Source organism: Coregonus clupeaformis, unplaced genomic scaffold (assembly GCF_020615455.1).
Source record: "Coregonus clupeaformis isolate EN_2021a unplaced genomic scaffold, ASM2061545v1 scaf0001, whole genome shotgun sequence".
NCBI classification, from domain to species: Eukaryota; Metazoa; Chordata; class Actinopteri; order Salmoniformes; family Salmonidae; genus Coregonus; species Coregonus clupeaformis.
This window is the reverse complement of record NW_025533456.1, coordinates 295,588-367,676: the sequence shown is the minus strand read 5'-3', so window position 1 is coordinate 367,676 and position 72,089 is coordinate 295,588. Positions and strand designations below refer to the sequence as shown.

Below are 72,089 nucleotides of genomic sequence, written 5' to 3'. Positions count from 1 at the left end.
CCTCTCTTCTCCTCCCATTTCCTCTCATCTCCTCTCTTCTCCTCTCCTCTCATATCCTCTTCTCCTCACTTCTCCTCTCTTCTCCTCTCTCTCCTCTCTTCTCCTCTCATCTCCTCTCTTCTCCTCTCATCTCTTCTCTTCTCTGCTCTTCTCCTCTCTTCTCCTTTCTCGCCTCTCTTCTCCTCACTTAACCTCTCTTCTCCTCCCTTCTCGTCTCTTCTCCTCTCTTCTCCTCTCATCTCCTCTCTTCTACTCTCTTCTCTTCTCTTCTCATCTCCTCTCTTCTCTCTTCTCCTCCCTTCACCTCTCCTCTCCCCCATCTCCTCCAATCTCCTCCCATCTCCTCTCTTCTCCTCTCTTCTCCTCCCATCTCCTCTCTGCTCCTCTCTTCTCCCCCATCTCCTCTCATAACCTCTCTTTTCCTCCCATCTCCTCTCATCTCCTCTGTTCTCCTCTCATCTCCTCTCATCTCCTCTCTTCTCCTCTCTTCTCCTCTCTTCTCCTCCCATCTCCTCTCTTCTCCACTCCTCTCCTCCTCTCCTCCTCTCTTGTCCTCTCTTATCCTCTCATTATCGCTCCTCTCTTCTCCTCTCTTCTCCCCCCATTTCCTCTCTTCTCCTCTCATCTCCTCTCTTCTACTATCTTCTCCTCTCCTCTCTTCTCCTCTCATCTCCTCACTTCTCCTCTCTTCTACTCCCATCTCATCTCATCTTCTCTCTTCTCCTATCTCCTCATGTATTCTCCTCTCCTCCTTCTCCTCTCCTCCTTCTCCTCTCCTCTCCTCTCCTCTCCTCTCCTCTCCTCTCCTCTCCTCTCCTCTCCTCTCCTCTCCTCTCCTCTCCTCTCCTCTCCTCTCCTCTCCTCTCCTCTCCTCTCCTCTCCTCTCCTCTCCTCTCCTCTCATCTCCTCTCTTCTCCTTTCTTCTCCTCTCATCTCCTCCCATCTCCTCTCATCTCCTCTCTTCTCCTCTCTTCTCCCCCATCTCCTATCTTCTCCTTCCTTCTCCCCTCTTCTCCTCTCCTCTCATCTCCTCTCCTCTCATCTCTTCTCTTCTCTTCTCTTCTCTTCTCCTCTCCTCTCCTCTCATTGCCTCTTTTCTCCTCCCATCTCCTCTCTTCTCCTCTCTTCTCCTCTCCTCTCCTATCTTCTCCTCTCATCTCCTCTCATCTCATCTCTTCCCCTCTCTTCTCCTCTCTTCTCCTCTCTTGTCCTCTCTTGTCCTCTCATCTCCTCTCATCTCTCTTCTCCGCTCTTCTCCTCTGTTCTCCTCCCATCTCCTCTCTTCTCCACTCCTCTCCTCCTCTCCTCCTCTCTTGTCCTCTCTTATCCTCTCATTATCGCTCCTCTCTTCTCCACTCCTCTCCTCCTCTCCTCCTCTCTTGTCCTCTCTTATCCTCTCATTATCGCTCCTCTCTTCTCCTCCCATTTCCTCTCTTCTCCTCTCATCTCCTCTCTTATACTCTCTTCTCCTCTCCTCTCGTCTCCTCTCATCTCCTCTCTTCTCCTCTCATCTCCTCCCATCTCATTTCTTCTCCTCTCTTCTCCTCTCTTCTCCTCCCATCTCCTCTCATCTCCTCTCTTCTCCTCTCTTCTCCTCTCATCTCCTCTCCTCTCTTCTCCTCTCTTCTCCCCCATCTCCTCTCTTCTCCTTCCTTCTCCCCTCATCTCCTCTCTTCTCCTCTCCCCTCATCTCCTCTCTTCTCCTCTCCTCTCATCTCCTCTCTTCTCCTCCCATCTGCCCCTCAGTTGAGTGGCATTCACAATGTCTGAAGGTTGAAGGAGGAGTGGCCAGTGACTCATCTGCCAATCGTCTTACAGGTTGATGGGCAACCTGCAGCACACACACACAACACACACACCACACACGCACACGTACACACACACCACAGACAGACAGACACACAGACAGACAGACACAGACAGACAGACAGACACACTACCGCCTCTCTGTGCCACGGGGGACAAGGCGAGGTACAGTAACAGACAGCAGAACAGTAACACCAGCAATGCTAACCTTTAACCAGGCCCAACATTTTCAATTCAATTCAAAACTTTATTGTCCCTGCAGGCAGAGTCATTCATTGTGCAGTCAGGAGCATAAAAATCCACACAGAATAAATCCAGTCTGCACTCTAGCGTGAACTACAGTCTGTCTTCCATCTCATCTCAACCCTTTGCTCCTCTCCAAAACCCAGACACCTCAGTAGCTTTTGTGTAATGCCAATCTGACATTGCTTGTCCTGTGCAACAGCGGTTTGATTGTTGATGTCGGCAGTTCTTTATGAGCACTGGCATTGTCACAACAATTCCGAGGTGATTTGTGTAATGTGTGGCAGGGCAGGTGGGAGAGATAGACAGGCAAGTTCAAACTGGCTCATGGCGGAACTGTCGCTTGCCATTTATTTGTTGGGGGATTCGTTGTGTTGTACAAGAGAGTTATGTGTCTCTCCTTCTCTCTATCTCGTGTCCTATTGTGATATGATGTCAAGGCTGATATGCTTGAAAGCTGTTCTGTCAATCTACTGTACTGTATTTCTAGCATGACATCATTAATGATTTTGTTTGATGATGTCATCAAACGATACTCTAGTCTTATTGGTCAGCTTCACCATGTACGTTTGTAGATCAAGGAAGTTAGGTTACACCACTCTGAGCAAGGCCTGACCCAGAACTGTCCTCTGGCTTATAAAAACAGTTGAAGATGTCTGTATGCGTGCATGCATGTCTATGTGTCTGTCTATGCATGCGCATGCATGTGTATGTGCATCTGTGTGTGTGCATGCATCCTTGCGTGTGTGTGTGCATATGTTTGTGTGAACACAGACACCATGATCCTGCTGAATAGTGTGTGGATGGATGCAAAACCCTATTGTATCCATGTAGTGGGATTACCAATATGGTGGACGGTGGCTTCAGAGCCTGTCATTGGCCAATACATAGCATCAGCAATCTAGTGTTTATTTACTGTGGTTTGCGAAAGTATTCACCCCCCTTGGCATTTTTCCTATTTTGTTGCCTTACAACCTGGAATTAAAATAGATTTTGGGGGGGGTTTGTGTCATTTCATTTTCATAACATGCCTACCACTTTGAAGATGCAAAATATATATATTGTGAAAAAAACAAGAAATAAACAAAAAAAACTGAAAACTAACTATTCACCCCCCCAAAGTCAATACTTTGTAGAGCCACCTTTTGCAGCAATTACAGCTGCAAGTCTCTTGGGGTATGTCTCTATAAGCTTGACACATCTAGCCACTGGGATTTTTGCCCATTCTTCAAGGCAAAACTGCTCCAGCTCCTTCAAGTTGGATGGGTTCCGCTGGTGTACAGCAATCTTTAAGTCATACCACAGATTCTCAATTGGATTGAGGTGTCACGTTCGCTGAAGGAGGAGGACCAAGGCGCAGCGTGGAAGGTGAACATACTTATTTATTAAATGATTACACGAACAAAACAACAAATCGATACGTGACGTCCAAAGGTGCAAACCACAAACCTACACAGGAACAAGATCCCACAAACACTGTGGGAAAACAGCCTGTCTAAATATGGTTCCCAATCAGAGACAACCAGCAACAGCTGACACTCGTTGCCTCTGATTGAGAACCACTCTGGCCAACATAGATATACATGAACTAGAATAAACAAAGAACACTCACACCCTGGCTCAACATACAAGCGTCCCCAGAGCCAGGGCGTGACATGAGGTCTGGGCTTTGACTAGGCCATTCCAAGACATTTAAATGTTTCCCCTTAAACCACTCGAGTGTTGCTTTAGCAGTATGCTTAGGGTCATTGTCCTGCTGGAAGGTGAACCTCCGTCCCAGTCTCAAATCTCTGCAAGACTGAAACAGGTTTCCCTCAAGAATTTCCCTGTATTTAGCACCATCCATCATTCTTTCAATTCTGACCAGTTTCACAGTCCCTGCTGATGAAAAACATCCCCACAGCATGATGCTGCCACCACCATGCCTCACTGTGGGGATGGTGTTCTCGGGGTGATGAGAGGTGTTGGGTTTGCACCAGACATAGCGTTTTCCTTGATAGCCAAAAAGCTCAATTTTAGTGTCATCTGACCTGAGTACCTTTTGGCGTTCTTATGTGCTAATTGAATGTGTTGTGTAAATATTGTCTGTCTAGGAATGTTTTCACTTGTTTTTTTACACTAGGGGAAAAATCAATCAATCAATCAATTTTATTTTATATAGCCCTTCTTACATCAGCTAATATCTCGAAGTGCTGTACAGAAACCCAGCCTAAAACCCCAAACAGCTAGTAATGCAGGTGTAGAAGCACGGTGGCTAGGAAAAACTCCCTAGAAAGGCGAAAACCTAGGAAGAAACCTAGAGAGGAACCAGGCTATGAGGGGTGGCCAGTCCTCTTCTGGCTGTGCCGGGTGAAGATTATAACAGAACCATGCCAAGATGTTCAAAAATGTTCATAAGTGACAAGCATGGTCAAATAATAATCAGGAATAAATCTCAGTTGGCTTTTCATAGCCGATCATTAAGAGTTGAAAACAGCAGGTCTGGGACAGGTAGGGGTTCCATAACCGCAGGCAGAACAGTTGAAACTGGAATAGCAGCAAGGCCAGGCGGACTGGGGACAGCAAGGAGTCACCACGGCCGGTAGTCCCGACGTATGGTCCTAGGTGCTCAGGTCTCTCAGTTGGCTTTTCATAGCCGATCATTAAGAGTTGAAAACAGCAGGTCTGGGACAGGTAGGGGTTTCGTAACCGCAGGCAGAACAGTTGAAACTGGAATAGCAGCAAGGCCAGGCGGACTGGGGACAGCAAGGTGTCATCATGCCCGGTAGTCCTGACGTATGGTCCTAGGGCTCAGGTTCTCAGAGAGAAAGAGAGAACGAGAGAATTAGAGAGAGCATACTTAAATTCACACAGGACACTGGATAAGACAGGAGAAGTACTCCAGGTATAACCAACTAACCCCAGCCCCCCGACACATAAACTACTGCAGCATAAATACTGGAGGCTGAGACAGGAGCGGTCCGGAGACACTGTGGCCCCATCCGAAGAAACCCCCGGACAGGGCCAAACAGGAAGGATATAACCCCACCCACTCCGCCAAAGCACAGCCCCCGCACCACTAGAGGGATATCCTTGTTTGTCTTCAGAAAGGCAGTGAGTTGCTGCGCAACAGCTTTTTCTAAAATTTTTGAGAGGAATGGAAGATTCGATATAGGCCGATAGTTTTTTATATTTTCCGGGTCAAGGTTTGGCTTTTTCAAGAGAGGCTTTATCACTGCCACTTTTAGTGAGTTTGGTACACATCCGGTGGATAGAGAGCTGTTTATTATGTTCAACATAGGAGGGCCAAGCACAGGAAGCAGCTCCTTCAGCAGTTTAGTAGGAATAGGATCCAGTATGCAGCTTGAAGGTTTAGAGGCCATGATTATTTTCATCATTGTGTCAAGAGATATAGTACTAAAACACTTAAGTGTCTCTCCCGATCCCAGGCCCTCGCAGAGCTGTGCAGATCCAGGACAGCTAAGCCCTGGAGGAATACGCAGATTCAAAGAGGAGTCCGTAATTTGCTTTCTAATGGTCATGATCTTTTCCTCAAAGAAGTTCATGAATTTATTACTGCTGAAGTGAAAGCCATCCTCTCTTGGGGAATGCTGCTTTTTAGTTAGCTTTGCAACAGTATCAAAAAGAAATTTTGGATTATTCCTCTCACATGGGGTTATGGGTTCCATGTATATACTGTACGGGAGAGGAGAGAGCATTATGTTAAACACATGGAAGTGATAGAGTCAACATGATTCTGTGAATGGCAGACCTGGGGTCAGTCATTTCAAAATCTTTAGCTGTGCTTGATTGAGCCCGTTGCCATGGGACTAATATAAATTCCCGAAAGTGCAAACCCCACCCACCTGGCAGTCCAGGCAGGGTAAAATAAAACACTCAAAACCACAGGACGGGTGGGGTGGGGTTGAGAGAGTTCCCCTTAGAGAGCGTCTGTCCGGGGGGATTGACTGTTGATCCGGAGGGGTTGGAACATGGGGAGGAGCCAAGACCAACTACATACCAGCTGGGTTTTGTCTTCAGACACGATGGACTAAAAGGCTATGGTCTAGCAGCTCTGCGTGCGTGTGTGTGTGTTTCTCTCTCTCTCTCTGTGTGTGTGTCTCTCTCTCTCTCTGTGTGTGCAGTGTTGGGGAATCTACTCTGAAAATATAGTTTACAAAGCTACCAATTACTTCACACTGGAAGAAGTTAAGCTACGCTAAAGCTACCGTTAACAAAAATATAGTTTACTTAACTAAAGCTACTTTAAAAAAGTAGTTAACTATATCCAAGCTACTTTGTGAAAATGTATCATATTTCAATCTGAAATGTCATAGACTACACATTGCAAGAAATCAAATCAAATCAAATCAAATTGTATTGGTCACATGCGCCGAATACAACAGGTGCAGACATTACAGTGAAATGCTTACTTACAGCCCTTAACCAACAGTGCATTTATTTTTAACAAAAACAGTACAAATAAAACAACAACAAAAAAAAGTGTTGAGAAAAAAAAGAGCAGAAGTAAAATAAAGTGACAGTAGGGAGGCTATATATACAGGGGGTACCGTTGCAGAGTCAATGTGCGGGGGCACCGGCTAGTTGAGGTAGTTGAGGTAATATGTACATGTGGGTAGAGTTAAAGTGACTATGCATAAATAATTAACAGAGTAGCAGCAGCGTAAAAAGGATGGGGTGGGGGGGCAGTGCAAATAGTCCGGGTAGCCATGATTAGCTGTTCAGGAGTCTTATGGCTTGGGGTAGAAGCTGTTGAGAAGTCTTTTGGACTTAGACTTGGCACTCCGGTACCGCTTGCCGTGCGGTAGCAGAGAGAACAGTCTATGACTAGGGTGGCTGGAGTCTTTGACAATTTTGAGGGCCTTCCTCTGACACCGCCTGGTATAGAGGTCCTGGATGGCAGGAAGCTTGGCCCCAGTGATGTACTGGGCCGTACGCACTACCCTCTGTAGTGCCTTGCGGTCGGAGGCCAAGCAGTTGCCATACCAGGCGGTGATGCAACCAGTCAGGATGCTCTCGATGGTGCAGCTGTAGAATTTTTTTGAGGATCTGAGGACCCATGCCAAATCTTTTCAGTCTCCTGAGGGGGGAATAGGCTTTGTCGTGCCCTCTTCACGACTGTCTTGGTGTGTTTGGACCATGATAGTTCGTTGGTGATGTGGACACCAAGGAACTTGAAGCTCTCAACCTGTTCCACTACAGCCCCGTCGATGAGATTGGGGGCGTGCTCAGTCCTCTTTTTTTTCCTGTAGTCCACAATCATCTCCTTTGTCTTGGTCACGTTGAGGGAGAGGTTGTTGTCCTGGCACCACACGGCCAGATCTCTGACCTCCTCCCTATAGGCTGTCTCATCATTGTCGGTGATCAGGCCTACCACTGTTGTGTCGTCTGCAAACTTAATGATGGTGTTGGAGTCGTGCCTGGCCATGCAGTCATGGGTGAACAGAGAGTACAGGAGGGGACTGAGCACGCACCCCTGAGGGGCCCCCATGTTGAGGATCAGTGTGGCAGATGTGTTGTTACCTACCCTTACCACCTGGGGGCGGCCCGTCAGGGAAGTCCAGGATCCAGTTGCAGAGGGAGGTGTTTAGTCCCAGGATCCTTAGCTTAGTGATGAGCTTAGAGGGCACTATGGTGTTGAATGCTGAGCTGTAGTCAATGAATAGCATTCTCACGTAGGTGTTCCTCTTGTCCAGGTGGGAAACGGCAGTGTGGAGTGCAATAGAGATTGCATCATCTGTGGATCTGTTGGGGCGGTATGCAAATTGGAGTGGGTCTAGGGTTTCTGGGATAATGCTGTTGATGTGAGCCATGACCAGCCTTTCAAAGCACTTCATGGCTACAGACGTCAGTGCTACGGGTCGGTAGTCATTTAGGCAGGTTATCTTAGAGTCCTTGGGCACGGGGACTATGGTGGTCTGCTTGAAACATGTTGGTATTACAGACTCAGTCAGGGACATGTTGAAAATGTCAGTGAAGACACTTGCCAGTTGGTCAGCACATGCTCGGAGTACACGTCCTGGTAATCCGTCTGGCCCTGCGGCCTTGTGAATGTTGACCTGCTTAAAAGTCTTACTCACATCGGCTACGGAGAGCGTGAACAGTTCACACTGGAATCAGATGTTAACAGAATGTGTTATTTAGCCTATTAAACACAAAAACGTTGTTTTAAGTGAGAATTTGGCAGGTCTGAATCATATTTAATTTAATTTTTGCCTAAAAAGTAGTGTGTAGTTCCAGTTGTTACACGGCTACATGCCAAAAAATTTATAAACTACTGAAAACTCTACCAAGATTTGAATTTAGTTCAACTACCACCAAGCTACTGAAAAATTACTAATTGAGCTACTTGTAGTTCATTACTTCCCAACACTGTGTGTGTGTGTGTGTGTGTGTGTGTGTGTGTGTGTGTGTGTGTGTGTGTGTGTGTGTGTGTGTGTGTGTGTGTGTGTGTGTGTGTGTGTTCTGTGCGTGTCTCCAGAGTATACAGCCACCTTAGCCACTTTATTAATTTAGTGTGGCGGCATCTCTCCTTGTCTTCTCTTTTCTTCCCAGGATTTGGGCGTGTGAGTGTTTGGATCTTGAGAGACACCTTTAAAAGGATGTCTTGACGTATAAATCGATTCATTTTCAATGCTGATTTTTCAGTTCTTTAATTGAAACTGAACTGAATCAAACTGGAATCAACCCTAACCCTTCAACAAATCATTACAGGAGCTGGTCTGGTGTAACTTTTTCTGTGCCCCTCTAAATCCTCCCTCTCTCTTTTCCCCGCTGTACTTTCAAACAACAACAAAAAATGAAAAGGGATCGGGTCTCTTTAAATGTGATGACAGTTTGGATCAATGCATTACTCTGTCTCCTTATACTGTACTCCACCTAAACAACCTTTGAGCACGCCTACTCTATTCTTCTCTAAAAACCTTTAAAAAGAGAGCTTGAATCAGTCAGATGACAGCCATGTTTAAGGTCACAGTGATCTGTAACTGATGCAGGTGTGTCCCCTTATGAGTCATCCTAACCCGTCTGGTGTGTCTCTTAAGGGGGCCTCAGAGAGACGTGAGATGTCTAAGTCCTGTCTAAGCCGGGGGGGTTCTACTAAGCTATATGGAATTGTTTTAAGAAGGTCATATCAATGCTAATTTTGCTATTTGATTTTGAATTTTAAGACCCCTTGAAGTATCAAATAATATACAGTACCAGTCAAAGGTTTGGACACACTTACTCATTCAAGGGTTTTTCTTTATTTTTTTACTATTTCCTACTTTGTAGAATAATAGTGAAGACATCAAAACTCTGAAATAACACATATGGAATCATGTAGTATATAGTATATATCTAAAATAAAAAATATTTTGATTTGTTTAACACTTTTTTGGTTACTACATGATTCCTTGTGTTATTTCATAGTTTTAATGTCTTCACTATTATTCTACAATGTAAAAATTAAGAAAAACCCTTGAATGAGTAGGTGTGTCCAAATGTTTGACTGGTAGTGTATATAAAAAAAATATTTGATGAAAATGTATTTTGGGCCTTACTGCTATTAGCCCATACAAAACGCATTGAATAACACATTCACTACATGGAACAACAGATAGTCCCCCCAAAAAATCTAAAGTAAGTTTGTTCTGAAGTGTCTGTCCTATATCTGAGAGATATAAGAAATATCAGGAAACATGTTTTTATTAAAATGTATTTAACCCCTTATTTTTGGCACTGAACAGTCTCCATATAGTCTTCCATTCATTTTTTCAACTGGTACCGGGGGACCTTCAGACGAGTCTTGTGAAGCCTGGGGGCGTCCTAGAGCAAAACAACGTGAGAGTCTCACCTTTCCACAGAGGGGTCATATTAGTGTGTAGCCCAAACTGTTCAGACACTACAGACAAGTTGGCAGATCGGATGTACTGACTTCAGACGATTCCCAAGACGCTTCTTGTGGGCGTCCTAGAGCAAAACAGCTGACATGTTCATGAGAGTCTCATCTTTCCATAGAGGGGTCCGTTCGGACGCTACAGTAGATTTTGCGAGAAGGCAGATTTTCGTGATGTCTCATGGTCTGACAAACACCCTAACTCTGTCACCTTTCACTGCAGATGCAGTGGAAGTGTGTCATAGGATGACAAAGTGCCTAATCTCTCTCCTCTCCTCCCTTCTTTTCCCTCTCCTCCTGACTCACCCCTTTCCCTCTCATTTTCTCCCTTCTTCACCTAACGTCTTCCCTTCTTTCCTCTCCTCCCCACCCCACCCATCCTCATATCATCTTATACTAGGGACAGTATAATATTGCAAGGAACTTTTTTGTATGTTTATGCTTTTGCTATGGGAGCTTATTCTAGCTGTACTCTGTGTGACAGTTCTTGTGTCTGAGTGTTGACTTGACCTCTAATCTGTGGCGACGTCAAGGTTCTCATTAGCCATCAGGTGACTGGTTTTGAAGACCCCTCCCCCCATTAGTCAGCTGGATAAATCTTGGGGGGACCTGTCTTTCACACTCTCTCTCTCTCTCTCTCGTACCCATCCCGCTTTCTTTCTATTTTACGGTAAAAAACATCTATCACTTTCCTCTGCTATTAAATTCATTTTACTTTTGACTCATGTTGTTTGGTTTAAAGGTCCAGTGCAGTCAAAAATATAATTTTTGTGTGTTTTATATATATTTCCACACTGAGGTTGGAATAATACTGTGAAAGTTTAGTGTAAGAGGTGTTTGAAAAGACAGCTTGAAATGTATGCCTGTTTTGCTGGGATGGAGCTGTTATTGGCAGAGAGGCCTTCCTGTTGATGTAAATTAGTTAATAGACCAATAAGAAAGAGAGTTCCAAACCTCTCTGCCAATAACAGCTAATTTTCTGTTTCCCCTCCCCACAGACCACTCCCAGACAGTCCTAGCAAAATTCTTGGTTGAGAAATATATCTGTGCTAAGAAGCATTTTTTTTCTTTTTTTAAACTATTTTAATTGAAAACAATCACAGTAAGGTACTTAGTTGTTACCCAGAAATGATTTGATATTTAGATAAAAACGGCTGCATTGGACCTTTAAAGCACGGAAGTGAAGGGGACCTCTCTCTCTCTTTCTCTCTTTCTCCCACTCTCTCGTACCCATCCCTCTTGATTTCTGTTTTACGGCAGAAAACAACATTTTACTTGAATGATAATTTGCTTGACTAAGTGTCAGTAATCAAAGGGAGGAATTTTAAGATAAAAGACTAAATGAGAGGGAGGGATATGGAGAGTGTGAGGTGAGGAGCATCACTTTAAAGCAGGGATGGGCAACTGGCGGCCCCCTTTTGAAGGCCCTTGGATCAATCCCCCCGCCCCCAACCCCACCAAAAAACAACAACTGTGGCCCCTCATGATGAGTTCAGATTTTTTGTGGCCCCCACCCCAATCAATGTTGCCCATCCCTGCTTTAAAACACGAGTCAAAAGCAAAAGGGAGGGTGGGAGAGAAGTCATTCATCATTGCAAAAGGAAAAGTAATAGATGTTTTATGTATTCAAATAATGTGTAACAAAGGTGATTCCCATATAATCTATCCAACTTGATTGCGAAAGCGTTCAACCTTTCCATTGATGTGTTGTAACAGCCCCATTGTGTTAGTGACAGAGTCTGACTCAACTGACTCTAGCTAATGGACTGAGGCTACACGTTGGGATGAAGCCATCCTGCAGTTTGCTAACTTTAGGTGGCATGGTTCAGTGGAGCACTGGTGTGCTCACACACACTCACACACATGCACACACACACACACATACGCACATACTCACACACACACACTAACACACACACACACACGGATGCACGCACACACACACACACACACACACACGCATACACAGAGAGTCAACCGTTCATCTCCCTGTCCTCCCACCCCCTTCTCCTCCTTTGCCTCCTCTGCCCCCTCCTCTTCCTCCTCCTGTGCCCTAGCCTGGATTGCCAGCAGTGGAATTAATTAGCTGATGGCATACATAACATTGGTTTAAAAGCACTTCAAGGCATTTTCTTAATGACAGTCTGCTGTATGTAACTGCTTCTGATGATCATGAATGTCGAACAAACTTTGTTCAGCTGCAGGCCTCTAACACTCAGACCTGGGTTCAAATACTATTTCAAATGAATGTATCTTGATTGAGTTTGCCTGGCTTAATGGACCAATAGAAAAGTATATTCCACCCGGCATTTTAGGCAGCCTATAGCAAAAGTATTCTAAAGATTTCAAATAGTAACTGAACCCACATCTGATACCATGGTGTCTACGCTGCTGCTGCTTCTTTGCTGCTGTTGCCTGCTGCAGGTCAAGGAGAGGTCAAGCACACTAGGGTCTGTGTCCCGAATGGTACCCTATTCCCTATGTAGTGCGCTACTTTTGACCAGGGCCCATTGGGAACCATTTTGGAATCAGCCTAGATATTCCATTGAACCAGAATATACATTTCTGCCTCAGCCATTCTTACAGCATGATTGTTATCTGTCTCAGACCCAGTCTCTGCTCACTACTCCTGAGAGGTCCCTGTAGCTTGATGGCCCAGTCAGTAACATCCAGACCTCTGAATTGTGACTGAATATCTGTGACAGGGTTGAATTTGGCGATATTGGATAGTATAGGTCCCAAACTGTTTTTTATTGTGCATACCATCTGAACAGGTGTGTAGGCTACCTTGTGAACAGGTAACACATGCAGGCTATAGTGTGCTATCATATTTCCTGACTTGTCCTATGAAACTGGACAGCCATTGCAATGGCAGGCTATGTGCCAAGGATGGCAGGCACTTGGACAGACACTTATAAGTGGCAGAGACAGCATCATCATCCCAGCTACTAGTTCAGCATGATGACAGACAATATAGTAGACTGTTATTATACTGCTTGCTTGCCAAAAGGACGCCGCCTGAACAAGTCTTATTTCCCGAACCACTTCTTCCAGTTCCATCTCTGTGTCTGGTGGTCAGAAACGTCGGCCAGAGGACACTCACTGAGTTACCCGCCCGCGCCCTGTAACTTGAAGCGGGGAGGCTATTTGCTATGCATCCGCGCGCTAAGGAGACCTGACAACGCTGGCTGCATTTGCTGCTTCGCGCATATAGCGATCTTAAAACGCAATGCTATTTTCGTTGATGTTAATTTGCTCCGTGTTAGGGCCTCGGTTCACAGCTCGGTCAGCCTTCCCTGATACTATATTCCCGTTAGTTTCAGTAAAGGTTCTCCCGTCACATCACATTTAGGTCGAGGAGCCCGTGAACTGTGAATGCACCGCGCGCAGGGACATGGGTTGTGCAAAGGTGCCTGCCTTGCATCGCGCCCTGGGTCCTTGGCTCCATCGGTTTCAAGTGATTCCATCATATTCTATTTAGAAACGTTTTCCTTTCTTGTAGAAAGGCTGTAGGGATGAATGTAAAAAAATATATAAAAAAATCAGCTGAATTAATTAGTTAGTTAATTAGTTTCCTGTTTAAATAATAATAACCCAAATAAAATGACATTATGTAGGCTAGTCAATTAAAATAAGTTTAGTGAAATTGCATCTAAAGTGATATTGTGATTAATTCAATATAGATATTGCCACAAAGTATAGGATATAAATCTACATGCATGCAACAAGACCAATTGATTGAAGTCTAAATTAATTCGTACATTTCAATAGCTTATAAAACAATAATATTTAAAAACGTTACAATAATAAATACATGTTCTATTGTTATTATTATTAAAATTACCTGGTTTTCTGCGGGGTTTTTCCGACCAACAGACAGCAAGTTTGGTCAGCATGTATGTAACGCGCCCCCACGCGTGTGGTTGAATTTTCGGACCGCATTCTAGGAAGAAGGTAGCCAAGCTGGAGTCTCGTGGCAGTCCCTCTTGAGTACTGCGCAGTTTTGATCATTTCATTCTCCTTTCTATTTTCATCTGATGTAATAAATTATTCAAATGTACCCTATCCTCTAATCATGATCAAACTAATGGAATCTAATCCATCTCAAAAGAAGCATGTAAAATACCTGGTAAATAAATATGTAGGCATTTCATAGGCTATGAAAATAGGATCTTATTGCATATGAAATGGAATTGTACATTATTATATGAGCTAAATTAATTATATCATTATATTACAGTTTTAATATTAGGCCTACAGTTGTAGCATATTTCAAATTGTGTGTATGGATAATATCGGTAGATTATCTCTTTCAACGGTTATTTAACCGTTGATTTACTCAAGAGCTTAAATAAAACATATTATTGTGCAGGCGTTGTACTATTATATAGGCTACTATAATAACATATATACTAATTATTAACAGGCTTATACCTTATCATTGTACTCTCTAACAGGAAAAACTGCATCTGTTTATTTAGTAGCTAATAATTATTATAATTGCAAAACCACAATCCACTTCCCAAAATGTAATACCAACATTTATTTTGTGTAAGTAACACAAAACACATTTTTAAATTTCTTTCCTTAACCTCTGTTTTTACAAAAAAAAATCTGATTGAGATGGAATATGAATATATTTTACAATTGTGATATGGAGCTAATGTGAGCTAATTTTGTGTAATTTGAATGATGGTATAGTCTATAATTTAATTTGTCTTTCTAATAAAGTATTCTGATACAGACAGAGTTTCCTCACACGAGTAGGCTAGAGTATACCATAATATAGGATTACTGGACATACTTTGGTTCACGCGAACCTTGGACAGAGAGACAGAATGCGCGCGGAGGAGACATGATGTTTGGCCCCTAAAAATCCAAGTAACTTTTCCGCTTTAAACAGCCGATTGCAGTTGTCCCAAAAAGTTGAAACAGTTGTTACAACACAGCACAATTAGGTCATCCTATACTCATGGAGGATGATATATTTCATAAGCTCATATTGCCAAAATATTTAGGCCCGGGGAGGGCGAGTTTGCACATTGGTGCAAAGATGAAAACACATTTTAATGTTAGCTTCACTACATTGAACATTCATGGCGACAAGCGTAGTCACTATTCATGCATCTGTCTCCTATTGTTATCAGACCTCGGTCTATGTGATGGAACAACGAGGGCAACAGCACACATACATTCAAACACACACACATACACAAACACACAAACACGTTTATGTTGAATGTCTTCATTTTTCCTAGCATGATGCAGGCAAAAGGAATGCAGCATTTTATTCCAATAGGGAAGGCATAAACTCAACAACAGCACAGAGCGTTGAGAATGCAGACCGTGAAGTGCAGACTGTGAAGTGCTTTCCCTCCTTTCCCGTTTCGCCTGCAGACATGAAACGTGTTTCGAAATGTTGTGAAAACGATAGTAGTAGACCAAGTGCGCAGGAGCAGTGCACCCGGAGAGCGAGTGAACGCGCCGCTTCGCACCGTCCTCTGTCCATACACTCAAAATAATGATGGGTTAAAAACAACCCAATTTGCATTATTTGGTAACCCAGCGCTGGTTAAATAGTGGACAGAACACGTTAGGTTATTTTGACCCAGCCAGTTGGGTTGCGTGAATAACCCAACATGTTGGGTTGTGGGGATTACCCAAACATGGGTTAATTTAACCATTTATTTTTTACTCTCAAAATGGGTTGACCTAGTAGCTGGGTCTTTTTTCATATAATCCTTAGGTTATTTTCAGGAGGCGTGGCTTATTAGGGGCGTGTCTTTCAGCTAGATCTTATTGGCCACCCAAATGTCATTCTTGTTCATCATGTCAAATGTACGCAGTCATGGGTGTAAAGTATTTTTTTACACATTCTTCTATAATATTAAGATGATTTATTAAATATTATAATAAGGTATACCATTTTGTTGCCAAATAAGGTACATTATACCACCTAATTTCATCCCAACAATGGGATTTACATAGGCTTTAAGAACCTCATACATTGCATCATTGAAGCTATAAAAATGTCAATATCCAACGTGAACATATGATAACTATGCAACAGAACAGGTGAACAGGAATGACATTTACTCTCATGGGTGGCTAAATATAACTATAAAGCCACGCCCCTACTAAACTACACCTCCAGCACCAATAACCCAGCACCAATAACCTAGCACCCAGCATCATGAACCCAGCAGTTTTGAAAGAAAACAACCCAACGAAGTGACCCAATGCCTGCGACCCAGCAGATGGGTCAACTAAACAACCCAGCAGATGGTTCAACTAAACAACCCAGCAGTTTTTAGAGTGTGCACGTTTTCAGTCAAGCACATAATCTGCACCTGGGCTGGGACATGGGCTGAAAGATAGAGCCCTATGCTATGCATCTCTCTCTCTCCCTCTCTCTCCAGACCAGACCAGCCCCCAGGCTAGGCAGCAGTAGTCATGGTAACAGCAGCAGATGTCAAGCTCTCTCTCTCTTCGTGTGATGCGATGTGAACTCTTGACTTCGCTGTTAAAATCCCCCAGTAATGGATATGGTTTTATGAGTATATGGACTATATGATTATTCTCCTGGCCACAGCTTGGCACACCATATGTCACTGTGTACATTTTTAATTAGATCTCTTTCCAAGTAGGGAGGGATGATATAGGCTATAGGCCTATAGCCTTCTAGCTTACTTTATAGACAGAAAACAATAATTTTATCCAACTGTGGCTATGATACAGTATTCAAGCAGGCATTGAATATTTGTCTAAGTAAGCTATAGAGAAAATAAGCTACAAATCAAATCAAATTTTATTTGTCACATACACATGTTTAGCAGATGTTATAGTGGGTGTAGCGAAATGCTTGTGCTTCTAGCTCTGACAGTGCAATAATATCTAACAATTTCACAACATATACCCAATACACACAAAACTAGTAAGGAATGGGATTTAAGAATATATACATGGACAAGCAATGACAGAGCGGCATGGACTAAGATACAGTAGAATATTATAGAATATAATGCAGTATATACATATGAGATGAGTAGTGCAAGATATATAAACATTATTAAAGTGACTAGTGTTCTATTTCTTAAAGTGGCCAGTGATTTCAATAGGCAGCAGCAGCCTCTAATGTGCTAGTGATGGCTATTTAACAGTCTGATGGCCTTGAGATAGAAGCTGTTTTTCATTCTCTCGGTCCCAGCTTTGATGCACCTGTACTGACCTCGCCTTCTGGATGATAGCGGGGTGAACAGGCAGTGGCTCGGGTGGTTGGTGTCCTTGATGATCTTTTTGGCCTTCCTGTGATATCGGGTGTTGTATGTGTCTTGGAGGGCGGGTAGTTTGCCTCCGGTAATGCGTTCGGCAGACCGCACCACCCTCTGGAGAGCCCTGCGGTTGTGGGCGGTGCAATTGCCGTACCAGGCGGTGATACAGCCCGACAGGATGCTCTCAATTGTGCATCTGTAAAAGTTTGTGAGGGTTTTAGGTGCTAAGCCGAATTTCTTCAGCCTCCTGAGGTTGAAGAGACTCAGTTGCGCCTTCTTCACCACACTGTCTGCGTGGGTGGACCATTTAAGGTTGTCGGTGATGTGTACGCCAAGGAACTTGAAGCTTTCCACCTTCTCCACTGCGGTCCCGTCGATGTGGATAGGGGGGTGCACCCTCTGCTGTTTCTTGAAGTCCACGATCATCTCCTTTGTTTTGTTGATGTTGAGTGAGAGGTTATTTTCCTGGCACCACACTCCCAGAGCCCTCAACTCCTCCCTGTAGGCGGTCTCGTCATTGTTGGTAATCAAGCCTACTACTGTTGTGTCGTCTGCAAACTTGATGATTGAGTTGGAGGCGTGCTTGGCCAGGCAGTCATGGGTGAACAGGGAGTACAGCAGGGGGCTGAGCACGCACCCTTGTGGGGCCCCAGTGTTGAGGATCAGCGAAGTGGAGATGTTGTTTCCTACCTTCACCACCTGGGGGCGGCCGTCAGGAAGTCCAGGACCCAGTTGCACAGGGCGGGGTTCAGACCCAGGGCCTCGAGCTTAATGATGAGCTTGGAGGGTACTATGGTGTTGAATGCTGAGCTATAGTCAATGAACAGCATTCTTACATAGTTATTCCTCTTGTCCAGATGGGATAGGGCAGTGTGCAGTGTGATGGCGATTGCATCGTCTGTGGATCTATTGGGGCGGTAAGCAAATTGAAGTGGGTCTAGGGTGACAGGTAAGGTAGAGGTGATATGATCCTTGACTAGTCTCTCAAAGCACTTCATGATGACAGAGGTGAGTGCTACAGGGCGATAGTCATTTAGTTCAGTTACCTTTGCTTTCTTGGGTACAGGAACAATGGTGGCCATCTTGAAACATGTGGGAACAGCAGACTGGGAAAGGGAGAGATTGAATATGTCCATAAACACACCAGCCAGCTGGTCTGCGCATGCTCTGAGGACGCGGCTAGGGATGCCGTCTGGGCCGGCAGCCTTGCGGGGGTTAACATGCTTAAATGTTGGCCATGGAGAAGGAGAGGCCACAGTCCTTGGTAGTGGGCCTCGTCAGTGCCACTGTGTTATCCTCAAAGCGGGCGAAGAAGGTGTTTAGCTTGTTTGGAAGCGAGACGTCGGTGTCAGCAACGTGGCTGGTTTTCTTTTTGTAGTCCGTGATTGTCTGTAGACCCTGCCACATACGTCTCGTGTCTGAGCCATTGAATTGCGACTCCACTTTGTCTCTATACTGATGTTTTGCCAGTTTAATTGCCTTGCGGAGTGAGTAGCTACACTGTTTGTATTCTGCCATATTCCCAGTCACCTTGCCATGGTTGAATGCAGTGATTTGCACTTTTAGATTTGCGCGAATGCTGCCGTCTATCCATGGTTTCTGGTTAGTTAGGTTTTAATAGCCATAGTGTGCACAACATCACCAATACACTTCCTGATAAACTCAGTCACTGTTTCAGTGTATACGTCTAAATTATTTTCGGAAGCTACCCGGATCATATCCCAGTCCACGTGATCAAAACAATCTTGAAGCGTGGATTCCGATTGGTCAGACCAGCGTTGAATAGTCCTTAGCACAGGTACTTCCTATTTGAGTTTCTGCCTATAGGAAGGGAGAAGCAAAATGGAGTCGTGGTCAGATTTGCCGAAAGGAGGGCGGGGGAGCCATGTTTCTCTCTGGAAAGGCCTTGATATCTCTCTGGAAAGAAATCCTTGCCCGTAGTTCGTCGACTTTGTTAACCAAAGATTGAACATTAGCGAGTAGGATACTCGGAAGTGGTGGGTGGTGTGCGCGCCTCCTAAGTCAAACCAGCAGGCCGCTCCGAGTGCCTCTCCTCCACCGGCGATGTTTTGGGTCAGCCGCTGGAATCAGTTCAGTTGCCCTGGGGAGAGCAAACAAAGGATCTGCTTCGGGAAAGTCGTATTCCTGGTCGTAATGCTGGTGAGTTACCACCGCTCTGATATCCAATAGTTTTTCCCGGCTGTATGTAATGATGCAAAACACTTTCTGAGCTAATAATGCAAAAAATAATACATAAAAAAACCAAATACTGCAAAGTTTCCTAAGAGCTAGTCGCGAGGCCGCCATCTTCGTCTGCGCCAGTTTCAGGCCATTGTAGTGTGTCAGCACACTCACTGTAGTTTGGAGAACATCTTCCTGTAGGCACAACAACTCTTAAATTGACTTGACTGGGCTATAGCTCTGCTCTTCTCTGCACTAGATTCCTGTTCTGTTCACTGTGTGTATACACTCTTTGAAAAAAAGGTGCTATTTAGAACCTAAAGGAGTTCTTTGGCTGTCCCCATAGGAGAACCCTTAGAAGAACCCATTTTGGTTCCAGTTAGAATGCTTTTGGGTTCCACGTAGAACCCTTTCCACAGAGGGTTCTACATGGAACCAAAAAGGGTTCTACCTGGAACCAAAAAGGGTTATCCTATGGGGACAGCCGAAGAACCCTTTTGGAACCGTTTTTTTCTAAGAGTGTAGGGCCTAATTAGTCTATTTTCACTGGGACTATGTGTTGTGAAATCACAAATGAAAATCCACTGTGGTGGAGGGAGCTAGGGGAGTACTCACTGCCAAAAGCCATTTCTGCCCTGGCCGGCTGGAGCCCCAAGCCACCAAGCCACCAAGCCTCTTACTCTACTCCACTCTACTCTACTCTACTTTTTGCCAGGCTATAGGCTAGGCAGTACTAGCCCTGCCACCGATACATCAAAACAAACACAACCAGAGCAGACACACTCAGATCCTTTGTCACGACCTGGCCACCGAGCCAATGAGATCCCTCCATCCCCCTCCATCACCCTTCCTGCTAGCATTCTGTATTTGCCTCTGGTCCGTTTGCTCATCGCTGCTTTCTGCTCTCTCTCAATCTCTCTTTCTCTCTCCCCTCTCTCTCTCTCTTTCTCTCACTCGTTCTCTCACTCTCACCCAGGCTGCCAGGCCAGGCAAGAGTACCTTCATTATACATAATCAATGTTTAATCTCCTCTCCTGAAACTGACATTGCTCTTCACACTCTCTGCACAACCATTACATTTTCATGGCGGTAATCGAGATAAAACCAAAATGGAATAACTTTCCCTTCCATAACCCACCAAAAAAGAGAGAGAGAACTTTCACAGGGTGTCAGACAGTGTCAGACAGCTCTCTTTGAGTTTGGATTTTTTTGGTAACACTTGTTAATATTTGAAGAGTATCTACATAAGAGTTTCAAAACACATTCATAACCCATACATAACACATTCATAAGCAGCACTCTGGCATGGAAACACACCACTGTGTGTATTCATTATTCTGAGCAGAATCCTCCTGTCCCCCTTCTAGAATATTATAATGTTCTAAGATTCTGGCTTGGATTCTCCTCAATTGACATTATTTATTATTATTATTATTTATTTTTGGTCATTTAGCAGACGCTCTTATCCAGAGCGACTTACAGGAGCAATTAGGGTTAAGTGCCTTGCTCAAGGGCACATCGACAGATTTTTCACCTAGTCGGCTCGGGGATTAGAACCAGCGACCTTTCGGTTACTGGCACAACACTCTTACCCACTAAGCTACCTGCCGCCCTGTCACCTTGCCAGATAAATGTAAAATATTCAATAAATACTTTGTTAATGTTTGGACAATTTTACAGTTACACACAGAAAAACATACAGAGTAAATCTTGTTCAGATCTAGGTTTGAGGGCCGTGGTGTGTCCATGTGTGTGCATCCATGCATGTTTGTGTGTGCATCCATGCATGTGTGTGTGTGCGTGTCCATGTCTGTGTGTGTGTGTGTCTTTGTGTGTGTGTGCGTGTGCGTGTCTATCTAATTCTCTGTTAGTCTGTCATCTGTATTTGTTTTCCAAATCGCTGTGCTGAATTGTTTGGAATTGTTTTCTCAATGTGTGTGTGTGTGTGTGTGTGTGTGTGTTAGAGAGAGAGAGAGAGAAAGAATGAGAGAGAAAAGCTTAGGGGATTGAGACAAATACACCAAAATAAATAGTGCCCAAGGCTTCTATGCGTTGTGTGTGTGTGTCTACTTTATATCTAACTATACACATCTCTAAGTAAGTAAGTGAGCGGATAGGTTATGTGCTAAATGACGTAAATGTAAATGTAGGTGTGGCAGAGGCTGTTTTTAGATGTCTCCAGCAGTGGGACACAGACCATGGTGAACTTTTGACCCAACCCTGGGCCTCGGGTAGCATCCGTCAGATGAGCCATTTCAATTAATTAGGCAAATGCGATCATACACACTAACAATGACTACATCAGACTGGGATAGACTCCACCGTGCACAGGGACAAACAATCATTAAAAGGAAAGAAATGATGCACAAATGTAAAAAAGACAGCGAGATAAACAGAAATAAAGGGGATGAGAGAGATGCATACAGACATCGGGGGAGGAGGGCGGTTATAGATGCCAATGTGTTCGTCTGTTGATCCAGCCTGACATTGAGAGAAGCGATGATCTGAATTGTGAATTGCAATGCCTGCCTGCCTAGCTTTGATCTGACCCCTATGCATTCCAGACCTGGGTTCAAACAGTATATGAAACAAGTTCAAATTCTTAAGCGGCACTTGATTGAGCTTGCCTGGTGTAATAGAACAAATTGAATAGTCCCCCAAAGTGCAAATCAATCCCGTCTATCTGGCATTGGAGAACAAGCTCAATAAAATACCCCAAAAAGTAATATGAAAAAACAAACAAATCCAATATGAACCCAGGTAGGTCTGATGAATTATTCCCTTCCCCCTCTTTCCTCCTCCTTTCCCCCTGTCTCTCTCTCTCTGGGTTAGGGTCATGGCTCCCCAGGCATTTATGTAGAAGAACATGTGAGTTCTGTTGACCTCTCTATCTAGCCTTGTGTCCCCAATCCCCCACCCCCTCAGCTCTCCCTTCCTTCCTTCCTTCCTTCCTTCCTTCCTTCCTTCCTTCCTTCCTTCCTTCCTTCCTTCCTTCCTTCCTTCCTTCCTTCCTTCCTTCCTTCCTTCCTTCCTTCCTTCCTTCCTTCCTTTCTGCCTTTCTGCCTTCCTTCCTTCCTACCTACCTTCCTTCCTTCCTTCCTTCGTCCCAGAGCGCCCTTTCAAGGCTCCAGGGGGGTCTGTGGCGATACCATCGTTTGTTCTTTCGTTCATTTGGGGAAAGCTCACCTGGGACCCGGCGGTGTCATGTCACGCTTGTCACATTGCGTAACCGCCTCTCCCGCCCTGCCACCTGACCTCTCCGTGCGCCGTAGCGTTTACGCCGGGGATAACGCTAAACCATCCCGATCGGGAGACGAGGAAGAGAGATGAGCAACAGCACCTCACCCTGCCTTCTTCTTCTTCTTCTTCTTCTTCTTCTTCTTCTTCTTCTTCTTCGTCACTACATAAAATCTACACGAAAAATCTACACAAGCATGGATGCACTGTGGATACAGTGGGGTCAAACACTTTCTCAGACTGTATTGGGGTTTGTGTTGATGAACGGGAAATATGCATGGTTATACAGTGGCGCTGAATAGGACAGAGGCACTCATGTCCTGAAATAAACATTTTAAGTATTTAAAACACAGTTGATTTTAATACAATTAATGGAATATCAATACAAGAATGAACAGAAGTGGGGAATAAAATGAAATAAAATGTGTTGAATAAACATATTCTAGATTCAAGAGCAAGCTGAAAAAAATATTCAAGAGAGAAGTGACAGTGAAGAGAACTATCCATCTCCATGACACCATCTTATGGACAACAGCAGTCACTGCATTTCAGACCATGAAACCCAAAATAATCTCCACCAACCCGTTTCACAGATCTGTTCGAAAACAGCCAAATATTGTTGACTAAAAACAAACTCAGCCATTCTTTGCTAACAGCTGAAACCAATCCAATAGTATTCATTTGATATGAATGAGGCTTACAGACAATTGCACACAAGGATTTTAAGTCACTCCAACCTGTATATCAACACGGACAAATCCAGACAGATTTAGCTTTTCATTGTAAAATGTAATATTTTGAGATAGCCAGAGTATAATTTCTCTCTGATTTAGATTCAAGCTGTATTGGAGATATATAACATACAATACAGTATTTTTGACAGATGCTTGCCGACACAGTCTCCCCACCCACCCCCTACGCCCCCTCTTGGCCCTCTCAGCCAATGGGAGCTCGGCAGACCCTCAGGGGTGTGTCTAATTAGCTATATTCCAGGACCTGGCTCTGTCCCACTGCACGCGCTCAGTCGGAAGAGATGCGCTCCAGAGGGGCCTAAATCATCTGCATCATCTTCTTCTGTTGGAAATGGCAGGAGAGGGGAGGGGAGGAGAGGAAAGTAGAGGAGCGGGGAATAGAGGAGAGGATAGGAAAGGAGAGGGGAGGATAGGAAAGGAGAGGGGAGGAGAGGAGGTGAGACAAGAGGAGATAAAAGGAGAAGAGAGGAGAGGAGGGAAGGTCTGCCAAACTCTCTCTCTCTCTCTCTCTCTCTCTCTCTCTCTCTCTCTCTCTCTCTCTCTCTCTCTCCCTAATAACCCGTTCTATCTCTCCTCTTCTGTCCAATTTGCTGCTGTGCTAAGGATATTACTGTGATACACCAGCATTGCTTGCTTTGAGTTTGGATCCATATGACTGATAGTGTGGATGCTCTATTCTGAGCTTTTAGATTGGACCAAACCTAAGATCTGGGAGGGAAGGAGAGGAGAGAAGAGAGGGCTTGGTGGGTGGGTTTAAATAGCCTGTAGCCTGTAGCTATTTAAACCCACCCACCAAGGAGAGGGAGGAGGGAGATGGGGGTGAGAGAGGGGAGATGAGACCCCTCCTCATGGTCCATCAGCTTTAATACATCCTGTACCCCCATGAGAGACCAACCTGACCTTTACCGCCAGAGATCTCCCATCTTTCCTTCCACTATACTCACCTCTATCTCTTCCACCAATGCTTTCAAAACAACTAACTCTCCAATGCTAGCTTGCCACTACCTTTTCCTGCTTTACCTCTCTACCTCTCTACCTCCAATGCCCAATCCTAGGGCTTTCAAAACAAGATATAATCAATAGCCCAAATATATATATACAGTGAGGGAAAAAAGTATTTGATCCCCTGCTGATTTTGTACGTTTGCCCACTGACAAAGAAATGATCAGTCTATAATCTTAATAGTAGGTTTATTTGAACAGTGAGAGACAGAATAACAACCAAAAAAGCCAGAAAAACGCATGTCAAAAATGTTATAAATTGATTTGCATTTTAATGAGGGAAATAAGTATTTGACCCCATCTCAATCAGAAAGATTTCTGGCTCCCAGGTGTCTTTTATACAGGTAATGAGCTGAGATTAGGAGCACACTCTTAAAGGGAGTGCTCCTAATCTCCGCTTGTTACCTGTATAAAAGATTCCAAACTCTCCACCATGGCCAAGACCAAAGAGCTCTCCAAGGATGTCAGGGACAAGATTGTAGACCTACACAAGGCTGGAATGGGCTACAAGACATTCACCAAGCAGCTTGGTGAGAAGGTGACAACAGTTGGTGCGATTATTCGCAAATGGAAGAAACACAAAATAACTGTCAATCTCCCTCGGCCTGGGGCTCCATGCAAGATCTCACCTCGTGGAGTTGCAATGATCATGAGAACGGTGAGGAATCAGCCCAGAACTACACGGGAGGATCTTGTCAATGATCTCAAGGCAGCTGGGACCATAGTCACCAAGAAAACAATTGGTAACACACTACGCCGTGAAGGACTGAAATCCTGCAGCGCCCGCAAGGTCCCCCTGCTCAAGAAAGCACATATACAGGGCCGTCTGAAGTTTGCCAATGAACATCTGAATGATTCAGAGAACTGGGTGAAAGTGTTGTGGTCAGATGAGACCAAAATCGAGCTCTTTGGCATCAACTCAACTCGCCGTGTTTGGAGGAGGAGGAATGCTGCCTATGACCCCAAGAACACCATCCCCACCGTCAAACATGGAGGTGGAAACATTATGCTTTGGGGGTGTTTTTCTGCTAAGGGGACAGGACAACTTCACAGCATCAAAGGAATGATGGACGGGGCCATGTACCGTCAAATCTTGGGTGAGAACCTCCTTCCCTCAGCCAGGGCATTGAAAATGGGTCGTGGATGGATATTCCAGCATGACAATGACCCAAAACACACGGCCAAGGCAACAAAGGAGTGGCTCAAGAAGAAGCACATTAAGGTCCTGGAGTGGCCTAGCCAGTCTCCAGACCTTAACCCCATAGAAAATCTGTGGAGGGAGCTGAAGGTTCGAGTTGCCAAACGTCAGCCTCGAAACCTTAATGACTTGGAGAAGATCTGCAAAGAGGAGTGGGACAAAATCCCTCCTGAGATGTGTGCAAACCTGTTGGCCAACTACAAGAAACGTCTGACCTCTGTGATTGCCAACAAGGGTTTGCCACCAAGTACTAAGTCATGTTTTGCAGAGGGGTCAAATACTTATTTCCCTCATTAAAATGCAAATCAATTTATAACATTTTTGACATGCATTTTTCTGGATTTTTTGTTGTTGTTATTCTGTCTCTCACTGTTCAAATAAACCTACCATTAAAATTATAGACTGTTCATTTCTTTGTCAGTGGGCAAACGTACAAAATCAGCAGGGGATCAAATACTTTTTTCCCTCACTGTATATATATTTTTTTGGGGGGGGGGCGGTTGTATTAGAATACTACCACGCCACAACTTCCACACTCCAAAGGCTTTCAAATGCAAATAAATAAACAATTGCTGAAAACGTTTATTTTTGTATTTTTTTTAAAATAGATGCTGTTAACTCAAAAATAAAATATAACGACTATGGCTAAAATGTACTTTAATTCGCCATTCCATAAAGGCTCATCAAAATCTAGCATCTGTTCGTTATCGTTGAGCATCTGATAGACTAAGTAGGCTTTACTATCTCTACTGTCTATCATGTTGTACAGTAAGCTACTAGCTATTTCTGTGGAAAGCTACATGGTTTTGAATATTGCATTCGGTGAACACGGTGAAAGGTATGCTAATTGAGTTGGAATATAAGCTATTAAAACCACTTGAATATTAATGGGAATGTTGAAGCAGCATCACTGTTCACGTCCCAAATGGCATCCTATTCCCTTATGCCCTCTGGGCTCTGTTCAAAGGGAGTGCACTATATAGGGAATTGGATGCCAATTGGAACACATCACTATGTTTTTCCTCTTGGGTCGAGTGGAGGAAAAACTCCATTGTTCCAAAAGCCATTATTCAAATTAGTGTATTTTTTGTGTGCGTTTTCTTTAATAGAAATCAACCAAACCATTAACTCCTGTGTTAACAAAGGCATAAAATGCATCCCAAATGGCACCTTATTCCCTACATAGTGCACTACCTCCCAAAGGGCTCTAGTCAAAAGTTATGCACTATAAAGGAAATAGGGTGCCATTTGGGACACAAACATATATATATATATATATTTTTTTTACTACAGCACCACTTGTGGATGGTAGGTAGGCTAGTGGGTGTTCATTGGGTGTGCTGTTCTGATCTAGTCTATGTAAATGCAGCTTCACAATCACAAGAGCTCTAAAAAGGTGAAAGGTCATCGTGGACCAATCCAAGCTCAGTCCACCTGGAACCAGTAAGAGGTTGCCTCAAAGTGGTTCCATCTATTTCTATGTCTGCATCCCAAATGGCACCCTAATTCCCTGGGCTCTGGTCAAAAGTAGTGCACTATATAGGGAATAGGGTGCCATTTGGGAGGCAGACTATGGTTCCATCAGCCACCATTGTTACCACTACACCAAGGATACAGGTACAAGTAGGCCTACACTGATGTGAGTAAAGATGATCTTTGTCCCACTACATTAACATCATAAGTGTGTCCCAAATGGCACTCTATTCCTCATATAGAGCATAGGGCTCTGGTCAAAAGTAATCCACTGTAAAGGGATTTGGGTGCCATTTGGGATACAAGCCATGAGAGTAAGCCTGAATGGTTAGAGGGCATTGTGAAAGCGATATGATACAGTGCAATGGGGTTCTATCACATAACATGAGTCACTATATGAGGTTTAAAAAATAAATAAATAGGATTTTGGTACAAAACGATAGTAACCCATGCTATGGTCCTAATGTTTCTCAAAATGCAGTCAAAGCTAATGTGTAGCTCAAAAGTTCCATGGTAGTGTTGCCATAGTTTTAAATAAGAAATACTGTACAGTGGGGGAAAAAAGTATTTAATCAGCCACCAATTGTGCAAGTTCTCCCACTTAAAAAGATGAGAGAGGCCTGTAATTTTCATCATAGGTACACAGACAGATTGAGATTTTTTTTCTCCAGAAAATCACATTGTAGGAATTTTAATGAATTTATTTGCAAATTATGGTGGAAAATAAGTATTTGGTCAGCTACAAACAAGCAAGATTTCTGGCTCTCACAGACCTGTAACTTATTCTTTAAGAGGCTCCTCTGTCCTCCACTCATTACCTGTATTAATGGCACCTGTTTGAACTTGTTATCAGTATAAAAGACACCTGTCCACAACCTCAAACAGTCACACTCCAAACTCCACTATGGCCAAGACCAAAGAGCTGTCAAAGGACACCAGAAACAAAATTGTAGACCTGCACCAGGCTGGGAAGACTGCATCTGCAATAGGTAAGCAGCTTGGTTTTAAGAAATCAACTGTGGGAGCAATTATTAGGAAATGGAAGACATACAAGACCACTGATAATCTCCCTCGATCTGGGGCTCCACGCAAGATCTCACCCAGTGTGGTCAAAATGATCACAAGAACGGTGAGCAAAAATCCCAGAACCACACGGGGGGACCTAGTGAATGACCTGCAGAGAGCTGGGGCCAAAGTAACAAAGCCTACCATCAGTAACACACTACGCCGCCAGGGACTCAAATCCTGCAGTGCCAGACGTGTCCCCCTGCTTAAGCCAGTACATGTCCAGGCCCGTCTGAAGTTTGCTAGAGTGCATTTGGATGATCCAGAAGAGGATTGGGAGAATGTCATATGGTCAGATGAAACCAAAATAGAACTTTTTGGTGAAAACTCAACTCGTCGTGTTTGGAGGACAAAGAATGCTGAGTTGCATCCAAAGAACACCATACCTACTGTGAAGCATGGGGGTGGAAACATCATGCTTCGGGGCTGTTTTTCTGCAAAGGGACCAGGACGACTGATCCGTGTAAAGGAAAGAATGAATGGGGCCATGTATCGTGAGATTTTGAGTGAAAACCTCCTTCCATCAGCAAGGGCATTGAAGATGAAACGTGGCTGGGTCTTTCAGCATGATAATGATCCCAAACACACCGCCCGGGCAATGAAGGAGTGGCTTCTTAAGAAGCATTTCAAGGTCCTGGAGTGGCCTAGCCAGTCTCCAGATCTCAACCCCATAGAAAATCTTTGGAGGGAGTTGAAAGTCTGTGTTGCCCAGCGACAGCCCCAAAACATCACTGCTCTAGAGGAGATCTGCATGGAGGAATGGGCCAAAATACCAGCAACAGTGTGTGGTGTGAAAACCTTGTGAAGACTTACAGAAAACGTTTGACCTGTGTCATTGCCAACAAAGGGTATATAACAAAGTATTGAGAAACTTTTGTTATTGACTAAATACTTATTTTCCACCATAATTTGCAAATAAATTCATAAAAAATCCTACAATGTGATTTTCTGGATTTTTTCTCTCCTCATTTTGTATGATGAAAATTACAGGCCTCTCTCATCTTTTTAAGTGGGAGAACTTGCACAATTGGTGGCTGACTAAATGCTTTTTTCCCCCACTGTAAATGTTAAGTAATCAGAAATATGTAATGTAGGCCTGTATATCTAAGACTTTTATTGTGTTATCACCATATAGAATTTATGTTGGGATGGGCCAGTGACAGAAAAGTGAAGTGATGGAACCTGGGCCCGGTTTCCCAAATGCATCTTAAGGCTAATTCATCCTTAGAGGTTTCCCAAAAGCATCTTTATATCTAAGTTAATTGTTAGAACCATATGATCTGGTTCTAACAATGAATTAGCCTCAAGATGCTTTTGGGAAACCGAGCCCTGTTGTGCCACAAAAGTTTGTCCTGCTGCAACTTGGACGGATTAAACTGTAGAAAGGAACTTTATTGTAACCCGACTCTTTATCATCAGAGAGGTGATAGATAATTAAGTATCACAATTAGGGTTACAGACTGCTGGTGACAGCGATTCTAGCTATGCTAAGCTACCATCAGCGTTGCTTATTTTTTTAGACCAAGGCAGTGAACTACAAGTGGGTGACTTGGCTATCCCACATTGGTGCAGTGGTGAGTGGACTTTAAGTAAATGATTCAAAGTGGATATTTCGAACTACACAAGCATTGTTTTCACCACAAATCAATGTTTGCAATTACAGTGTAGGCCTGTATAGGCTACCACATACATTTCAATTGGAAATTGAACGAGTGGGAAGATGAGGACAAAACATATATATTTTTTAAATCTTCAAGAAGTGGTTGATTTAAAATAAAACATTTATTTGAAAGATGGTTGACCCCTGCAGCGATATTCAAACACAAATGGACTTCTTTGAGAGATCATTTCGTGCGTCCATTCCTTGCGCCATCACAGACAGCTGGCATTGTATGATGATTGGTTACAGAAATGGCAACATTCGCAGCAATGAGGAGTCGACCACTCCACAATTACCTCTGATTGCGCGTGAGTGTTTTGGCTCTCCTAGCGGTCTGTGAGCTACAAAAGCAGTTTGTTTTCATATCTTTTACTTTGGCACAAAAGCTTGACACTTTTAAAAGCCATATAGACCAGAACCTCCTCATCTAGACTCATAATTTACCTGTCAATGGCAGAGCTGTCTTGAGTGAGAGGGTGATTCCCTGCGGTGATAATTGCGGCGGAAGGGTTGACTCCCCTGCCCTCCTCTTGACAAAATATTAGTCAACATTCTTTATAGAGAGCAATTTCAATTCTATGAAAGCCTGTCTAAAGCTCTCCCCGACAAATATGTCATTTTTATTTCTGTGGAAACGTATGTTAAAATCTCTGGTAGGCCTATCAAATAAAGATTGATGTAGCTCACAAGTTATAGGCCTATCAATCCTGTCTGTAAATACTGCAACAGTGCCTTGTACGGTTCAACACCAATAAAGCACAGTAGAATAACATCTCAAAAGATTCATTGCAACAATTCAGTTATATTTAATAATTCACATCTTAAGATTGTACAGTTTTTCTTCTATTTTTCTAAATGCTTAAAAAAAGACCTATTGGATATCTGTGCCTGTATTCACAAAGCAGCTCAGTGTGGGAGTGCTGATCTAGGATCAGTTTAACCTTTTAGATCATAATGAACAAGATTTCATGGAGAGGGGGCACCTGATCCTTGATCAGCACTCCACCTCTGATATACTTTGTGGATACGGGCCCTCTATGACCCTGTATACTACCTTATATTTAACTTACATGTCCACGTCAAACATTTCTACACCCGTGCTGGTGCTGAACACATTTAAACTCATTTAATACAACTTATTATCAACATGTTCAATACTCATGAAATGTACTGGGCCCAGTTTCCCAAAAGCATCTTAAGGCTAAGTTAATCATTAGAACCATAGGATCCTATGGTTCTAACGATGAACTTAGCCTCAAGATCCTTTTGGGAAACTGGGCCCAGGTCTGTCATCTACAGAAAGTGAGACAAGATCTCAATTTTGTGGTGAAACTATGAACTCAAATACTGTAAATCCATCAGTTCACCTATTAGTGGTCATATGGGTAATTATGCATGAAACTGGAACAATTCTGCATGAAACTGGAACAAAAACAATTAGGATGTATTTTTTATTTTATTTTTACATGAAAACATATGTTGGAGCAAGAGTGTTTGGTAGCCTACATATTTGACATTTGTATGTAAAAGGATTGTTAAGGAATTAATAATTGAAGTTGGAATATTTGTGACATTTGTGAACGACCCATGTGAAAAATGTGTGTTTCCTTTCCTTCTGTTGTTTGGCTCTGTATTTGGTAACTGTAACATATCTGTTTATCAGTTCATTATCTTTTTAAATCCCATTTTCAAAAAAATAAGAAACACATTAAATACAACTCATCCCGCCATTGATCTGTTCACAAAGGTTTATTTCCAAACAGTTTGTGAGGATTTTCTCTCATATCTTCCCAGTCCATCCTTTGTCTTTCCACTCATCTCTACTCATCCAAGCTGTTTGGGACTTGGTCTTCCTGCTGGCCAGAACATAGCACTGTATTTACTCCCAAGTTGTCCCACGAGCCACTGGAGGTCCCTGACTTGGATAACTTGAAGTCTGAGATCATGTTTATGTCTTCAATTTCCTTATAATTCTCTTCCTCTTCCTCAATGGTTAAAATCACATGATACACACCAGATGATGTAATCAGAAACACTTATGTTCCTCTATCTTTTTGAGTACAAAACATAGAAACACGCCATTTTAACATATGATGTTGGGGTGGTGCTGGAGATGATGAATATAAAGTTGAATAAAAAATGTTTTCCCTTTAAGATTGGTTATGTAAATGCTTATAAACAGACCTTAATTTGTTGTGAACCTGTTTATCTTGATGATTAACATTTATTAATCTACTATATTACGTACATATACTGTAAGTATATTTTCTATTTGTAGTTATAGGAAGTAGAGAGCAGGGACTGTTTGCCTTCTTGTGAAGTCTAACCTCATTGGGGCTGGGTGGAGACAGAGAAACAGAGCTTTGTGGTAAATCCTGCTGTGCTCCTTTGTAGCTCACACTGCCCTGTGGTAGCAAGGCACCTCCATTTTGGGTAAATTGTGCCCTCTACTGGGCTTCAACACCAGATGACATTACTGTAGCGTTATTTGTACTTAAATGAACATGCACTGTATGTAGATAATTCTACCAAAAATATATTAGGTCATTCTCTCAGTAATCAAATAATATTAAGTGATAACTTGCGCCCTAAGAACACAGACAGCTCCCTTTCCACAAATCTTCATCTTCTTCTTTAAAGTTTTATGGCAGACTACACCTATTGGTGTATTGCCACCACCTACTGTAAGGGGTGTTCTTCTTGTATATTATGGCGGTCCGCAAAGAAATGCCACAGGCGCATGCCGCCACCCACTGCCCTGGCTGTAGACCAGCCCAAATACTGTAATTAACTAAATAAAACTAAACAAAATAAACAAAAACTAAACTTAACCTACTCCTTTATTCAGACTGAACTGCCAACGCCCAACTGCCTGAGAAGGAAGAGCATCTTTGGAAACTATTACATTTACATTTTAGTCATTTAGCAGACGCTCTTATCCAGAGCAATTTACAGTTTGTGAGTGCGTACATTATTTTATTCATGCTGGCCCCCCGTGGGAATCGAACCCACAACCCTGGCGTTGCAAACGCCATGCTCTACCAACTGAGCTACATCCCTGCCGGCCATTCCCTCCCCTACCCTGGACCAATTGTGCGCCGCCCCATGGGTTTCCTGGTCGCGGCCGGCTACGACAGAGCCTGGATTCGAACCAGGATCTCTAGTGGCACAGCTAGCACTGCGATGCAGTGCCTTAGACCACTGCGCCACTTCTTTGCAATGTTTCGATAGTGATGTCCTGGAAACCCCCAAAACCTTTCAGCCACAGTTTCTTGGACCTTTTGTTCATTTGTGCAGTACAATTAAACACATGCGTGATAAACAATAAAATCCACCTTCTTCACTATCAGCATATCAGTTTCCCTCAACTGTTGAACAACACAATCACAGTCTCCACAGTCTACCATATCTTCAGCTCCCCTCGCTCCTTCAACTATTTCACATGCCTCCGTGTAGGAGACCTGCTGTATAGCCCTGACCCTTGCCACTTCATGCTCCTTGGGAACGTGGTTGCCATCACAATTACAACATCGTACACCCTCCGATTCTTCAACAACATTCCTTCGGCACACACTTTATAGATGTCCATACCTTTTGCAATTCTGGCAAAATAACAGCTTGGTCACAACAGCTCTCACTGTATATCTAACATATCCCATTCACATGTGAAGGGAGATACTCTTTGTCAAACATCAATAATACCGACAGGCTTTCTTCTTTTCCCCCATCCACTACACGGTTCAGCCGGCGTGCTCCAACTACTCCTGATATGCTCCTCGTAAACCACGAGGCTTTCACATCCAATGCGACGCCAGAGATGACACCTTTTAATGGTGCTCTGCTACATAAATCGAAAATCTCCACTTCATAGGTGGATAGTTTGTCGAACCTTAATGCCTTTTCCTTCTGCTCTTTCAACACACAAGAAATCAAAATCAAATCAAATCACATCACATTTTATTTGACATGCGCCGAATACAACAGGTGTAGACATTACAGTGAAATGCTTACTTACAAGCCCTTAACCAACAATGCAAAGTAAAACAAATAAAAAAAGTGTTAAGCAAAAAAAATTTAAGCAAATAACTAAAGAGCAGCAGTAAAATAAAATAACAGTAGGGAGGCTATATACAGGGGGGTACCGGTGCAGAGTCAATGTGCGGGGGCACCGGCTAGTCGAGGTAATTGAGGTAATATGTACATGTGGGTAGAGTTAAAGCATAAATAATAAACAGAGTAGCAGCAGAGTAAAAAAGGGGGACGGGGTGGGGGTGGGGGGGCAGTGCAAATTGTCCGGGTAGCCATGATTAGCTGTTCAGGAGTCTTATGGCTTTGGGGTAGAAGCTGTTGAGAAGCCTTTTGGACCTAGACTTGGCGCTCCGGTACCGCTTGCCATGCGGTAGCAGAGAGAACAGTCTATGACTAGGGTGGCTGGAGTCTTTGACAATTTTGAGGGCCTTCCTCTGACACCGCCTGGATAGAGGTCCTGGATGGCAGGAAGCTTGGCCCCAGTGATGTACTGGGTCGTACGCACTACCCTCTGTAGTGCCTTGCGGTCGGAGGCCGAGCAGTTGCCATACCAGGTGTTGATGCAACCAGTCAGGATGCTCTCAATGGTGCAGCTGTATAACTTTTTGAGGATCTGAGGACCCATGCCAAATGTTTTCAGTCTCCTGAGGGGGAATAAGCTTTGTCATGCCCTCTTCACGACTGTCTTGGTGTATTTGGACAATGATAGTTCGTTGGTGATGTGGACACCAAGGAACTTGAAGCTCTCAACCTGTTCTACTACAGCCCCGTCGATGAGAATGGGGGCGTGCTCAATCATCTCCTTTGTCTTGATCACATTGAGGGAGAGGTTGTTATCCTGGCACCACACGACCAGGTCTCTGACCTCCTCCCTATAGGCTGTCTCATCGTTGTCGGTGATCAGGCCTACCACTGTTGTGTCGTCGGCAAACTTAATGAAGGTGTTGGAGTCGTGCCTGGCCATGCAGTCATGGGTGAATAGGGAGTACAGGAGGGGACTGAGCACGCACCCCTGAGGGGCCCCCGTGTTGAGGATCAGCGTGGCAGATGTGTTGTTACCTACCCTTACCACCTGGGGGCGGCCCGTCAGGAAGTCCAGGATCCAGTTGCAGAGGGAGGTGTTTAGTCCTAGGATCCTTAGCTTAGTGATGAGCTTTGATGGCACTATGGTGTTGAACGCTGAGCTATAGTCAATGAATAGCATTCTCACGTAGGTGTTCCTCTTGTCCAGGTGGGAAAGGGCAGTGTGGAGTGCAATAGTGATTGCATCATCTGTGGATCTGTTGGGGCGGTATGCAAATTGGAGTGGGTCCAGGGTTTCTGGGATAATGGTGTTGATGTGAGCCATGACCAGCCTTTCAAAGCACTTCATGGCTACAGACGTGAGTGCTACGGGTCGGTAGTCATTTAGGCAGGTTATCTTAGTGTCCTTGGGCACAGGGACTATGGTGGTCTGCTTGAAACATGTTGGTATTACAGACTCAGTCAGAGACATGTTGAAAATGTCAGTGAAGACACTTGCCAGTTGGTCAGCACATGCTCAGAGTACATGTCCTGATAATCCGTCTGGCCCTGCGGCCTTGTGAATGTTGACTTGCTTAAAAGTCTTACTCACATCGGCTACGGAGAGCGTGATCACATAGTCATCCGGAACAGCTGGTGCTCTCATGCATGCTTCAGTGTTGCTTGCCTCGAAGCGAGCATAGAAGTGGTTTAGCTCGTCTGGTAGGCTTGTGTCACTGGGCAGCTCGCGGCTGTGCTTCCCTTTGTAGTCTGTAATAGTTTTCAAGCCCTGCCACATCCGACGAGCGTCAGAGCCGGTGTAGTATGATTCAATCTTAGTCCTGTATTGACTCTTTGCCTGTTTGATGGTTCGTCGGAGGGCATAGCAGGATTTCTTATAAGCGTCCGGGTTAGAGTCCCGCTCCTTGAAAGCGGCAGCTCTAGCCTTTAGCTCAGTGCGGATGTTGCCTGTAATCCATGGCTTCTGGTTGGGGTATATACGTACGGTCACTGTGGGGACGACGTCATCGATGCACTTATTGATGAAGCCAGTGACTGATGTGGTGTACTCCTCAATGCTATCTGAAGAATCCCGGAACATATTCCAGTCTGTGCTAGCAAAACAGTCCTGTAGCTTAGCATCTGCGTCATCTGACCACTTTTTTATTAACCGAGTCACCTGTGCTTCCTGCTTTAGTTTTTGCTTATAAGCAGGAATCAGGAGGATGGAGTTATGGTCAGATTTGCCAAATGGAGGGCGAGGGAGAGCTTTGTATGCGTCTCTGATTGTGGAGTAAAGGTGGTCTAGAGTTTTTTTTCCCCTCTGGTTGCACATTTAACATGCTGGTAGAAATTAGGTAAAACGGATTTAAAGTTTCCCACAAAACCACTTTTGGTCACTCTAACCGACTCCACCTTTCCCAATGCATCCCTTACCATCCTAGATACTTCAAATGGATCTCCCAAAAAAGCATAATTGTTAGTGAACCTTATTCCAACCAAAAACCTCATTAACAACTTTAACCCTTTTTGTTCCATTTTCCTTTTTCACTGTCTTCCTCTCTTCAGCCAAACTGCAAGGATCCACTCTCTCCACCAATCTCACTCCATCTGGGCCAGAACAATCCTTTACACGTATCCCTCTTTTAACACTTGTCGCCAACCTTCCTTACCACCCCGCTTCCCTCTACACAACTCATTCTCGGCTGTCATCACTAAACTTGCCACCACAATTAATTCACCCTCACTCTTGTCATGTTCTATTTCCTTCTCTTGCTCTTCCAGAAGTTCTGTGGAATTCTCCATTTCATATTCACTCAGGAAATATTTCACTTTCCTGCTGTTTCCTTTGTCCGCCATCTTCTCCTTCACCAAGTCTTCCAGAAGGTTTGCACAATCTCCCACTCCATATTTATTCATAATATGTTCCAGTTTCTTCCTTTTTCCCTTGTCCACCATCTTACCCTCCACCGGCTTCCGACTTGTTCAAACGGGGGCATCCTTCCTCTAGTAACGTTCCCGCCCTCCTGAACTCTTGATCAACAACGTTGTTGTCTGATCAGATAAACGTATTTTCAACACATTTTGACAGACGATTACACGACAGGAAATGAAAACGAGACAGAGAGAAAATATGTATTGTGGATGAAAGTTAGAAAAGTAATATCAAATGAGAGGGTTGAAAGGCATATGGGTGCACCATGCAGTTGAGAGACTTTATGAGAGACAAAGATTGTTTAGGTGTGTCGTCAGCATAGCTGTTGAGGATGACTATACACTATTGAGTGACCTGTTTCATGCTGATAGATAGGTTAGGTCCAGGCTATAAGAAAGCAAGATGAAGAGATGAAAAGGAGAGGTAAGTCTGTACTCAGATCTCAGTGTGTTTTAGCTGTTTGCTCCCACAAATTAGCTGCTTTGAGGTTTGACTTAGATTGGTTGTGTAAATACTTGTATACAGACCTTAATTTGTTGTGAACCTGTTATCTTGACGATAAACATATCATTATAAACAAATATCTACTATATTGAATACGTATACTGTAAGTATATTTTCTATTTGCAGTTACAGGAAGTAGAGAGCAGGGACGGTTTGCCTTCTTGTGAAGTCTAACCTCATTTGGGGCTGGGTGGAGAGATAGAAACAGTACTTTGTAGTAAATGCTGCTGTGCTCCTTTGTAGCTCACACTGCCCTGTGGTAGCAAGGGTGGCTCCTCCATTTTGGGTAAATTGTGGCCTTTGCTGGGCTTCAATACTTGATTCCTTTTAACAGTCCTATATCATTTGTACTGTATCGAGCATGCAGTGTATGGATCATTCTAAAAACATTTTCTTAGGACATTGTCTCAGGAATCAAATAATATAAAGTTTTAACTGGCGCCCTAAGAACACTCAGTATTGACATTGATTGGTGCCTTAAGGCAGGGCTTCCCAAACCCTCTTCCTGGAGATCTACTGACTACCGTCCTGTAGGTTTTCAGTATAACCCTAACCTAATGTCACGTTTGTTGTATAAATGGTCGGACCAAGGTGCAGCGTGGTATGTGTACATATTAAATGTATTAAATAAACACTTGACAAAATAACAAAAGCAACTGAACGTGAAGTTCTAAAGGCTAACAGCAACAAGCCTAAACAGAAACAAGATCCCACAACTAAAGGTAGGCAAAATGGCTGCCTAAGTATGATCCCCAATCAGAGACAACGATCGACAGCTGCCTCTGATTGGGAACCACACCCGGCCAACATAGAAATATATAACATAGATCTGTCAACATTCACACCCTGACCAAACTAACTAGAGAATAACAGGGTTCTCAAGGTCAGGGCGTGACACCTAACATAACAGGGGCGTATTCATTATGCAGATTCTGTTGCAAAATGTTGCAAAACATTTATTAAACGGAATCAAACGGAGCGAAACGTGGAGGGACCTACCTGAATATGTCCAATAGAAACTCATTTTGCTCTGTTTGCTTCTGTTTGGTTCTTAAACGGTAAATGATTTCCGTAAAGAATGTGCCCCATGGTTGTATTCATTACGTCTTGCAACGGAAACCATTTACCGTTTAAGGAAACTACAGGCCTGTGTCGATCCTCAGCACCTTACCCAAAGTTGTTGAGAGATTCGTTTTTTATCAACTTGAGGGATACCTTCTCGAGCACAAACTTCTTTATGAACTCCAATCTGGCTTTAGAACAGCTCATTCCACTGATACTTGCCTTATCCACCTTTTTGACCACATCAAGCAGGAAAGTGAGAAGGGGAACTATACAGGTATGGTCATGCTAGACTCGCAGAAAGTTTTGACACTCAAATTTGACTCAAATTATTTCTAAAATGGCGAACAAATTGAAATGTTTATATCGTAACAATAGATATTTAACATCAAAGTTAAGAAACTGCTTGTCTCAACCTTGATTCAGTGTCATTTTGATTATGCCTGCTCTGCTTGGTAAAGTGGGCTATCAAAGTAGAAATACATTAGAAATATATTTCCCAAATACTTGAAACATACTTTATTTTTACAGTCCTACAGAACAGTCCACAGGCAATACTGTACTACTGTACTCATTGAGTACTGTATTGATATGCAGTACTGCAATTTTCTAGTGAGAGTAGATTTCTTACCTATTCTCATTTCGTAATGTCCGGATGATTGATGCTACAGTGTACCTGCTCAAATTTGGCTGTATTCTTTGCCCAGCCTCCCTCATTGTTAGACCATGGTTGACCACATGATCAACCAAAGTGGCTCGGATCTCATCAGAGATTACAGTCCTTGGCCTTCCTCGTCCTCGTCCTCGTCCTTGTCCTCCCCGTCCTCCTCCTCTTACTCTCACTCCTCTGGCTCTGCCTCTGTTTCCAATGTTGGCATCCATTGCTCCAAAACAGAAGAGCTCACCTGTTGCCCTTTTATGCTAAAGCTCTGATTGCTAATTGTAAAACTGTGTGACGGGTGTTTGCCCATGTGATGAGTCAGTGTGCATATTTGAATGGCAGTGTGTTCATTGTGAAAACAAGAGATTTTCTGCATGAAAATTGTGCCAAATGCAAAGATTTGTGTGTAGTGTTTTGAAAAAAGTGTGTTGTAGAACTGCAATTTGAGTGTAAAGCAGGAATTGTGTTTGTAGTTTAGCAGAATTGGTTCAGTGGGTTGGTGCATGAGTTACATGTTGTGGTCATTGTGTCTCAAGTACCAGTATTTGTGTGTAAACAATTGAGAAAAACTGTAATGTGTTAGCCAGCTAACTTTGATAAACAAGCAGAAATACCTATAGATTTTTTGGGTCATAAAGAAAGCTAAACTTATATATGTGTTTTTGGTTGAGTCAATTAGACCATGCCCATTTCAAGCTTAACTTTCAAAAACATTAAAGGTTATTTCAGAATATAATGGCAAGTAAGCTGGTTATTATTGATCTTCCTTTGTAATATACCCCTCTGGCCACAAATCAGGATGTGGTACAATACATATCAGGTAGACAGGATACGGTACAGAGAAAAATGTTTGGACACACTTCGACAGAAGAGTACATGACAGGAAAAAAGGAAAGCTAGAAAAAGTATGACAAATTTAAGCGTTGAGAGGCAAGGACTTTAATAACTATATTAAAGTTTTCTACACTCACAAAGTTTGTTTAGGTGAGTCATCAGCGTATCTTCTACGGATGACTATTTGAGTCATGTTGCCGTGGTTGCTATGTAAAGCAGGCAGACGGGCATCGAGGCATTCTGTTACTGTTCGATTGAACATTAGAATGGGAAAAAACAAGTGACCTAAGCGACTTTGAGCGTGGTATGATCATCGGTGCCAGGCGCGCCAGATCCAATATCTCAGAAACGGCCACCCTCCTGGGCTTTTCATGCACGACAGTGTCTAACGTTTACCGAGAATGGTGCAACAAACAAAAAACATCCAGTCAGCGGCAGTCCTGTGGCGAAAACCGCTCGTTGAGGAGAGGTCGAAAGAGAATGGCTAGAATCGTGCAAGCTAACAGGCGGGCCACAAACAGACAAATAATGGTGCAGTACAACAGTGGTGTGCAGAATGACATCTCAGAATGCACAACTCATTGAGCCTTGTCCCGGATGGGTTATTGCAACAGACGACCACATCGAGTTCCACTCCTCTCAGCTAAAAACAAGAAGAAGTGGCTCCAGATCACCAATACTGGACAATTGAGGAGTGGAAAATCATTGCCTGGTCCGACAAAATCCCGGTGCCTGTTGCGTCATGCTGATGGCAGAGTCAGGATTTGGCGTAAGCAGCATGAGTCCATGGCCCCATCCTGCCTGGTGTCAACAGTACAGGCTGGTGGTGGTGGTGTACTGGTGTGGGGAATGTTTTCTTGGCACACATTAGGTCCCTTGATACCAACTGAGCAACGATTGAACACCACAGCGTATCTGAACATTGTTGCTGACCAGGTGCATCCATTCAGGCTGTTCTGGAGGCAAAAGGGGGTACGGCCAGGTACTAGATGGGTGTACCTAATAAACTGGCCACCGAGTGTATAACATTAATTTTTATTGGTGTTCTTCAATAGTGATACAACCTCTGCGATATTTCCCAGGAACCCAGTTTGTAGATGCTCACAGGCCAGAGCTCATTCAGAAGGTCAGTCTGGTAGAGCCGATTGCAGATGTCCTGCTCTCACAGAAACCATGGGGAAGTTTACTCTAAGATCAGGGCTGCCAGTGCCAGATCTCCCCAGGATCAAATTAGAGAGCTGTACTCTGCCCTGTCCACTCCAACCCAGAAGGAGGCATTCTACAGCATCCTAGAGAAGGACTATCCTCATCTCATTCAGAACATCGGTAAGTATCACAAGCTCTATCTTATCAGTGACTACTAAGCACTTTTGCTGTTATCTCAGATTGTACAACTGTAACCAACAATTAATCAAACAGAGAAGTCTTTAATGATCTATGTAACTTACAGTAGCGGCACTTTATGTAAAGTAGCATTAAATACTAACCAGTTTATATTACCATGTTTCCAGGGGGGATAAAGAAAAACCCGGACCAGGTCAGGGAAGATTACATGAAGCTGTTAAAGTCTGAGTTTTCCAAGGCGAAAGAATATAACTCCCTCCTTGGATAACAGGTGCCCTTAGAGCAGCGATACACAAAACTCCTGATTGTCCAGAGACACCGGAACAAGCAGGAGAGAGTGCAGGAGATAATATCGCGTGGAGCCGCCTTGCAGAATGTGCTGAGAACTAAGGACAGTCAGAGCACCAGCATAGAGAAACTGTTTGATCCTGATCAAAATGGAGAAGAGAAAGACTGTTATACTACAAGGCCAGGCAGGGACAGGGAAGTCTTTCACCACTCAGAAAATCATGTTGGACTGGGCATTCAGACAACTCTTTTCAGACTGTTTTGAATTTCTCTTCCTCTTAAAGTGCCAGCTGTTAAATCACATTACTGATGACGTGAGTCTCATTGATCTCATACTGAGCTGCAGCCTAGACTTGAAGCTAGTGATTCCACAAATCCTATCCCGTTCAGAGAAGATCCTCTTCATTCTCAATGGTTTTGATGAGTTGAATGTTTCTCTTGAGCCTACGGCCCTTTCCAGTAATGACCTATACCAGAGAAAACCCCTTGAAGTTATTCTGACGGACCTTTTACGAAATAAGTTCTTACCCGAATCATCTTTACTCATCACTAGCAGGCCAGCAGCTTTAGAGAGTTTGAAAAATCTTCTGAAAGATCCATACCATACAGAGATTCTTGGATTTTCACAGGAGGGAATTGAGGAGTACACTGAGCATTTCTTTGCAGATGACAGGCAGAAAGCACAAGCTGTCACATACATAAAACATAATGGAAATGTGTCTATGTGGATAATTTGCACTGTTTTGAGAGTAAATTTTGAAGAAGGCACAGATCTACAGCATTCTTTAAAAATGGTCACCTCCATATGTGTATTTTGTCCACATTTTACTAAACATCATTGTCAAGAATCTATTGCTCCAGCCCGACACATCCTCCAATGCCTTAGCAATTTGGCAAGAAGTGGTATACAGAAAAAACAAGTTACATTCAAAGAGTTTCCTGAACTCTCCCAAGTGCCATCATCTTTTTTGAATAAGATCTTACTGAAGAAGACAATCAGCTGCGAAACTGTTTACAGCTTTGCTCACCTCACCTTCCAGGAGATCTTCACAGCACTATCATATGTTCTCTGTGATGAGGAAGAGTCAAAGAGAAGGATCGCAGAACTAATGCTAATGGTGGAATTGAAAAGTTGGGGATTTTCAGTTTTGCCATTTCTCTTTGGCCTGTTAAACAGAGAAGAGGTGGAGGAACACAAACATTTTCTTGCCAACTGGAATGGATTTACAGTTACGAAACTGGATGAAACAACAGACTGACCCATGTGATAATAGTTCTGTTCTGTTTAAATGTCTCTATGAGCTGCATGATGATCCTTGTGTTAGAGACATGATGGAGAACCATCTAAGCTTAGTCTTGAACTTTTCAAATTTCTTCTCCGAAGTTAACCGAACAGATGATGGCTCTGCAACCTGCAATTCAGAAGTGTGTAGACGTAACGTAAGTCACTGAACTTTTCTGTGTCCTTTTACACTTTTGACATAGTCAGGGTAGGACACATTCCCTTGAGCAGTGAACCATTACTCCAGATCATACACTGAGTTTCAGCCTCACATGACACTTACATGGTGCATTGTCCTTTGCATCTTTGACAGTGATAGTGCCCCAAGCTTTAATTTATGACACTGTTTTGTGTCCTTGCAGTCTGGATAGCTGTTTATTGAATAGTCTCCTGTAAATTAATCATTAAGTAAATGGCTATTGATTTAATTTTTGCCACGTTCACCTCGCAAATCTATATGTTGTTTATTTTTTTCTGTTAACTTGCAATCATCATGATGCCATGGTGTGTCTACAGTTTTCTGGATCGCCTTAACTCTGAACAAGTGGGATATCTCTGTTCAGCTCTACAGAAGAACAACAGTCTGACTCATTTCAGGTGAGGTTTATTCTGGTGGTAATTTACATGGCTTTTCTGAATCAACTCAAATCAGTAATTTCTACTTAGTTTTTTGCCATATGCAGTTATCTGTTGTCATTGATGTAGATAATTAACAATGGGAGACATATTGAGCCAGCTGACATACATTTTTATGTGGCAATTTATCGCAATATGGATTTTGTTGTCCATATCGCCCAGCGCTAACACACACAATGAACACACAAACACACACACTCACACAGTGGTGAAAAAAGTACCCAATTGTCATACTTGAATAAATGTATAGATACCTTAATAGAAAGTTACTCAAGTAAAGTGAGTCACCCAGTAAAATACTACTTGAGTAAAAGTCTAAAAGTATTTGATTTTAAATATACTTAAGTATCAAAAGTACATTTAATTGCTAAAATATACTTCAGTATCAAAAGTAAAAGTAAACGTGTATATATAATTTCAAATTCCTTATATTAAGCAAACCAGACGGTGTCACGCCCTGGCTCTGGGGACACTGTTATGTTGAGCCAGGGTGTGTAGTTCTATGTTTGTATTTTCTATGTTGGCCTGAGTGACTCCCAATCAGAGGCAACGAGTGTCAGCTGGGGCTGGTTGTCTCTGATTGGGAGCCATATTTAAACTGTGTCTTTCCCTTTGTGGTTGTGGGTTTTTGTTCGTATTTGGTTGTGTAAACCGTAGACATCACGTTTTTCGTCTGTTGTTTTGATCGTGTGATCATTCATTAAATAAATATGTTCACCCTCAACGCTGCGCCTTGGTCCTCCTTAGACGACCGTGACAGAAAAACCCACAGAACTGGACCAAGCAGCCTAGTGAGGAGCAGAAAGGGTGGACTTGGGAGCAATGGAGGAAGAGCTTCGACTGGGTCAAGCCTATTGAGGAGCTGAATAGCGGGAGTTGGAGGCAGAAGAGCGAGAGTTGGGCGAGGACTATAGAGGCCTGGCCCACGGGGAGGAGAGACCCCCAGAAAATTTTTAGGGGGGGGCTCACGACGTCGGGGCAGCAGGAGGCCGCGATAGAGCGGTCCAGCGGGTTGGCAGAGGAGGCCGCCAGGTTACGGGAGTCACTGGTCACCAGGGGGAAGGAGGATGTAGAGGCACGGCGAGAGGTACTGGCGTGTGTTGCCAGTCCGGTCCGGCCTGTTCCTGATCCCCACGTAGGGGCCAGTGGTGTGTGTTCCCAGTACGGTCCGGCCTGTTCCTGCCACTAGCACCAAGTCAGTGGTGCGTTTGCGCCAGCCCGGCGCGGCCCGTTCCTGCTCCCCGCACCAAGTCAGTGGTGCGTTTCGTCAGCCCGGCGCGGCCCGTTCCTGCTCCCCGCACCAAGTCAGGGGTGCGCGTCGTCAGCCCGGTCCGGCCCATTCCTGCTCCCCGCACCAAGTCCGTGGTGCGCTTCGTCAGCCCGGTCCGGCCCGCTCCTGCTTCCCGCACCAAGTCAGTGGTGCGTTTCGTCAGCCCAGCTCGGCCCGTTCCTGCTCCCCGCACCAAGTCAGTGGTGCGCTTCGTCAGCCCGGTCCGGCCCGCTCCTGCTCCCCGCACCAAGTCAGTGGTGCGTTTCGTCAGCCCGGCGCGGCCCGTTCCTGCTCCCCGCACCAAGTCAGTGGTGCGCTTCGTCAGCCCGGTCCGCCCCGCTCCTGCTCCCCGCACCAAGTCAGTGGTGTGTGTCGTCAGCCCGGCGCGGCCCGCTCCTGCTCCCCACACCAAGCCAGTGGTGTGCGTCGTCAGTCCGGCACGGCCCGTGCCTGTTCCACTGGTGCCTGGTTCGGCACTGGGCAGATGTTTTACGCCGGAGCTAGAGCAATCCGCTCCATCAGTGTGCAGTCCAGCTCCGGCCAGCAGGGCCAGACCAGACCAGGGGTACTTTGGGGGGTTGGAGAGGGAGTGGGGATCAGGCCCGGAGCCGGATCCGCCGCCTAGGCGGAGTGCCCACCCGGTCCCTCCCCTGTGGTATTTAGTTGGCGCGGTCGGAGTCCGCGCCTTTAGGGGGGGGTACTGTCACGCCCTGGCTCTGGGGACACTGTTATGTTGAGCCAGGGTGTGTAGTTCTATGTTTGTATTTTCTATGTTGGCCTGAGTGACTCCCAATCAGAGGCAACGAGTGTCAGCTGGGGCTGGTTGTCTCTGATTGGGAGCCATATTTAAACTGTGTCTTTCCCTTTGTGGTTGTGGGTTTTTGTTCGTATTTGGTTGTGTAAACCGTAGACATCACGTTTTTCGTCTGTTGTTTTGATCGTGTGATCATTCATTAAATAAATATGTTCACCCTCAACGCTGCGCCTTGGTCCTCCTTAGACGACCGTGACAGACGGCACCATTTTCTTGTTTTTAAAATGTACGGATAGCCAGGGTCACACTCCAACACTCAGACATTATTTACAAAAGATGCATTTGTGTTTAGTGAGTCCGCCAGAACATAGGCAGTAGGGATGACCACGTGTTCTCTTGATAAGTGCGTGAATTTCACAATTTTCCTGTTCTGCTAAGCATTCGAAAGGTAACAAGTACTTTTGGGTGTCAGGGAAAATGTATGGAGTAAAAAATACAATATTTTCTTTAGGAATGTAGTGAAATAAGAGTAAAAGTTGTCAAAAATATAAATAGTAATGTACAGATACCCCCCAAAACTACTTAAATAGAACTTTAAAGTATTTTTACTTAAGTACTTTACACCACTGCACTCACACACACACACGGCCATTATCTGCATTTAACACAAGCCTCAATGCACACAACAATGGTTTCATATACACACACACTGTCAAACACAGACACACCTCCAGATGATTCAGCTAGGCTTGTCCCATAGACTGTACTGTACCTGTAGTCCTGTATTGGGTCCTGAATGTCAGGCAGCACCTGCTGTTGGAGCTCAGACAGTGGTCCTCTGATGTCCTCCTGGGCATGAAGACGACTCTCTGAGACAGGACACAACACCAGACAGTAAGACTTACTACAGACTGAACTAGAATCCCAACCCTGTACTGACAGAGTTGACTTACCGCTTTACACAACTACCATAACTGGTCATGCTCTGGAGTGGTATGTGAACTACCAATCAAATCGAACCCAGTGTGTTAAGGCAGATGGTTGTAAGGCTTACACCATAGAGCTGCACTCAGGTGTGCCTCAAGGATCCATTTTAGGTCCCCTGTGGTTTATTATATAGATCAACAACATTGGGAAACATATTGAGACAACTGTTGTACATTTTTATGTGGATGACACTGTTCTCTATTCAAGTGGCAGCAGTTTGACTTTGGCTTTTGACAAAGCTCGAACAGCTTGAAACATCCTTCAAGACAATCTGTATGATTTGAAGCTTGTTCTGAATTCCTCTTAAACAAAATGCATGGTATTTTCCAATGCTAAACACTCTGAAAACCATGTAATTACTACCTTGGAAGGACATTCTATGCAGCAAGTCAAAACATACAAATATCAGATGGATCTTCATGGTCGTCGCAACGGGAAGCCTGTTGAAACCACATCAGATGATTACGTCGGCAGACCAATCGTGATGGATCAGCAGGGCTCCGTGTCGACACTAGGAGGTCCCGTCCGGTTGACAGAGAGGTAGATAGCCGAGAGATGGGCCTGGCTCGAGGCTAGCTCAAGGCTAACTGGTGCATCAGGACAGTGGTGAATTAGCCAACAACAGCCATTCGGTTGCAGCTAGCTAGTTGCGATAATCCGGTGTTAAGGTCCAGTGATTCAGTGATTCCGGCAGAAAATCCGATATGCTCTGGGTCGATAGCATGCTGTGCAGACTGGCCGATAATTGTCCAGGCTAGAGCTGGCTTGTAGGTAGTGCAGGCCACGGACATTGGTGAAGACCGCTAACGGTGGCTAATAGCAAGTAGCTAGTTAGCTGGCTAGCTGGCTAGTTTCAGCCGTAGGTTCTTGATAAAAATAAAGAAATAATAGAATCCGTTCCACATTGGGTGAGGCGGGTTGCAGGAAAGTATATTTAGTTAAAGGATGGAAAATGAGATAGAGAAATATATATATGAAAAAAAGACAAAAAACTAAAAAACAGGCTATTTACACGAGGACACAACAGAATACACGACCACACTGCTACGCCATCTTGGATTCGAGAGATTACAATAATCTCACAGGTTACACGTGTGGCTGCATACAGTAGTAGTCACACTTAACAATGTAAAATGGTGACATAACACTGTGGCTGAATGGAAAACATGTAAATGTCCCTAACTCAGGGATTTGGTTTGCTGAACATGCAGGGACAGTGACATGATCTCTATTCAGTCAATGTTACATGTAATCATTCTCCTTGATCTGCTGGATCCAGTCCCTCACTGTCAGAGACAGAAATCACCTCATTACCAATATTTATTGCACTGCACTTCTAAGTCAATGTCTCCCATGTTACTTGTCTATTTATTGTGTGTCGATTTATGTCTAAAGCACCGCTGTAGTCATCATAGTAATTGCCCTAAAGGGGACAAATTAAGTTACAACTTTTCTCACCCACTTGTATTAGCATACATTTTTCTTATAATAATAATACAAATAATGATAACTTTATAATTGTCAGCTCTTCTAGCTGGGGAAGGTAAGTACTGCATCATCAGTGTGCTGTTGGGCAGATTCACTAAAGAATTGGAATTCTGTTATTTGTTAACAGGACAATGCCCCACAAATATATAAATAAAATAACTTACATTATTTCAGCAGGGTCCCTCTCATAGGTATATTTGATTTTTGTGTTACAATACCAGACTCATCAGAGAAGACTGTAATGTGAGTAGCATGTACTGTATTACAACATATTTTCTCATATTTTCTCTCCTCAACGTTTGCAACGCCAGGGTTGTGGGTTCGATTCCCACGGGGGGCCAGTATGAAAAAATAAATAAAATAAATGAATAATAAATAATAATAATAATAATAATAATAATGTATGCACTCACTAACTGTAAGTCGCTCTGGATAAGAGCGTCTGCTAAATGACTAAAATGTAAATGTAAACACATGTTGGGTTATTTTGACCCAGCCAGTTGGGTCACAAACAACCCATTGTTGTCTTTAAAGGTGCAATTGAGCCCCACATTGGAAGTGTCATAATACCCCTAAAACGTCGTGGTCAAACAGGGAAATGGTTCCAATTGTTTTTCCACCATTCATTTTTCCCATAGGGGATTTTAGAAACACTTAAAATAAGGGCTGTGTTTCGTGTAGGCTTATCCTGGTGTGACATTCAAAATGTCACGCCAGGATAAGCCTACACGAAACACAGCCCTTATTCTAAGTGTTTCTAAAATCTGATATGGGATTGAATGGTGGAAAAATGATTGTAACCATTTTCCTGTTTGACGTCTAGGTTTTATGAGTATTATGACTCATACTGTGGTACTCTATATGCAGAAATTGCTCTGCCATTTACTGGTTACTAAAATTCTAATAGTTTGCATAATTTCAGTTTGTGACAAAACAAGCAATGTGTATAGTGTAGAGAATCATTGTATCATCTAAACCGTTGTGAAATATATTTTCAATAACCCAAAATATTTTATTTTCAGCTGTTTGAAGCTGGTGTACAAAAACGAAAGTAAAAGATGGAAAAACTAAAATTCAGAACGGGAATCATAGAAATAGTGCACATAGACCAGATATACCAATTCTCAGACTTGCTTTCAATGAGAATGACAGATCTATAACTCAAATTTCTCAAAAGTGAATTTGGTTGGGTCGCCCAAAAAGTGACATATTCCAGTTTTAAGTTGTGTTGTTGATGCTGGGTAATTGACTTATGATCCACTGGGTCAGATCAGAAGACTGGAGTCGTGCCTTAGTAGGGGAGGCGTGGCTTTCAGATATTTATTTTTGGGGACCCATGAGAGTAAATGTCTTTCCGGTTCATCTGTTCGGTTGTATTGTCAACACATTCATTTTGATCATTTACTTTTGTAGTTTACTGAGGCTTACACCAAGGACCTTCTCCACCGATTGCTCAGTTTGGCCGGGCGGCCAGCTCTAGGAAGAGTCTTGGTGGTTCCAAACTTCTTCCATTTAAGAATGATGGAGGCCACTGTGTTCTTGGTGACCTTCAATGCTGCAGAAGTGTTTTGGTACCTTTCCCCAGATCTGTGCCTCGACACAATCCTGTCTTGGAGCTCTACGGACAATTCCTTCAACCTCATGGCTTGGTTTTTGCTCTGACATGCACTGTCAACTGTGGGACCTTATATAGACAGGTGTGTGCCTTTGCAAATCATGTCCAATCCAATTGAATTTACCACAGGTAGACTCCAATCACATTGTAGAAACATCTCAAGGATTATCAATGGAAACAGGATGAACCTGAGTTCAATTTCGAGTCTCATAGCAAAGGGTCTGAATAATTTCTGTTTTTTATTTGTAATACATTTGCAAATATTTCAAAAAACCAGTTTTCGCTTTGTCATTATGGGGTATTGTGTGTAGATTCATATTAATCCATTTTAGAATAAGGCTGTAACGTAACAAAATGAGAAAAAGGGAAGGGGTCTGAATACTTTCCGAATGCACCGTAAACTACAAAACACAACTATTTTCTGCCCAGGTCTGCTGTACAGTAATAATAATAATAATAATTAGTCATTTAGCAGACGCTCTAATCCAGAGCGATTTACAGGAGCAATTAGGGTTAAGCGCCTTGCTCAAGGGCACATCGACAGATTTTTCACCTAGTCAGCTTTGGGATCAGAAGCAGCGACCTTTTGGTTACTGGCACAATGCTCTTAACCACTAAGCTACCTGCCGCCCCCTGGGCTAAATAATATGTTAATGTTGTAATCTTCAGGGTCACACTAAGGGATTTTAAAACAGCTTTCGAAAAGCTCATCAGTAAAGAGCTTTAGGCCAGACGTCTCACCTTAAAGACTTGCAGGTAACAGAGGACACAAACTGTCTCTTATGGTATTTAGGAGTTTGACTGCATTATCTCTATATCATAATGATATTACAGTTTTTCTCCATTGGTTTGGCTCATTTCTTGAAACAGAAATTACATTCTCAAAACTACATGGACAAACCTCCAAACCACTTGGCAATTGTTCACAACAGAATTGAATTTCTCATTCATTTCATCAAATTGCAAATGTCTAAGTACATGTCTCAATGTCTCAGTACATCTTTGCAAATGATTAAGTACAGGTAGCCTACATTTAGCACAATTTCCAAGTGAATAGATCTTGTTGATCTAAACTGATTGTTGATTCTCAGTCTAATGGTTGTTCGCTCCAAAACGTGTCAGCGTCATTTCATTGTATAAGTCATCACATGCACAATAGTCTGTTCAATTGTCAAAATTAGTCAAGAACATAATACCATGAATACCATATATGAATCCCTTGGAACATTTGATAAATTTATTACAGCAATTGACAGTCAGGTGAAACTAGAACTTGACTAACGAAGGAGGAGTTTCACACATCTCAGATGACCAATCAAACAGTATGTTTAGTTACCTGACAGGTGCTGTCCATGACTGTGAATGCTGCCAAACATGTATGTAAAGAGCTTGACCATGCAGGACCAGTACAATTTCTGAACATGGAGGCACCTGGCCAAGTAAATGAACAAGGGCAACTGCCTGCTCGAGGAAGAGGAAGAAGAAGAAGAGGAGGAGGAGGAGTAAGGGTGCGTGGTGGTGGAATAGGGGAAGAGGCCGAGGAGCACGAAGACACCATGCTGTCCCGGATGAAATTCGGGCCACAATTATAGACCATGTCATCAACCATGGCCTCACAATGGCGGAGGCAGGTCGCCGAGTGCAGCCTAATGTGCCTCGCTCAACAGTCTCCTCCATCATCCAAACCTTTCGCAGGGAAAACAGGTATGTAGTCAGTCAATGATGGAATTATATGTTGTATAGGACAGGACACTGTGCATAGAGCAAGAAATATATTTATTTACATATTTACCTATTCATTTAGTGTGTGTGTGTGATAGGCCTACAGTAATATCTTACCTCAATGGGATGTTATGATACTAAAAATGACAAGAAAAACATTGGAGAAAATAAACTATGGAATAGTTTATTTTCTACAGTATTGATGATACAGTTTACAGTAGTATTCCAGTCACTGTGCAGTGATGCATTAGAATTGTGGTAAAGTTACTGTAAGTAAAACAACAATACAATTACATAGGTAACTCATTCTGTAAGGGAATACATAAGGTATACATTACGAATGGAGTGTTGTCCTTTGACTTCTATATCTAGGATTGGACGACAACCTTGCACAGGTGGCAGAGGAAAACTTCTCAATGAACAACAAGAACAAGAGATCTGTAACATGGTGATGGCAAATAATGCCATCACATTGAGACAGATCCGCGCTGCAATCCTACAAGACAATGCCATATTCCAAAATGTCAACTCTATAAGCATCTCCACAATAGACCGGATATTGAAGAAGCATCAGATGACAATGAAGCAAATTTACAGGGTACCATTTGAGAGGAACTCTGATAGAGTGAAAGAGCTGCGGTACCAGTATGTACATGTAAGTCAGTTACTGGTTGTCCATCATTATAACATTTTTACAATTAAGCAGTGGTTCCCAAACTTTTTTGGCTTCAGTACCCACTTTACCTGATTTGTGTATCCAGGTAATCCAGGTATGGAAGTATTTGATTTATCTGACTTCAACATTTCGCCTAAAAACTGCAGCTTACTGTATGATGCAATTATCATTATAATCCTTATTTTGAAGAATATAACATACAATAAGAAAAGGGGTCAAAGAGCTGCAATTAGTGCCTCCCATGTAAATCTATCTAATACTGTGGGTTTTACTGTAACATTTCAGTAAGTCTAGTCATTGATGATTTCCCCCTCCCCCTTTCTGTCAAATACCCCTGTAGTACCTCTGCATAGGGGTACATGTACCCCAGGTTTGGAACCACTGGAGTAGTGGCCAGTAGTATATTGAACTTGTGGAGAACATAGAACATTCCTATGTAATTGTCTGTAACTGTAGTGTATGACTCTTCTGTATGACTGATTTGATGTTTTCTTTTTTACGCTATTGTAGAGAATAATGGCATTGGAAGTAAACGAGACCCATCACATCCTCGTGTTTGTGGATGAAGCTGGCTTCAACCTGGCCAAGGGCCGAAGACGTGGCCGTAATATTATTGGCCACCGGGCCATGGTGGATGTCCCAGGCCAGCGAGGGGGCAATATAACTATGTGTGCTGCCATATCGGAGAATGGTGTGGCCACTCACATCCCCAGTCTTGGCCCATACAATACACAGAAGCTCCTCATCTTCTTGGACCGCCTTCATGTTGATTTGATCCCTGAAAATGAGAGCGGTCTCGTAGGGCCTCACCTACCACAATATGTCATTGTATGGGACAATGTGAATTTCCACCGTGGCCCGCTCATCAGGGCCTGGTTCACTACTCATCCAAGGATGGTCATGGTGTTCCTACCACCTTACTCTCCTTTCCTCAATCCTATTGAGGAGTATTTCTCCGCTTGGAGGTGGAGAGTGTATGAGCATCGGGCTCAAGATCAGAGGTCCCTGCTCCATGCAATGGACGCTGCGTGTGAGGATATTACAGGAGATCAGTGTAGGGGATGGTTGCGACATGCACGCCGTTTCTTCCCTCGTTGCATCGCAAGGGAGAATATACGCTGTGATGTGGACGAGAATCTGTGGCCAGACAGACAGCAGCGTGTGGATGGCCAGGAGGGTGAGGACAGCGACCAGTGAAGAACTGTTAGTTGTGAAACTCCAGCTTTATTTACAGCACTGTAGGCTGCATATAATTTTCATTGTTTTTTGTTTGTGTGTTTATATTACAGTATATTATGCTGTATACATTTTCTTTTACTCTGATGTATGGAAGTTACTTTATGTGTGTGAATGATAATGGTTACAATTTCCTTGGCAGTATGAGTGCAATGTGTGATGTCAAACCTTGGAGGCTACTCTTACCCTAAAATCCTATTTATTTTTTTCAGTTTTATACACAATTGTATTCTGTTAGCTAGACAAAAAACAGTACAGTAACCATTGTCAATGAAGGACTGGGCTAAGACTGAAAGGTGGACATGAGGGATATTTCAATGGTCCTCTGCCATAGTGACAAAACATCTAAACATTTTGACTTGCAGTGCTTACACAATGCCAAAGGGATGAAGCATTTTGGGGGCACTGACTGTTTAAATGAGAAGGAAATTTAGTTTTGACACATGCGTGAACTGTTTTGGGAGAGGTATGAGCTTTTGCAGGTGAACCATGGTGTTGTGCCGAACCATCCACGTTATTTTGGCTAAAGCACCAAGAGTGTTGAGAACGTCCGGTCTGTTTCAAGAAATGAGCCAAAGCAATTGAGAAGGATCTTTGCCATTTTCGTGGCACTGACTCCTTATATGGGAAAGGAATTTAGTTTTGAAGCATGAGTGAAAAGTTTTAGGAGAGATATGAGCTTTTGCAAGTGAGCTATAGTGTTGTGCTGAACTGTAAGACTGTTTTGCCAAATGATCTTAGAGTTTTGAGAATGTAATTTCTGTTTCAAGAAATGAGCCAAACCAATGGAGAAAAACTGTAATATATTTTGTCTTAATCGTCACATGTTGAGAATTGTCCCAACTTGAAAAAGTTCAGGTCAGAGCAATAAAAAAACCAGAAAATCATGACAACTATTTTAAAATGGTAGAGATAATGTCAGACTTTTCCAAAGAATGGTAATAACCACATGCTGGTGATTTTAACAAGTGTTTCCCAAAACACTTTGAATAGAGGATTGTTGTGGCATTACTATATGAACCAATGAAAAATAAAAATACAAACGCTGCACACTGCTGTTCATGCTCGCAGGTGATTTTATTGTTGCAACATTTCAACCCTTAAGTCTTCATCGAAATCCATATCCCAGGTGGGGGTGAAAGGTCCTATATATAGGGGCAGTGCTCAGTGACATTACTTCCTGAAAAAAATATGTAATATCGGTTCACAATATCAACATTCAATATCTCAAAATATATAACCATACATGAGGAATGTGATAAATATTTACAGTAATATATATACAGTCTATGTATACATGTCTATGTGTTTATATGACCAGTGAGCTCCAAAAGTATTGGGACAGTGATACATGTTTTGTTGTTTTGGCTCTGTACTCCAGCACTTTGGATTTTAAATGATACAATGACTATAAGGTTAAAGTGCAGACTGTCAGTTTTAATTTGCGGGATTTCAATCCATATCGGGTGAACCGTTTAGAAATTACAACACTTTTTGTACATAGTCCCCCCCATTTTAGGGAATCAAAAGTATTAGGACAAATTCCCTTATGTTTATTAAAGTAGTAAAAAGTTAAGTATTTGGTCCCATATTCATAGCACGCAATGACTACATCAAGCTTGTGACTACAAATTTGTTGGATGCATTTGCTTTTTGTTTTGGTTGTGTTTCAGATTATCTTGTGCCCAGGAATTAATGGTAAATAACGTATTGTGTCATTTTGGAGTCACTTGTATTGTAAATAAGAATAGAATGTTTCTAAACCCTTCTACATTATGTGGATGCTACCATGATTATGGATAATCCTGAATGAATTGTGAATAATGATGAGTGAGAAAGTTACAGAGGCATACAGCAAATATCATACCCCACCAAACCTGCTAACCTCAACTGATATTGTAATGGTGAGAGGTTAGCATGTCTTTGGGGTATGATATTTGTGTGTACCAGTTCAGCTAAGTCAACAATCCAATTGGTGCTGGGAAGTGCATTAAGGGGACGTTGATTGAGGTAGAACTTGAGGGCCTCTAGTGGGGGATGTTAGTATATAGACTGGTAACATTAAAAGTACACAGAATATAATTTTCTGGTATATGGTCCACAGATTTCAGGTAGAAATGTTCTCTCTCAGAATTCTGTTACTACTCACAATGGGCCTGCCTGGTCTAGGTGGCGTAATGCTCTTGTGAATTTTGGGTGGAGTGTGTATGACAGGTGTGGTAGGGCAGTCAACTTTCATATACTCATGTTCTGTCTTTGTAATTTCCCATTCATTCAAAAACGTAGACAGTTTATCATGGATCAGAGAATTACATTGATTAGAAGGATCCCTAGGGAGTCTTTTGTAAAGTTGAGTTGTCTCAGAATTTCCTTTTCATAGTCTGCAGCATTTTGCATCACTATTGCACCTACTTTGTCGGCAGGTTTTATAATGATAGTGGAGTCATTCTTGAGTTCAACAATGTATTGTGGCGGACAGCTGGTCAGCCACCAGGGGGAGACTCGTCGAGGCCTGGTAACAGATGGAGTATACATCACGAGGCGGTGGCTCCATCTGCTGGACGTGCCAGGTCTCGACGGGCTCTCCGGACAGGACTAATTGGGGCTGATTGGGAGCTGGTGAGTAATTAAGGGCGGATTGCTCACCAGCTGTGCAAGGCCCATAAAGCTGCCAGAAGGGCAGCACATGAGGGAGGACTGGGGGAAGTAAGGTAACTTCCGTGTAGTTGGAGACGGTATCCTGGAGAGGACCTCATGGGGAGACCTAACCTTTTCTTTTGATTATTTTATTAATAAACACCCTTGAAACCAAGCTAATCATACTCTGTCCGTGTCTGATCAGTGTAAACGTCTTGACCCAAACCCCTGATCTGCCACAGTATATTCAATGTAGAACATTTTAAAAATAAAGAAAATCCCTTGAATGAGTAGGTGTGTCCAAACTTTTTTGACTGGTACTGTATGTATATACAGTATATACACAGTATAGATACACTACTGGTCAAAAGTTTTAGAACACCTACTCATTCAAGCCACCCTTTGCCTTGATGACTGTTTTGCACACTCTTGGCATTCTCTCAACAAGCTTCACCTGGAATGCTTTTCCAACAGTCTTGAAGGAGTTCCCACATATGCTGAGCACTTGTTGGCTGCTTTTCCTTCACTCTGCGGTCCACCTCATCCCAAACCATCTGAATTTGGTTGAATTTGGTGATTGTGGAGGCCAGGTCATCTGATGCAGCACTCCATCACTCTCCTTCTTGGTCAAATAGCCCTTACACAGCCTGGAGGTGTGTTGGGTCACTGTCCTGTTGAAATACAAATGACAGTCCCACTAAGCGCAAACCAGATAGGATGGCGTATCGCTGCAGAATGCTGTGTTAGCCCTGCTGGTTCAGTGTGCCTTGAATTCTAAATAAATCACAGACAGCGTCACCAGCAAAGCACCCCCACACCTCCTCCTCCATGCTTCACGGTGGGAAACACACATGCAGAGATCATCCGTTCACCTACTCTGCGTCTCACAATGACACAGCGGTTGGAACCAAAAATCTTATCCTCTGCAGCAGAGGTAACTCTGTTTCTTCCTTTCCTGTGGTGGTCCTCATGAGAGCCAGTTTCATCATAGCGCTTGATGGTTTTTGCGACTGCACTTGAAGAAATTCTTGACATTGACTGACCTTCATGTCTTAAAATAATGATGGGCTGTCATTTCTCTTTGCTTATTTAAGCTGTTCTTGCCATAATAAGGACTTGGTCTTTTACCAAACAGGGCTATCTTCTGTATACCACCCCTACCTTGTCACAACACAACTGATTGGCTCAAACGCATTAAGAAGGAAAGAAATTCCACAAATTAACCTTTAACAAGGCACACCTGTTAATTAAAATGCATTCCAGGTGAGTACCTCATGAAGCTGTTTGAGAGAATGCCAAGAGTGTGCAAAGCTGTCATTAAGGCAAAGGGTGGCTACTTTGAAGAATCTGTATAACACTTTTTTGGTTATTACATGATTCCATATGTGTTATTTCATAGTTATGATTATTCTATAATGTAGAAAATAGTAAAATAAAGAAAAACCCTTGAATGAGAAGGTGTGTCCAAACTTTTGACTGGTACTGTATATATATATGACCTACCACTTCCACCTGTGATATGGATGCCTGATGAAGACCTAAGGGTCGAAACAATGTAATAATAAAAACTCCTGGGAGCATGAACAGCAGTGTGCACCGTTTTCCTATTTATATATCTTTTTTATTTATGAGTTCGCCTATAATATAGGCACCTGCAAAATACACCTGGATGTGTGTATGTTCTTCAGCTTTTAAAATTAATATATTAAACAGACCGAATTTGATGTTTTTATTATTATTATGCTAATGAGATGCACCCTTTATGTTAAGGTTCAAACCCAAAGAAATCTCCGTGCTCAGCTTGTCTTTCATGTTAAGTGGGATGCAGTTTGTCACTGACATAGAAATAAGCGTGGACATACTTAAAGACAATCAAGCCACACTTAACATCAGCCACCTGAAAACAATAAAGTAAGTCTAAAACTGGGGAAGGACAAACTAAGGGTTTGATATTCAGACCCTATTATTCAAAATGTTGTGATTTTGTTTGGATGCTGGCATTGTAGAGATGTTTGTATAATCAAAATAATTGCTGTTAATCCTATTAATGTGTTGCACCACCTTCACTCGGTTGCGTCGATGCCATTGTTATGAATGTTCTACAGATGCCGCAGCCATATTGGTGCCCGAATGATGACCAATGCCCAGTCATTCTGAATGGGGGATAATGACTGTTTAGTCTAAGTTACACTACAGCGGCTTGGAAAAACAATGACAGTGCTGAAGTAGGAAAAGCATTAGTAGGAAACAATTTTGCCATCATTATGATAACTGGCGTAACACGGTTTCTCTGGACCACCCCGCAAGTTTGGAGTTTTAACAACATATTAACAACAGAATTGACAATTTTTTAACAACAGTTAACACATATGTAGCCAAATAACAGCATTATAACAAAATAATCTAAAAACGATATTGTATGCATGTGTATGTGGGGGAGAGCGAGACAAAGAAAGAGAGAGGGAGATGGAGTTAAAATTGGGATTGGGTACAATCTGTTCGGGTAAGGGGGTTCAGAGGCATTGAAGCACGTTGAAGCACGTTGAAGCACAGTTTGGACAGGAGAGCATCCAGGAGAGAGAAGTCAGTGCAGCCTCAAGTGTTCCTCATGGGGCTCTGTAACAATCCTCCTCAGTTCTGATTTGTCAGCTCTTCTCACCCCTAGGACAAGCATAAAAAAAGTATAAATAGAATGAGAGACAGAGAGCACCAGGGCTGTTACTCTATGGGTAAAAAGACAGGTGTCCCAACTTCAGGGTTCATCATCTTTTTGATATGAATTGAGGAGTAATCAATTGAGGACCTACCGCATATATTAAATATATTTTATTAAATCAATTGAGGACAAATACAAATAAGACAGAAAGATACACATACTTCAAACCCTTGCTAACTATTAAAACATTGCCTACACAATACCACAGATTATTTAATCAGACTCACAACATTTTCCTTTCTTTCTGTGCCACCAAATGTTTTCAAACTACTGGTAAAGTGAACAGATTTACTAATACTGCAACATTATACGGAATCATTTAAAAAAATTAAACAAATGGTTAGCGGGGAGAGGATATACTGACACTCCTGGCCTGCAAAACAATCACATATGTCGCACAACTGAGAGCAGAGTGAACCGAATCACAGAGGGTTTAGGAGGACAATGTACCGGTGTTGTTGCCATTCATGCTCTCCCCATTGACTAGTAGACTGTATCACGGTGACATCTAGATGGCTACCAATATTAGTTATTTCTTGTGTAGTCTAGGCTGCCATCCTATTTGAAATATAATCATGGGAGAAAAATAATTTGGCCACCGTACTAGTTACCGCCGGCGACACTGTGATAGGTTACAGCTGCCCACTGCACATTACAGCACCATGATAGGTTATAGCTGCCCACTGCACATTACAACACCGGTTGTTCGATACTACACCTGGTCAATCGCATTGTCTTTAGTGGCTAGCGAGTACTGCGCCTGACTCTGTCCAAATCACTCGCTAAAGAATCACACACCCAACAGCATGGAGTCAGCAGGAGCAGAGAATATGCCGGGAGTCGTTGAGCGGGTCCGGGAGCATTCCAACATGCTAGCCAGCTTGGGCGAAGCGATGGATCGGGTTCTCCAGGTCGTCCAGTGCCTGGAGAGGAGAGGACCCGACCCTGCGGAACCAGCTGAGCGACCGGATCCAGCCACCCACAACCCAGCGCCCAGAGGTATTCACTTGTCTCGACCTAGGGAATACGACGGGACAGCGGCCCACTGCCAGGGTTTCCTCCTGCAGTTGGACCTCTATTTTTCCACCATCAGCCCGGCTCCATCGGGTCGGGAGAAGGTGTCCGCCCTCGTCTCCTGCCTATCGTGGAAAGACCTGGAATGGGCTAACGCGGTCTGGAGTGAAGGAGGAGACGCGTTGGACAACTACGGGGAGTTCGCTCGCCTCTTCCGGGCAGTCTTCGATCACCCCCTCGAAGGTAGAGAGGCGGGCGAGCGGCTGGTCCATCTGAGGCAGGGGATGAGGACCGTGCAGGACTGTACCCTGGAGTTTAAGACTCTAGTGGCGGGATCCCCAGTTTTTGTCCAGGGTCTGGAAGGCATTCATGGAACGTCTGGGGGTCTCGGTCAGCCTGACCTCTGGGTTTCACCCCGAATCTAATGGGCAGGTGGAACGGGTGAATCAGGATGTGGGTAGGTTCCTGCGGTTCTACTGCCAGGACCGGCCGGGGGAGTGGTCGGTATTCTTGCCATGAGCCAAATTTGCCCAGAACTTTATCCGCCACTCCTCAACTAACCTATCTCCATTTCAATGTGTTTTAGGTTATCAGCCGGTCCTGGCACCGTGGCATCAGAGCCAGACCGAAGCTCCTGCGGTGTACGACTGGTTCCGGCACGCGAAGGAGACATGGAACACTGCCCACATCCACTTCCAGCTCGGGTCTGGCTCTCGACCCTCCGCCTGCCCCTCCGCCTGCCCTGCCGGAAGCTGAGCCTGCGGTTTGTGGGGCCGTTCAAAGTCCTGAGGAGAGTTAACGAGGAGTGGGAGGGGTACATTCCGGAGGAGCGGTGCTGGGTCCCGGTGAGGGATGTCCTTGATCCCTCCCTGTTGTGGGATTTCCACCATCGCCATCCGGCTCGCCCTGCACCACGTCCTCCTGGCCGTCCCCTAGGCCGGTGTCGGCGCGCTGCTGGAGCTGTGCGTCAAGGGGGGGGGGGTACTGTCACGACTTCCTCCGAAGCTGCCTCCTCTCCTTGTTCGGGTAGGTTTCGGCACTCGTTGTCACCGGCCTTCTAGCCACAGCCGCTCCTCATCTCATCAATCCATTTGTTTTGTCTCGTTTTTACACACACCTGGTTCATATATTCGCCTCTGTGCTTTGTTTTCTCCAGTGCACCGTTAAACCGCACTGTAGAGTTTTACGCATTGCTGTGTACCACTGTATTTGCCTAACAAACCATTTATTCTGTGATTTACCCTCCTGCACCTGACGCCTGAGCTGGCCACCCGGCCAAATTGAGCAATCGGGGGAGAAGGGCCTTGGTCAGGGAGGTGACTAAGAACCCAATGGTTACTCTGACAGAGCTCCAGAGGTCCTCTGTGGAGATGGGAAAACCTTCCAGAAGGACAACCATCTTTGCAGCACTCCACCAATTGGGCCTTTATGGTAGAGTAGCTAGATGGAAGCCACTCCTCAGTAAAAGGCACATGACAGCCGGCTTGGAGTTTGCCAAAAGGCACCTAAAGGACTCTCAGACCATGGGAAACAAGATTCTCTGGTCTGATGAAACCAAGATTGAACTCTTTGACCTGAATGCCAAGCGTCACGTCTGGAGGAAACCTGGCACCTTCCCTACGGTGAAGCATGGTGGTGGCAGCATCATGCTGTGGGGATGTTTTTCAGGTGCAGGGACGGAGTCAGGATCGAAGGGAAAGATGAATGGAGCAAAGTACAGAGAGATCCTTGATGAAAACCTGCTCCTGAGCACTCAGGACCTCAGACTGGGGCGAAGGTTCACCTTCCAACAGGACAACGACCCTAAGCACACAGCCAAGACAATGCAGGAGTGGCTTCGGGACTAGTCTCTGAAAGTCCTTGAGTGGCTCAACCAGTGCCCGGACTTGAACCCGATCGAACATCTCTGGAGAGACTTGAAAATAGCTGTGCTCGACGCTCCTCATCCAACCTGACAGAGCTTGAGAGGATCTGCAGAGAAGAATGGGAGGAACTCCCCAAATACATGTGTGCCAAGCTTGTACCCATACTGTAATCGCTGCCAAAGGTGCTTCAACAAAGTACTGACTAAAGGCTCTGAAATCTTATGTAAATGTAATATTTTTAATAAATGTGCAACATTTTCTAAAAATGTGTTTTGCTTTGTCATTATGGGGAACTTTTTTTTCATCCATTTTAGAATAAGTCTGTAACTTAACAAAATGTGGAAAAAGTCAAGGCGTCTGAATACTTTCCGAATGCACTGTATCTATATGCAAGGATGTTACTATATTACGCTATTTGAATTTCAGCATTTTTTTTAGAAAATGTGCTTTGCTTTTTGTGAAAATATAGCAATTTTTTTGTATATAGTTTTTATTGCTCTTTGCGACTTTTATACTGTAATGTGATTACTAATGTTACAGATGTTTCATAATTGGTCCATATTTTCTACTTGTTTCAGATGTGTTTTAAAAATGTTTGGTAACACTTTATTTTAGGATACACGTATTAGCGTCTAATTTGTAGTTTATAAGTGTGTATATAAGTAGCTTATAAGATATTTATTATGTCTTATTAGACATAGATTAGGTCTTAATTAAGCGTTTTCTTATTCAAACATTATTAGTAATTTATTAGTGGCCAATCCTTAATAAACTCGTTAGATATTATAAAGGCATATTAAAGAGCAAGTTACACAATAATTATACTCCTAGTTAGCTTTCTCAATGTGGACTAATAAGGGCATAGTGCCTCAATATGTGTTCCCTATTCTGAAGTGTGACCATATTTTTACTTGCAGAAAGATTGTCCAGAAATGACCTCATTGGACAGAAAGGGGCACCACCTTCCATCAAATATGCCATTTAGCCAACATTCAAGTCCAAATTTGATGTAAACCACTAAAGTTCCATATACAGTATACTTCCATATGTATATGAATGTCGGCTGTATAAGATTATATTATGAATCGCAAAGGGGCACACCTCCCCACACCCTTGAGTAAAAGCAAATCATGTTTGCCTGAAACTTATGTAGTTTGACATAATAAATGGATTATATACACTTGGATTCATACACAGTTTATTAGGTACACCCCATTCATATATAAAGCAGGCAGAAAGGCATTGAGGCATTCAGTAACTGTTCGATTGAACATTAGAATGGGCAAAACGAGTGACCTAAGCAACTTTGAGCGTGGTATGATCATCGGGCCCAGGCGCGCCGGTTCCAATATCTCAGAAACGTCTGGCCTCCTGGGCTTTTCATGCACAACAGTGTCTAGGGTTTACTGAGAATGGTGCGACAAACAAAAAACATCCAGTCAGCAGCAGTCCTGTGGGCGAAAACAGCTCATTGGGGAGAGGTCAAAGGAGAATGGAAAGAATAGTGCAAGTTAACAGGTGGGCCACAAACAGGCAAATAACAGCGCAGTACAACAGTGGTGTGCAGAACAGCATCTCGGAACGTAGGATGTCCAGGATGTTACCATAGCTCTAGTCCATGGTGTTACTATAGCTCTAGTCCAGGATGTTACTATAGCTCTAGTCCAGGGTGTTACCATAGCTCTAGTCCAGGGTGTTACCATATCTCTAATCCAGGGTGTTAATATAGCTCTAGTCCAGGGTGTTACCATAGCTCTAGTCCATAGCTCTAGTCCAGGATGTTACTATAGCTCTAGTCCAGGATGTTACCATAGCTCTAGTCCATGGTGTTACTATAGCTCTAGTCCAGGATGTTACTATAGCTCTAGTCCAGGGTGTTACCATAGCTCTAGTCCAGGGTGTTACCATAGCTCTAGTCCAGAATGTTACCATAGCTCTAGTCCAGGGTGTTACCATATCTCTAGTCCAGGGTGTTAATATAGCTCTAGTCCAGGATTTTACCATAGCTCTAGTCCATAGCTCTAGTCCAGGATGTTACCATAGCTCTAGTCCAGGATGTTACTATAGGGCTAGTCCAGGGTGTTACCATAGCTTTAGTCCAGGGTGTTAATGCGAAGGCTCGGTGTAAGGTGAAGTTGCTGATCTGGGGTCAGTTTTGCATACTCCCCACTAATGGTTAAAGGTCCAAAGCAGCCGTTTGTAGCTCAATATCAAATCATTTCTGGGTAACAATTAAATACCATACTATGATCGTTTTCAATTAAAATGGTCAATAAGAAACAAAAATAGCTGCTCAGTAAAGAGCAATTTCTCAAGCAAGAATATTGCTAGGACTGTCTGGGAGTGGTTTGAGTGGGGAGGGGAAAACTGAAATTGAGCTGTTATTGGCGGAGAAGTTTGGAACTCTCTTTCTTAGTGGTCTATTAACTAATTTAACACCTGGTGATGCCACCATGTAAGGCCAAAACTCCATCCCAGCAAAATTGGCAGAAATTTCAGGGGGTCTTTTCAAACAGCTCTTACACTAAAAGGGCATTATCATCATTTTCACAATTTCACAGTATTATTCCAACCTCATAGTGTGGAAATATATAAAACACAGGAAATCAAGTTTTGGACTGCACTGGGCCTTTAAGGCTACGATTGGGGAAGAGGGAGCTGATCCTAGATGAAACTTCACCCCGGAGCGGAAGGCTCAGTGTTAGCAAGCTAGCAAGACATGTCATTCCTCTTGTTCCTCCAATCCACCAGGGGGCAGTCCCCAGTTCAGTAAGGGCACCTACATCCCTGTGTCTGCGGCCAAGGACCGCCAGAGCCCGTGGGCCGGCCGGGTGGTGGACAGCACCGACAATGTAGTCACAGTGGGCATCACCCCTGCGCCAGACTGCATTGTGGGAAAGTGGCGCACGTACGTGGCGGTGGTGACGCCCTACGGAATCCGCAGGACCAGGAGGGATGAGAGTCGAGACCTCTACGTCCTCTTCAACCTCTACGTCCCACATCAGTTGTTGTGCTGATTGATTTATTGAATGATTGATTGATTGGGATTGATTGATCAAGCTACCTCTATCTTGTTTAAAAACATACATTCTGATCATAGAATGTAGAATTCCATTCTAATGTTCTGTTTTCCTTCCACCAGCTGATTCTGTGTTCCTGGATGATGACGAGGAGAGGGAGGAGTGTGTTCTCAACGAGGTGGGGGTCATCTACCATGGGGCATATGACCACGTGTCTGAGCGGCCCTGGAACTTTGGTCAGGTACAGATCATTTTACATTGTTTGGACAATATTTAAAACACATCATTTCATAGTGCACTATGTACTATGTCTCTTAATTAAGCTATGCTGTATCGTGAATATAGTCACAGATAAATGGGGTTGGTTGGCCCGACGTGCAACAGAGATTTTCCACACGTATTGCTTTGAATACAAAGACTGACTACAAAACCCTCATACACATATTTACAAGTGAATCCTCAATTTTAAACGTTGCTTGTTGCAGTTTGACTATGGGGTGCTGGATACCTGTCTGTTCATCATGGATAAAGCTGCCATGCCCATCACCAACCGGGGCGACGCCATCAAAGTAGCCCGGAAGGCCTCAGCCATGGTGAGGGTTACCACCAGTCAATGAAACACAGAGAACCCATTCAGATAGCAACATTCTTACAACCTTTTCACATAGTAGATTTATAAGTAAAACTCAATGGAGGCATACGTAGAAGACAGATTTATACAGAAGACAGATTTATACAGAAGACAGATTTGTACAGAAGACAGATTTATACAGAAGACATATTTGTACAGAAGACAGATTTATACAGAAGGTACATATTTATACAGAAGGTACAGATTTATACAGAAGGTACAGATTTATACAGAAGACAGATTTGAACTTGCAACTCAATGTAGGCTTTTAAAAGGTGCACTACTTTTGACCATGGCCAATAAAGCTCTGGTTAAAGAAGTGCACTATAAAGGGAATTGGGTGCCATTTAGGACGCAAACTACAGCATATTCACCTCTCTTTCTCTTTCTCCCAGCTGAACTCTCATGAAGACAACGGGGTGCTGGTGGGGAACTGGAGCTTACTTATTTGTAATAAAATACCTAATGTGTCTTTCTATAGGGATGTACAGGTGTGGCCCAGCATCCGTCCAGGCCATCAAACATGGACAGATCTGCTTCCCGTTCGACGCACCATTCGTGTTTGCTGAGGTAAAGACTATAACGATGAGCCACCCTAGTGGAGCAGTACACTAACTGCACAGGACAGTATACTAAATGTTTCAACCCCTACTGGCCACTTACCAAGAAAGCTAATTTCTAGTTTGCATCAGTTTGAATCAGTGAACTCTCAGTCTAACAGTGAATATACAGTACCTATACACATTTTGGTAATATATATGGTTAAATATATGGTAATACATATGGTAATATATATGGTTATATACAGTGCCTTCGGAAAGTATTCAGACCCCTTGACTTTTCCACATTTTGTTACGTTACAGCCTTATTCTAAAATGGATTAAATATTATTTTTTTCATCAATCTAAAAACAATACCACATAATGACAAAGCAAAATCTGATTTCTATATATATATATTTTTTGCAAATTATAAAACATAAAAAACTGAAATGTCACATTTACATAAGTATTCAGACCCTTTACTCAGTACTTTGTTGAAGCACCTTTGGCAGAGATTACAGCCTCGAGTCATCTTGGGTATGATGCTACAAGCTTGGCACAGCTGTATTTGGGGAGTTTCTCCAATTTCTCTCTGCAGATCCTCTCAAGCGCTGTCAGGTTGGATGGTGAGCGTCGCTGCACAGCTATTTTCAGGTCTCTCCAGAGATGTTCGATCGGGTTCAAGTCCGGGCTCTAGCTGGGCCACTCAAGGACATTCAGAGACTTTTCCGAAGCCACTTCTGCGTTGTCTTGGCTGTGTACTTAGGGTCGTTGTCCTGTTGGAAGGTGAACTTTCACCCCAGTCTGAGGTCCTGAGCACTCTGGAGCTCTGGAGTACTTTACTCCGTTCATCTTTGCCTCAATCCTGACTAGTCTCCCAGTCCCTGCCGCTGAAAAACATCACCACAGCATAATGCTGCCACCACCATGCTTCACTGTAGGGATGGTGCCAGGTTCCTCCTGAAGTGACGCTTGGCATTCAGGCCAAAGAGTTCAATCTTGGTTTCATCAGACCAGAGAATCTTGTTTCTCATGGTCTGAGAGCCTTTAGGTGCCTTTTGGCAAACTCCAAGCGGCCTGTCATGTGCCTTTTACTGAGGAGTGGCTTCCGTCCGGCCACTCTAGGTCTGATTGGTGGAGTGCTGCAGAGATGGTTGTCCTTCTGGAAGGTTCTCCCATCTCCACAGAGGAAGTCTAGAGCTCTGTCAGAGTGACTATCGGGTTCTTGGTCACCTCCCTGACCAAGGCCCTTCTCCCCCGATTGCTCAGTTTGGCCGGGTGGCCAGCTCTAGGAAGACTCTTGGTGGTTCCAAACTTCTTCCATTTAAGAATGATGGAGGCCACTGTGTTCTTGGGGACCTTCGATGCTGCAGACATTTTTTGGTACTCTTCCCCAGATCTGTGCCTCGACACAATCCTGTCTCGGCGCTCTACGGACAATTCCTTCAATCTCATGGCTTGGTTTTTGCTCTAACATGCACTGTCAACTGTGGGACCTTATATAGACAGGTGTGTGCCTTTCCAAATCATGTCCGATCAATTGAATTTACCACAGGTGGACTCCAATCAAGTTGTAGAAACATCTCAAGGATGATCAATGGAAACAGGATGCACCTGAGCTCAATTTCGAGTCTCATAGCAAAGGAGATGTAAATAAAGTGTTTTTTATTTTTAATATATTTGCAAAAGATTCTAAAAACCAGTCTGCGCTTTGTCATTATGGGGTATTGTGTGTAGATTGAGGGGGAAAAAATATGGCTGAGACATAACAAAATGTGGAAAAATTGAAGGGGTCTGAATACTTTCCGAATGCATTGTATATGACCATATATTACATTATTACATATATGATCAAATATATGACTAAATATATGACCAAATATATGACTAATTGACTAATTACTGGTGTTTTACATGATGAACGTGTCCCATTCTTCCTGTGCTGTAGGTGAACAGTGATGTGGTGTTCTACTCACGGAACCCCAGAGACGGAACCCTGGAGCCTGTCAAGGTCAACAGCAGCCATGTTGGCAGGATGGTGGTGACCAAAGTGCCCGGCCAGGACGCTCGCCGTGACATCACTGATCAGTACAAGTTCCCTGAGGGTAGGAGAAGAGGGATGGAGGGAGAATCACAGAGCAAACACTTAAAGGGCCGGTTTCCCAGACATGGATTGAGCCTATAGTCCTGGAATAAAAGGGATGCTATATCGAGAATATCCATTGGAAGTGTTTTAAAGTCCAGAACTAGGTTTCATCTGTGTCTGGAAAACCGGCCCAAAAAGTGTCAGTCTGTGTCAGTTCCTGCTCACTCCTCTGTGTCATAAAAAGTAGTAACTCCCCACCATATCTGACTTTCCATCACGTGAATCTTACCCCCTAAAGAAGGTAACAAAATGTAAAAAGAAGGGGTTTTGTCTCTTTATAAATGGGGTACCAACACTCTAGAAACTCAGATTTTACTTCTGAGAGAGACCTAATAATCTCTCCCTCTCATCTGTGGTGTCCCACATCAACAGGTAGTCCTGAGGAGCGCACGGTGCTGGAGAAGGCAGAGGAGTACGGCTGTCACCGTGAGAAGGCCACCCCTCCGGAGGCTGACGTGGAGCTGGACATGCCCCTGATCGAGGTGAGGGTGTGGGACGACTTTGAGCTGAAGCTGGAGTTCAACAACACGAGTGACCAGGTGCGTACTGTGGACGTGTACATCAGTGGCAACGTGGTGTATTACACTGAAGTCACCAGCTCTGAGTTCCTCTTCAAGACCCCTAGAGTGATTCTGGATCCCAAGAAAGGTAGGCGGGTTGAGGGAGGAGGAGGGGCTGAGTAGGGTGTGTGTGTGTGTGTGTGTCCGTCCGTTTGTGTAAGGGGGTGCATGTAAGATCAACATTCTCTCTACTAGCAGCAAGCTAGTTGCTCTACCATATTTCTAAAGCTGGAGCCACAGAAAATACATGAAAATGAAAATAAAACTCAACGAGACAAAGCATATCCTAAGTCATCCCTGTGTGTTTTCCCAGCTGAGAAGCAGGTGATGGAGGTGCGTTCCCAGGAATAAATGACAAAGCTGGTGGAGCAGGCCAACCTCCACTTCATCGCCACCGGGAAGGTCAAAGAGACTGGCCAGATCATCGCCACCATGAGAGTTGTCACCCTACACACCCCCAAACTCTCTGTAGAGGTATGTCATATAATGCTACATACCTCAAACTCTCTGTAGAGTTAGGTGATATAATGCTACATACCTCAAACTCTCTGTAGAGTTAGGTCATATAATGCTACATACCCCAAACTCTCCATCCAACCAATATTCAACCATTAAATTATATTGGATTAAATTAAATTACATTCAATAAAAAAAAAACATATTAATCCACGGGGGGGACATTTTTGCTGACACTCATCTGAGGCTGAGAATTTTTGTCGACCATGTGAACTGACCATGTGATCTGACCTAGTTTGATGGACTTTTTCCTGGTCTTGTCACCTGGTGGTAACTTTGTGCACATCGTGGAAAGCACAAAATGAATCAATTTGTACTGTATATAAAGTACACTGGATTTTCCAAATATGCTGCATTTCCCGATCCTAGCTGGGTCTTCACAGCTAGGGTCAGGACTGTTCTAAACTGTCATCTGCCTCCCTGTAGGTGTCTGGTCTGGCCAAGGTGAGTGAGGAGATGATGGTCACCGTGGAGTTCACCAACCCATTCAAGTTTAACCTGGAGGATGTGTATGTTCGTGTGGAGGGGCCAAGAGTCATGCCACCCAAGTTTAAACATTACAGGTGTGTGTGTGTGTGTGTGTGTGTGTGTGTGTGTGTGTGTGTGTGTGTGTGTGTGTGTGTGTGTGTGTGTGTCACTCATGTACTGTTTGTATGTTTCTATTCCAGTCTGATCACAGCAGGCTCGTCCCTGACGTGGACGGAGGGTTTCACCCCCCGTAGGGAGGGGCCCACTAAGCTGATGGCCAGTCTGGACTGTGCTGCCCTCAGACAGGTGTACGGATAGGCCCAGCTCACCGTCAAACCCTGAGCAACACAGGAGACAACACAGCTACAGCCCTGTTACAGCCTTGTTACCGCCCAGCTAGCAACAGTTTAGAGATTAGGGCCTCTATTCAATCCGCATAGCGGAAGTTCAGCTTTAAAGCGGCAATGTACCTGCTTTAGCGGAGACAGCATTCATGGTAAACGCTGCATATGTCGGCTCAATTGGAAATTACCTTTATATTTCTATTGCGGAATCTGTAACGCTTCAGCTTTATAGATTGAATAGAGCCCTAGGGTTGAATTGTTGCTTTTGTTAGCTTTAGTACATGGATCATGTAGCTTCACAAAAGAGGCAATATTTTGTAACTATGCAACATTTAGTGTATTTCAATGTAATTGTTTTGTTTTCACATGACTTCTATAGCCTACAAGTAAAATACAACTACATCATACATGTAGCAACTATAGCCCAGCTACCAACAGTTTAGAGATTGGGTTGCTTTGTTGTTAAACATTTTAATGAATGCATCTATGATCATGTTGTTTCACAAAATATAACTACAGGATGCAACATTTAATGAAGTTAAGGACAAGTTAAGTGCCATTGTTTTGTTTTAACTTTTGACTTCTAGCACAAAAATGTTTATATCACCCAAATAAAAGAATGGTTTGGCAATATTTCAGATCTGTGCACTTCTATTTGTAAAACAATGATCTACACTTGCAGATGAAGCTATTGTTTATACAGTGGGGAAAAAAAGTATTTAGTCAGCCACCAATTGTGCAAGTTCTCCCACTTAAAAAGATGAGAGAGGCCTGTAATTGTGTAAATGTAATTTTCATCATCATCATAGGTACACGTCAACTATGACAGACAAATTGAGAAAAGAAAATCCAGAAAATCACATTGTAGGATTTTTTATGAATTTATTTGCAAATTATGGTGGAAAATAAGTATTTGGTCACCTACAAACAAGCAAGATTTCTGGCTCTCACAGACCTGTAACTTCTTCTTTAAGAGGCTCCTCTGTCCTCCACTCGTTACCTGTATTAATGGCACCTGTTTGAACTTGTTATCAGTATAAAAGACACCTGTCCACAACCTCAAACAGTCACACTCCAAACTCCACTATGGCCAAGACCAAAGAGCTGTCAAAGGACACCAGAAACAAAATTGTAGACCTGCACCAGGCTGGGAAGACTGAATCTGCAATAGGTAAGCAGCTTGGTTTGAAGAAATCAACTGTGGGAGCAATTATTAGGAAATGGAAGACATACAAGACCACTGATAATCTCCCTCGATCTGGGGCTCCACGCAAGATCTCACCCCGTGGGGTCAAAATGATCACAAGAACGGTGAGCAAAAATCCCAGAACCACACGGGGGGACCTAGTGAATTACCTGCAGAGAGCTGGGACCAAAGTAACAAAGCCTACCATCAGTAACACACTACACCGCCAGGGACTCAAATCCTGCAGTGCCAGACGTGTCCCCCTGCTTAAGCCAGTACATGTTCAGGCCCGTCTGAAGTTTGCTAGAGTGCATTTGGATGATCCAGAAGAGGATTGGGAGAATGTCATATGGTCAGATGAAACCAAAATATAACTTTTTGGTAAAAACTCAACTCGTCGTGTTTGGAGGACAAAGAATGCTGAGTTGCATCCAAAGAACACCATACCTACTGTGAAGCATGGGGGTGGAAACATCATGCTTTGGGGCTGTTTTTCTGCAAAGGGACCAGGACAACTGATCCGTGTAAAGGAAAGAATGAATGGGGCCATGTATCGTGAGATTTTGAGTGAAAACCTCCTTCCATCAGCAAGGGCATTGAAGATTAAACGTGGCTGGGTCTTTCAGCATGACAATGATCCCAAACACACCGCCTGGGCAACGAAGGAGTGGCTTCGTAAGAAGCATTTCAAGGTCCTGGAGTGGCCTAGCCAGTCTCCAGATCTCAACCCCATAGAAAATCTTTGGAAGGAGTTGAAAGTCCATGTTGCCCAGCGACAGCCCCAAAACATCACTGCTCTAGAAGAGATCTGCATGGAGGAATGGGCCAAAATACCAGCAACAGTGTGTGAAAACCTTGTGAAGACTTACAGAAAACGTTTGACCTGTGTCATTGCCAACAAAGGGTATATAACAAAGTATTGAGAAACTTTTGTTATTGACCAAATACTTATTTTCCACCATAATTTGCAAATAAATTCATAAAAAATCCTACAATGTGATTTTCTGGAACATTTTTTCTCATTTTGTCTGTCATAGTTGACGTGTACCTATGATGAAAATTACAGGCCTCTCTCATCTTTTTAAGTGGGAGAACTTGCACAATTGGTGGCTGACTAAATACTTTTTTCCCCCACTGTATTATTATTATATACAAACTAGATGGAGCTATTGTTTATATTATTATTATTATAATTATATATAAACTAGAGATATCTATTGTTTGTATTATTATATATAAACTAGATGGAGCTATTGCTGACACCTACCCAGTTGTCTCAGATCCATAAAGGGGAGTGAACGAAGGCAGAGGGAAGGAAACAGCTTCAGCTGAATAGATTGTACAGATACGTGTGG

The 72,089-nt window shown here is 43.5% G+C and overlaps 1 pseudogene; it reads left to right on the top strand.

Annotated features, from left to right (window-relative positions):
* Positions 1 to 40,942: 40,942 nt before the first annotated feature.
* LOC123482937 lies at positions 40,943 to 69,546 on the top strand (annotated as a pseudogene).
* Positions 69,547 to 72,089: the final 2,543 nt, after the last annotated feature.